We start from the raw sequence: 61,733 nt of genomic DNA on the forward strand, positions 1-61,733 counted from the left end.
TTGATAGGCACAGTTCCAACAAAGACTCTTCTGTTCTTTCGTACTGCATCTGCCAAGGTGACGCTAACCGTTTTTTCGACAAATCTGTATCCTTTATTTTTGAGGTTGCCGTATAAATCATACGAGGCAACACTGGTTTTCGCACCAGTTGATGTAGGCCGTGGTGGTTATATCTTCTACCTCAACAAAGATTACAGGCCGATTCCTGGCATCGATAGTGACATCAACAGAATTGAGCGCAGCATGTTCTTCCAATGATGGTCGACCTCGTTTCTGCTGGCAATTAGGGCAATTGGTGCGAACGAAGCCAGGAATTCCACATCCATAGCAACTGAAGCTTAGCGTTCTTGATGACGGAGCTTGTGTATTGGCATCCTTGAAGTGAATCATCTTCAGAGGATGATAGCGTTAGGTTGTTCCTTAATTGCTGCTCTGTTCTCGGCAAACATTCTCTTCCTGCAGGTGTGCAATATTCTTACAGTACTTGCACTTTTTCCAGTTGCTTGTGAATGCGGTTTTCATACCATGGTTGCTTAAGGGTGTGGGTACCTTTTCATTTATTAGGAACTCGACCGTGCGTACGATTTTGAAAAGGTCATCGAAAGAACGAACACTAGAACGCATGATCTTATCTCTAATGTTCATCCTAAGCAAGCCAAAAATCATATCTAGCTGCTGGGCTTCCGAAACAGATGGTCCTGGGAGTTCAGAGATTAAGAGTCGCTTCCGACGCACAAATTATTCAGTGTTGACGACGCCTGGATCCTGTTTCTCTTGGAAGATTTCGATGTAAACTAAATAGGATTCCTTGGTAGGTACGAAATTGTCACGTAGGCGCGTTTTAAAATCCGCCCAGGAAGTGACGGTGTTTTGTAGGACATGAAATTTATAGGTAGAGGTCTCCCCCCATTCATTTGATTGTATGCAAGTCAGGATCTGGGGATTTAACCCAGGACCCACTTCCAAGTGAGGCCATCTCTTGTGGATTTTATAATATTGTCTGCACAGCTCCTTTTTAAACATATTGTCAATCTGATTAGCTGCTTTCTCTAGACCGTTCTTAAGAACCATGCCTTTCTTATACCAGGTCTTGGTGCTGGAGTCCATGTTAATCACGGGATGTCCTAAGGTCTTCCAAAGACCTGCCAACTCTAGTTGTAACATGGCGTGAACAGGATCTGTGATAGTCATTACTGTCATCTTGAAAAACTCTGTTTCCCTAAGATCTCTAGGAAGGTCTTTTATCAGGGTAGAGAGAAAGTCATCAGAACCCTCTAGATCTCGAAGGATGGAACCAATGACCAGTGAGGGCCACATCTTCATTAAAGTGTAAGATTTCTGTCTGTGTCCTTAAGCCATTTGGGGAGAACCATCAAAGAAAGAACCATGGAGAGAGTTAACAAAATGAGAAATATGTCTGTGGAGGGGCGCTTGTCTGTTGGGGCCGCAGAAGATGATGCCATCAAGGGACAGCGAAGCCAGGAGGTGCTCTTGGGGTCCCAGATATATATGATGTACATATTGTTAAAGGTTGTCATATTGTCAGACCTCCATGTCACTCGTGTTCTGTCCATTAGAAACATACATTGTCATAAAAATCCTCACAGCTTTAAGCTGTGTTATCACCCTCTCTGTTCGAGAAATCAGGATGCTACGTTGATATTAGGAAAAGATAAAGCTTTGGAATGGGCCAATACGAATCTTTCTGTAATGACTGTATACTCCACAATCATTGACAGGGTGGGGGATGTTGTCAGATATAGAGGACCCTCTGTTAGGCTTAGACAAAAGTTAGAGCAAGACGTTCTGCCTTACAAGTTTTGGAAGTGGGTAGTATGGTGGAAAATATTAAGACCCTACTGGAACTTAGAAGCTGGGTGAGAGGGAGTGACGGACTTCAAGATTTACTCAAGGTACTCGTGGAGGAGAAAACTCACCTAACATTGGAGGAACTGGAGCCTTTCACCTCCCAAGTGTATTCTGGCATGTTGGCCCATCGCTTACCTTGTCCTGCCCTCAGGACCCCGGGGCCATGTGGAATGGATGCACCAACTTATTGTCATGGATGAGAGTGGTCTCCGACACAGCCACCCACTATGCAAAACAAGGCACCAACTACAACATATGCTTTCAGGAAGACTTCCTTTACTCATTGTCTGTGCTATCAGAGTGGTACAGAGAGTACGGATTTATACCAGCCACGATGGCAGCCGTACTAGCCAAGAAATGCTGTATATGGGAACTACCTCCGGAGACTTTCTCTCTGGACGCTGCAACATACTGTGGCCTACCCCTATTGAAAGTGATAGCTAGTCTAACCCAAGTGGAGAACCGACACCTAATACCCACCACGGTTACAGATAATCCTAGGGTATCCTACACAGTCCATACTGCTCACAAACTAGCTGCCTGGATACTACACATAAGATCAGAAGAGTTTGTTACATCATTAGAAAACAGAGCCATATCTGAGAGTGTGCATGCATCATTCTTAAATCTGACGGAATTTAAATCAGTCGTAGTAGATGTGCTTATACCATGCATGGTATTCTACCTGATGGTATATGACAGGACCTTCTTGAACAATAGCCTAACATACTTTGATGTGATCTTCTCATCCAAGAAGACCTCATATGATGTATTCCTGGACACCATAATGGCATGTGGTAAAGCCGGTGAATTGTATGCTTGGGCAGGGGTGACTGCTTCTGGAAAGGAATGTGACCTTAGGGCTGCTCTTTATCTGGCCCTTACCCGATGTGTAGATGAAGGCTATGTTCGATTGATAGAGAGAGGGGCTTTCTTGACACCTGACAACGCAGACTCTGTGTATCCTCGAATGGTAAAATTGGTATTAAGGCTTTTAGGAGAGCAGGCTCCCCCCCTGGAAGTTAAAACATACGTGGACTTTCAAAGGTATGTGGCACAGTTACCCTCTGCAGTGTCTAAATATCTGCCTTTAAGAGTTGTGCACACTGAAGAGGAATCAGTAAGTTATGTGCGGACGGAAGAGGCTCCCATCACCCCTGAAACCATAGGAATCACATTGATGAGAAACCCATCTGGAGGATTACAACCTACTCCAGGGTTATCCTCTTCTCAGAGAACAATAGACCTGGCACTTCCTTATAACATGACAGTATGGGGCTGTTCCCTTATGTGCGCATTACAAGGGTGGGCGGGTTGCATGAGCCTAAGGAAGCTTAGGTTAATCACTTTAGATGACCCAGAAGGTGAGACTTTTAATATTTTAAGTCATATCCTGAAAATGAGTGGATTTCCTCATTGGGAGGCAAACACGGTGAGTTCAAACTTATGGAGAGAGGCCCTCTGGCGTGCGCCACAGACCCTTGTAAGAATTATGTGATTATGAATGGATTTTTTGCCAACATAACCCACACTAAAGAAGATTTGTTAAAGAAATTAAGAGAAAATAAAACTCTGGCATCTCCTCAGCACCTGATTGTATATACACAGAAAGTGGCACTCGAGGAGGTGGTAAATCAGCATTATGAAAGAGAGACAGGTCACAGGGATTACATTTTGTTTCCTATAGACGGACATCTAGGTCTTGACTTGGAGGACCCTGATTGGATCTCCCTCCCCGGAGTTATACCACCATTCCCATTAGATAGTAGCCCTCATGGGTCTCAATGGATATTGATAGGAGAGAACATTGAAGACCTGGTATTACAGGAGGAAGAAATGATGGCTGCTTATAAAAGTAACACTCTAGGAATATCTCCTCACCTTGTAAGTGTGCCTTCTGCGATTGCTTGGAACGCTGAGCAAGCTAGGTTGTCACTATTGACTGTTACCTCCTGTTTTAATATGTTCGGACCAGCAAGATGGAGATTCCTGAAGAACTACCAGGCATTGAAAGAACACTTCCAAGAAAAACACCCATATACAGAAGAGAACGCCACCTAGCATCAGCTATAACTCTTACAGAAATAGATTACATTTTTGCACATAAAGACAACACTGCTGCACTAAGACCCCATCATCGTAGGGTTCTAGATGAGTTGCAGGGCAAAGAGATCCTAGATGCGCGAACCTTTCTGTCATGGTGTGCAGGCAATCTTGATAGATGGGATGATGCCACGAAAGAAGAGAAAATGTTGCAGAGAAGAGCTGAGCGGGTTTCTCATTTAGTTATGAATGCATCATACACTCACTACTACAAAACACCATCTCCCAACATCACTAGCAAAAGATTCCCGCTAGACACCAGATATGCTAATTTAGCAATCACTTTGAGTAGGATAGTGTCACAAGTGGCCCAATCAGAAGAACCACGAATGACAGTTTCTTTAAAAAGTTTAGAAATCACATTTGACGCAGAGCTTTGCATCATATATGTTGATCCCTCATGTGTCTTCTTTGTCAGACCTTTAGAAATTGACAGACCTTTACCAGGCCCATCTCAGAAGAGCATAGGTTCCAATCCTCTCATCCACAATTACACCAAAACAGAGTGTGAGAGTTTTCTGACACAGGCCAGGAGCACACTCGAAGACACAGATGCTAATGAAGCTCAAGGACTTGGTCTTATTCAACTTCGTAGAGTAGTAGGGTATTTAGCACTTACACTTTTAAGATGCATTGTCAGAAAGTGTAAGTGCTGTCAATTTCTAAAGGTCTGACAAAGAAGACACATGAGGGATCAACATATATGATGCAAAGCTCTGCGTCAAATGTGATTTCTAAACTTTTTAAAGAAACTGTCATTCGTGGTTCTTCTGATTGGGCCACTTGTGACACTATCCTACTCAAAGTGATTGCTAAATTAGCATATCTGGTGTCTAGCGGGAATCTTTTGCTAGTGATGTTGGGAGATGGTGTTTTGTAGTAGTGAGTGTATGATGCATTCATAACTAAATGAGAAACCCGCTCAGCTCTTCTCAGCAACATTTTCTCTTCTTTCGTGGCATCATCCCATCTATCAAGATTGCCTGCACACCATGACAGAAAGGTTCGCGCATCTAGGATCTCTTTGCCCTGCAACTCATCTAGAACCCTACGATGATGGGGTCTTAGTGCAGCAGTGTTGTCTTTATGTGCAAAAATGTAATCTATTTCTGTAAGAGTTATAGCTGATGCTAGGTGGCGTTCTCTTCTGTATATGGGTGTTTTTCTTGGAAGTGTTCTTTCAATGCCTGGTAGTTCTTCAGGAATCTCCACCTTGCTGGTCCGAACATATTAAAACAGGAGGTAACAGTCAATAGTGACAACCTAGCTTGCTCAGCGTTCCAAGCAATCGCAGAAGGCACACTTACAAGGTGAGGAGATATTCCTAGAGTGTTACTTTTATAAGCAGCCATCATTTCTTCCTCCTGTAATACCAGGTCTTCAATGTTCTCTCCTATCAATATCCATTGAGACCCATGAGGGCTACTATCTAATGGGAATGGTGGTATAACTCCGGGGAGGGAGATCCAATCAGGGTCCTCCAAGTCAAGACCTAGATGTCCGTCTATAGGAAACAAAATGTAATCCCTGTGACCTGTCTCTCTTTCATAATGCTGATTTACCACCTCCTCGAGTGCCACTTTCTGTGTATATACAATCAGGTGCTGAGGAGATGCCAGAGTTTTATTTTCTCTTAATTTCTTTAACAAATCTTCTTTAGTGTGGGTTATGTTGGCAAAAAATCCATTCATAATCACATAATTCTTACAAGGGTCTGTGGCGCACGCCAGAGGGCCTCTCTCCATAAGTTTGAACTCACCGTGTTTGCCTCCCAATGAGGAAATCCACTCATTTTCAGGATATGACTTAAAATATTAAAAGTCTCACCTTCTGGGTCATCTAAAGTGATTAACCTAAGCTTCCTTAGGCTCATGCAACCCGCCCACCCTTGTAATGCGCACATAAGGGAACAGCCCCATACTGTCATGTTATAAGGAAGTGCCAGGTCTATTGTTCTCTGAGAAGAGGATAACCCTGGAGTAGGTTGTAATCCTCCAGATGGGTTTCTCATCAATGTGATTCCTATGGTTTCAGGGGTGATGGGAGCCTCTTCCGTCCGCACATAACTTACTGATTCCTCTTCAGTGTGCACAACTCTTAAAGGCAGATATTTAGACACTGCAGAGGGTAACTGTGCCACATACCTTTGAAAGTCCACGTATGTTTTAACTTCCAGGGGGGGAGCCTGCTCTCCTAAAAGCCTTAATACCAATTTTACCATTCGAGGATACACAGAGTCTGCGTTGTCAGGTGTCAAGAAAGCCCCTCTCTCTATCAATCGAACATAGCCTTCATCTACACATCGGGTAAGGGCCAGATAAAGAGCAGCCCTAAGGTCACATTCCTTTCCAGAAGCAGTCACCCCTGCCCAAGCATACAATTCACCGGCTTTACCACATGCCATTATGGTGTCCAGGAATACATCATATGAGGTCTTCTTGGATGAGAAGATCACATCAAAGTATGTTAGGCTATTGTTCAAGAAGGTCCTGTCATATACCATCAGGTAGAATACCATGCATGGTATAAGCACATCTACTACGACTGATTTAAATTCCGTCAGATTTAAGAATGATGCATGCACACTCTCAGATATGGCTCTGTTTTCTAATGATGTAACAAACTCTTCTGATCTTATGTGTAGTATCCAGGCAGCTAGTTTGTGAGCAGTATGGACTGTGTAGGATACCCTAGGATTATCTGTAACCGTGGTGGGTATTAGGTGTCGGTCCTCCACTTGGGTTAGACTAGCTATCACTTTCAATAGGGGTAGGCCACAGTATGTTGCAGCGTCCAGAGAGAAAGTCTCCGGAGGTAGTTCCCATATACAGCATTTCTTGGCTAGTACGGCTGCCATCGTGGCTGGTATAAATCCGTACTCTCTGTACCACTCTGATAGCACAGACAATGAGTAAAGGAAGTCTTCCTGAAAGCATATGTTGTAGTTGGTGCCTTGTTTTGCATAGTGGGTGGCTGTGTCGGAGACCACTCTCATCCATGACAATAAGTTGGTGCATCCATTCCACATGGCCCCGGGGTCCTGAGGGCAGGACAAGGTAAGCGATGGGCCAACATGCCAGAATACACTTGGGAGGTGAAAGGCTCCAGTTCCTCCAATGTTAGGTGAGTTTTCTCCTCCACGAGTACCTTGAGTAAATCTTGAAGTCCGTCACTCCCTCTCACCCAGCTTCTAAGTTCCAGTAGGGTCTTAATATTTTCCACCATACTACCCACTTCCAAAACTTGTAAGGCAGAACGTCTTGCTCTAACTTTTGTCTAAGCCTAACAGAGGGTCCTCTATATCTGACAACATCCCCCACCCTGTCAATGATTGTGGAGTATACAGTCATTACAGAAAGATTCGTATTGGCCCATTCCAAAGCTTTATCTTTTCCTAATATCAACGTAGCATCCTGATTTCTCGAACAGAGAGGGTGATAACACAGCTTAAAGCTGTGAGGATTTTTATGACAATGTATGTTTCTAATGGACAGAACACGAGTGACATGGAGGTCTGACAATATGACAACCTTTAACAATATGTACATCATATATATCTGGGACCCCAAGAGCACCTCCTGGCTTCGCTGTCCCTTGATGGCATCATCTTCTGCGGCCCCAACAGACAAGCGCCCCTCCACAGACATATTTCTCATTTTGTTAACTCTCTCCATGGTTCTTTCTTTGATGGTTCTCCCCAAATGGCTTAAGGACACAGACAGAAATCTTACACTTTAATGAAGATGTGGCCCTCACTGGTCATTGGTTCCATCCTTCGAGATCTAGAGGGTTCTGATGACTTTCTCTCTACCCTGATAAAAGACCTTCCTAGAGATCTTAGGGAAACAGAGTTTTTCAAGATGACAGTAATGACTATCACAGATCCTGTTCACGCCATGTTACAACTAGAGTTGGCAGGTCTTTGGAAGACCTTAGGACATCCCGTGATTAACATGGACTCCAGCACCAAGACCTGGTATAAGAAAGGCATGGTTCTTAAGAAAGGTCTAGAGAAAGCAGCTAATCAGATTGACAATATGTTTAAAAAGGAGCTGTGCAGACAATATTATAAAATCCACAAGAGATGGCCTCACTTGGAAGTGGGTCCTGGGTTAAATCCCCAGATCCTGACTTGCATACAATCAAATGAATGGGGGGAGACCTCTACCTATAAATGGGACCCAGATGACTTTAGACATATTAGATTCTTGAAGAACTTTGAGTTCAATTACCATGTAGACACCATAGATATAATATCAGACAAAGCTATTATTCCTCGAGCTACAGAATGGATTCATGAATATGACCACAAAGCTTTCCGAACTATACATGGGCACAAGCCCACAGGACCGACACCGACTACTAAGAGTGTAGTAATGCATTTCCTAACCTCAGAGACATTTGACTGCAAAGAGATTCTAAACTTTATTTAAAAAAAGTTTATTTTTTTAGCTTTATTGTTTATTATTTTAAAGCTGAAGGTCTGCTCAATTTGATAATAAAACTGAAAATTCGATATTTTCACTTAGCGGCCTTCTCTGATATCAGGGCAGTGTTACTCATGGTACTTGGAGAAATGAGCCAATGTTATTAGGTATTGAACGTACTCGAGCTGGAAATAGTGCTACACTAGCAAAACAAATAAGAGAGGATTTTTGTGAATATCTTAATGCAACGGGCGTGGTTCCGTGGCAAAATAAATGTTCAGAGTAATTTTATGTGTAAAAAACACTATAGAATAAAGATAATAATACTTTATGATAATAGTACTATTTACCTGTTGTTCCGTTATTGTGCTGATTTCCGATTCTCCTTCCATTTGATCTTGCAGAAACTCTAATTCTTTGAAGTACCATAATGACGGTACGGAGATGAAGATGGGGTCAGTCGCTATAGGAGCCTCTCTTTAATTATAGTTATAAACAATGTGTATTATACATAAATAGTTTCTTCGCATCCGGTGAAAGATTACGCAGCTTTTTCGCTAGTAATTTTCCATAAAGTTCGCAGTCGTCTTTGGGGTGGTGGTGGTGGATATTCCCTCTGTCTTTTGTTTAAAATATTGGTCAACTGTCCAAATGCAGACGACATTTGCCGTTCTGCTGTGTCAGTAGCTGGACGTTGGCACACTGGTTTTGATGAAGGGACAGGCTGCTGTAAATCATTATTTTCAATAACTTCTTCGTCCTCTATAGCTGCAGTTTCATTTTCTTCTGACAACGCTCTCTGAAATAAATACATTAATTTTATTAACTTAATTTTTTATTGTTTTCAGATGCCATCAACGGCTAATGCTTAGATGAATACAAAAAAAAGTATAGAAGAAAATTTACACTGTCTCGGTTCTATAGACACCTAACATATTAATATAGAAAGTCCACAGCGGACCCGAATATTTCAATTATAATAAAACGTTTAGCATCGTTCTATTCGCATTGGTTGATGCTCACTACAAAGGAGACTGAAAAGATTACGTACAATCCTGGGCCAGGATGTAATAAGATGAAAATGGTGAGAATTGTTAGGTTTAAACATAACAATCCTTCACTGTGAATTATGTAGGATCTGACAATCGGAGAGCTGAGATCGTGATGATTTAGTCAAAGTGAGGTTATGTTGCAATCAGATTGATTACTACCAATTACCACAGTGCAAAAGATGTTTTTTACGGTCTTAGACGTTTTTCCAATAGGAATCTCTTTATCCGGGGAAAAAAATTGTATAATTATGTTACTCTCCAGACCTTAAACTCTCTCCAAAAAAAAAATGTCAATCCAATCATTACTTACTTATCAACGTGAAAGAAGAAAGAACAAACAAACACACTTTCACATTTATAATATTAGTATAGTATCCGTTACCATACAGTACAGTTCACTTTGGGTCATGGTAAGCGACAGGTATGGATTTGAGGAATGGAATATGGAGATGAAATGTGTAAGAATAAAAGAAGAACATATTTTATTAATATTTTATTCGTCTTCTATTATAATCAAAATGTCGTCGAGAAATTGTGCAGGAGGAACAATATTTTGGTATCTGACCCAGCTAAGGTACCATATAATGCACATGACGTGAGCGCAGCAACCTACAGTACGTCTCCCTACAATGCAATTGCAATAATGCATAAGTATAGATTCCCTTCCTCTACGAGAGCTGTCGACTAAAATATCAATAAAATAAGTTTTGCGACTTATGTGTCGGGATTGTATGCGACCCCTATGTAACCACGAAGTATTGGAGGCCGACAGCTCTCGAAGTAGGCTTCTGCTGACCTCCCTGCACACTTCTATTACAAAACCATCACTACCTCTCACATGTTCTCCATAATAGGACCGTGCCTGCTTAATTTGATATGTCCCTAATGAAATTAATATTAATTCACTTTCAGTGAGCTGGGGAAAATCGTTTAAATTATCATTTTGAATTGAAATAGTTTCGAAATTAGCTCGACGCCTATTATAATTATTTCTTATAATAAAATCAGCTAATTCGTTTTCTGTATTCATATATCTGTTTATTTCTTGTATAATTTCCCCAGCATCTACACGATCAACTATGGGAGGATGAAACTTATTTAAAAGAGCAGCAGCCACCTTAAAATCTTTCATAAAATGTTTGCTGGCTACATTAAAATAATTTTGCCGTAATAATTTAAAATCTCGCTTAAATCTCCCATTTACAACTTCAACCACCCAACGGCATATGGTGACTGCTCTCGATTTATTGGCCTCATTAGTTGATAACTGTGTTTCACCCTCCTCTAATGAAGCAGGCACGTATGTCCTATAACCACATCGGTGCAACAAAGGAAGCGAATCACGGAAGCCTCCATCTAAAATAAACGCATCACCCTCTCTGAAATATTCGCGTAGGTAAGGCCTTCCGTCTTCAAATTCATTTTTCATAATGTCGGCATCGGAAGTCGTGGCTGGGAAAGGACCCAAAACGTCAATAATGTAACCATCAGTGCATACTATTAACAATGGTTTTACAAGATTTCTATACTTATGCAGGCTATATGTTCTTTTTTGGTATAAGTAATTGGAACTCTTTTCTACATAACAATACGTTCCATCAAAAATGACTATTCGTCGGTCAACTCCCTCAAAGCTCCCAAACAATGCTTTTGGTATTGCTAGATTTCGTGAGACCAATTCTTGCTTGTTTATATGGTTCAAACCTAGATTCATTGGTACGAAATATTCAGAAAGTAATTCCCTCACTTTGTGTATCCATTTTTCTAGCGTTGGCCTAGATACCTTTAACAAAGTTGCCAATCTTTCATTTGAGTCCCCAGTTCTAAGTTTCATGAGAAAAGCAGCCAGAGCTAGAGATGCTTTTGGCATTTCTAGCAGTTGTGGAACTTCAGTGAACATCTGATTAAATTGTGCTTTATTTAGTCCAGTCCATGTGTGGACTACATGGTCTTCCATGTCATCTATATCTTCGAAATGAAGCAATGATCTATCCACAACTTCTTTTAGGGACATCATATCATAAATATGTCTTTCAGTAAAGGACTGAACATAATTGGATCTCAAGCTATCTAGAAAATCCCATGATTGAATAACCAGATGTTGATCACAAAGACGGTTGTTTTCAGGGATGTAATGGCTCATTTACATTAGGTCGGTTTGAGGTCGGTCACCGAAGGCGGCGGCACCTTCGGTTTAACTGAAACGCTTACCTACATTGAATTGTTTACATTGGTCGGTTAACCGAATTCGGCGACTTGATTGATGCAGCTATTGTATATTGAACAGTCAGGTTGCAAGCATCGTCATGAACAGTCTTGTGTTAGAAGGATTTTTAACTGTGTGCGATGTAATACAAGAAGATTTGATGAAAAAATTGAAAAATAGGAGTACAAAGAAAAGGAGAGTGTGGATAACACCCCTATTAAGGCAACGGTCTTTGTTAGGAGCTTCAGTGTTGTTGTGTAATGAATTCAAAACTGACGATGATTTTTTTATTATTTTTTAGAATAGATAGAAACCAATTCGAATGGTTACTGAATGAAATATCTCCGATTATAGAAAAACAAGACAGTGCATTTAGAATGTGTTTAAACCCTAGAATAAAACTACAAATAACTTTACGGTTTTTAGCAACAGGCGATTCTTACAAAAGTCTTGAGTTCTTTTTTAGAGTTTCTGACAGCGCTATAAGTTTATTTATTCCAGAAGTATGCGATGCCATTTCTGAGACGTTAAAGTCATTTATCGAGGTAAGTGGTTTATGTAGTAATTAGTTTTGTTAATGTAAGTAAAACAACATTTTTTTTTACAATTAATATAATTTCAAAATTACGAAACGTGATCTTAAGCTAATTGATCATACATTTTGAGAATCTTCTAGGTTCGAAAGAATACCAATCACATTTGAGATAGAATCTTTTTTTTTTTTTTTTTGACGTGACTTATTGTAGATTTGCCGCAGATGGCATTAACTACTTGGCCGGACAAATGGGGAGCGCTGAAGGCTCTCACCCGGTACAACGTTTAATATGTAGAAAATTCAAGAAAATGAGGTCACAAAATAATACTGTTTTACTCACTAGAATTCAGTACTCGTTTTCAGAGAATGTGTCTTCTGCCGATTTGGATGCAATCTGTTCTTTTGCTGACTGCATCTTCAATTTTTTGGCTTCATCTAGTATTCCCCTTGAGGTGTCGACGGCATTCATGTCTTTCAGTTTAAGGCTAAATTTATTACAAAATGCTTGAGATATGTATTTGATGTCATCCACCTCAGCCATACGAGTTTTAACCCAGTTGGCCTCCCATACTCCGACATTGTCTTGGGAGATCTCAATTATACCGGCTAAAATCACACATAAGTGGAAATTCTTTCTTGCAGAATATTCCATCAGATATGAATCGTCAATTATCCTAGCCCATGGATAGGCCATCTGTATCTTGGTCTTTCTCAGGTAGGTTTTTAGGAACGTTATTATTCTTCTCCAGGATGATTCTGTAGAATCAAAATACAAATTTTCTCCGATAGTGACCCAATCCAGAGAAAAATGTTGAGCGATTTCCGACAGCATGTGAAACATTTGGAGGCCGTTATATGCTGTGTGTGTCAAACACGTCGCTGCCAGGATAGAGGCAGCCCAAGAGTTTGATGTGTTCTGGAACTCCATCCACTTAAAGACAATGTATGCGAACAGGGTCCTGGGTCCCTTGTGGTTCTTTAGCATAGCATCTATAGATTTAGTGATTGCCATTCTGCATGGGGGGGAGTATGCGCCTTCTCTCACCTGGTCGAAGATCAGGGAGAGAAGGTTTCTCCTGTATTGAGTTTTGGAGAAAGCGGAGGCCATCTGTGCCCAATCTTTGACAATGCATCTTAAAAGTGTAAGTGCTAAATACCCTACTACTCTACGAAGTTGAATAAGACCAAGTCCTTGAGCTTCATTAGCATCTGTGTCTTCGAGTGTGCTCCTGGCCTGTGTCAGAAAACTCTCACACTCTGTTTTGGTGTAATTGTGGATGAGAGGATTGGAACCTATGCTCTTCTGAGATGGGCCTGGTAAAGGTCTGTCAATTTCTAAAGGTCTGACAAAGAAGACACATGAGGGATCAACATATATGATGCAAAGCTCTGCGTCAAATGTGATTTCTAAACTTTTTAAAGAAACTGTCATTCGTGGTTCTTCTGATTGGGCCACTTGTGACACTATCCTACTCAAAGTGATTGCTAAATTAGCATATCTGGTGTCTAGCGGGAATCTTTTGCTAGTGATGTTGGGAGATGGTGTTTTGTAGTAGTGAGTGTATGATGCATTCATAACTAAATGAGAAACCCGCTCAGCTCTTCTCTGCAACATTTTCTCTTCTTTCGTGGCATCATCCCATCTATCAAGATTGCCTGCACACCATGACAGAAAGGTTCGCGCATCTAGGATCTCTTTGCCCTGCAACTCATCTAGAACCCTACGATGATGGGGTCTTAGTGCAGCAGTGTTGTCTTTATGTGCAAAAATGTAATCTATTTCTGTAAGAGTTATAGCTGATGCTAGGTGGCGTTCTCTTCTGTATATGGGTGTTTTTCTTGGAAGTGTTCTTTCAATGCCTGGTAGTTCTTCAGGAATCTCCATCTTGCTGGTCCGAACATATTAAAACAGGAGGTAACAGTCAATAGTGACAACCTAGCTTGCTCAGCGTTCCAAGCAATCGCAGAAGGCACACTTACAAGGTGAGGAGATATTCCTAGAGTGTTACTTTTATAAGCAGCCATCATTTCTTCCTCCTGTAATACCAGGTCTTCAATGTTCTCTCCTATCAATATCCATTGAGACCCATGAGGGCTACTATCTAATGGGAATGGTGGTATAACTCCGGGGAGGGAGATCCAATCAGGGTCCTCCAAGTCAAGACCTAGATGTCCGTCTATAGGAAACAAAATGTAATCCCTGTGACCTGTCTCTCTTTCATAATGCTGATTTACCACCTCCTCGAGTGCCACTTTCTGTGTATATACAATCAGGTGCTGAGGAGATGCCAGAGTTTTATTTTCTCTTAATTTCTTTAACAAATCTTCTTTAGTGTGGGTTATGTTGGCAAAAAATCCATTCATAATCACATAATTCTTACAAGGGTCTGTGGCGCACGCCAGAGGGCCTCTCTCCCATAAGTTTGAACTCACCATGTTTGCCTCCCAATGAGGAAATCCACTCATTTTCAGGATATGACTTAAAATATTAAAAGTCTCACCTTCTGGGTCATCTAAAGTGATTAACCTAAGCTTCCTTAGGCTCATGCAACCCGCCCACCCTTGTAATGCGCACATAAGGGAACAGCCCCATACTGTCATGTTATAAGGAAGTGCCAGGTCTATTGTTCTCTGAGAAGAGGATAACCCTGGAGTAGGTTGTAATCCTCCAGATGGGTTTCTCATCAATGTGATTCCTATGGTTTCAGGGGTGATGGGAGCCTCTTCCGTCCGCACATAACTTACTGATTCCTCTTCAGTGTGCACAACTCTTAAAGGCAGATATTTAGACACTGCAGAGGGTAACTGTGCCACATACCTTTGAAAGTCCACGTATGTTTTAACTTCCAGGGGGGGAGCCTGCTCTCCTAAAAGCCTTAATACCAATTTTACCATTCGAGGATACACAGAGTCTGCGTTGTCAGGTGTCAAGAAAGCCCCTCTCTCTATCAATCGAACATAGCCTTCATCTACACATCGGGTAAGGGCCAGATAAAGAGCAGCCCTAAGGTCACATTCCTTTCCAGAAGCAGTCACCCCTGCCCAAGCATACAATTCACCGGCTTTACCACATGCCATTATGGTGTCCAGGAATACATCATATGAGGTCTTCTTGGATGAGAAGATCACATCAAAGTATGTTAGGCTATTGTTCAAGAAGGTCCTGTCATATACCATCAGGTAGAATACCATGCATGGTATAAGCACATCTACTACGACTGATTTAAATTCCGTCAGATTTAAGAATGATGCATGCACACTCTCAGATATGGCTCTGTTTTCTAATGATGTAACAAACTCTTCTGATCTTATGTGTAGTATCCAGGCAGCTAGTTTGTGAGCAGTATGGACTGTGTAGGATACCCTAGGATTATCTGTAACCGTGGTGGGTATTAGGTGTCGGTCCTCCACTTGGGTTAGACTAGCTATCACTTTCAATAGGGGTAGGCCACAGTATGTTGCAGCGTCCAGAGAGAAAGTCTCCGGAGGTAGTTCCCATATACAGCATTTCTTGGCTAGTACGGCTAACATCGTGGCTGGTATAAATCCGTACTCTCTGTAACACTCTGATAGCACAGACAATGAGTAAAGGAAGTCTTCCTGAAAGCATATGTTGTAGTTGGTGCCTTGTTTTGCATAGTGGGTGGCTGTGTCGGAGACCACTCTCATCCATGACAATAAGTTGGTGCATCCATTCCACATGGCCCCGGGGTCCTGAGGGCAGGACAAGGTAAGCGATGGGCCAACATGCCAGAATACACTTGGGAGGTGAAAGGCTCCAGTTCCTCCAATGTTAGGTGAGTTTTCTCCTCCACGAGTACCTTGAGTAAATCTTGAAGTCCGTCACTCCCTCTCACCCAGCTTCTAACTTCCAGTAGGGTCTTAATGTTTTCCACCATGCTACCCACTTCCAAAACTTGTAAGGCAGAACGTCTTGCTCTAACTTTTGTCTAAGCCTAACAGAGGGTCCTCTATATCTGACAACATCCCCCACCCTGTCAATGATTGTGGAGTATACAGTCATTACAGAAAGATTCGTATTGGCCCATTCCAAAGCTTTATCTTTTCCTAATATCAACGTAGCATCCTGATTTCTCGAACAGAGAGGGTGATAACACAGCTTAAAGCTGTGAGGATTTTTATGACAATGTATGTTTCTAATGGACAGAACACGAGTGACATGGAGGTCTGACAATATGACAACCTGTAACAATATGTACATCATATATATCTGGGACCCCAAGAGCACCTCCTGGCTTCGCTGTCCCTTGATGGCATCATCTTCTGCGGCCCCAACAGACAAGCGCCCCTCCACAGACATATTTCTCATTTTGTTAACTCTCTCCATGGTTCTTTCTTTGATGGTTCTCCCCAAATGGCTTAAGGACACAGACAGAAATCTTACACTTTAATGAAGATGTGGCCCTCACTGGTCATTGGTTCCATCCTTCGAGATCTAGAGTTAGAGAATTACTTGGTTATCCCCTTGCCCGAGCAGTGATGCTGTAGTACCGCAGAGGTGGGCAGCCCGTAAAATTATAAGGATAGTGGCCAAAGTCCAACCTTTTTGACGAAGACCTTCTAACCATGCCTCAGGCCCTATTACACACCGTGGTCCTTCTTCCGGCCTCCCTCTACTGTCCTGACTAGGAGGATTGTATCGATCTTGAAATAACAATACGGATATTAAGGGGAAAATGTGTGTAAATCCGTATATAAGGTTCAATCCAAAAAGATCATCTAGACTCTGAAAGAGAGGCGCTAAAAGCTCTGCTCGAAAGTGGGTGCACCATGAGGAAAAGTCTATAATTATATTTATATAATCATGGCCTTCTCCTGGGTGGCTCATTCTGATTAAAGTCTTGGTCAGTTGTTCCTCTGATAATGTCATTGACTGATGTTTTATATATTTGAAAATGGTATCTGCTATGTTCTTTTCAGTTACAACTTGATAGGCTCTCATTTCAGGGGTCATTTTCCCGAAGCAGCGGGCATCATCTTCCTTGAACTCACGTTCTTTGGGCACAGCTACCATCACTCTCCAATCAGATGGTACTATCCCTTGGTCCAATAAGTTTAGAATCTCTTTGCAGTCAAATGTCTCTGAGGTTAGGAAATGCATTACTACACTCTTAGTAGTCGGTGGCGGTCCTCTGGGCTTGTGCCCATGTATAGTTCGGAAAGCTTTGTGGTCATATTCATGAATCCATTCAGTGGCTCTAGGAATAATCGCTTTGTCAGAGATGATATCTATAGTGTCGACATGGTAATTGAACTCAAAGTTCTTCAAGAATCTAATATGTTTAAAGTCATCTGGGTCCCATTTATAGGTAGAGGTCTCCCCCCATTCATTTGATTGTATGCAAGTCAGGATCTGGGGATTTAACCCAGGACCCACTTCCAAGTGAGGCCATCTCTTGTGGGTCTCTTCAAAAGGATACGGTTGTTCCTACTCCCCCTCTCAATAGGCCTAATCAACCCCCCGCTTTCGACGATGACGAAAAAGCCGAATGCTTTGCCGACAGTCTCGAAGCCCAATGAATGGGGGGAGACCTCAATTGCAATTTCATTTGTTCCCTTTGTCGATTTATACCAAATAATACAAATACCTATAGCATAACTGATATCTACGTAATTAGGAAAATATATAAGTATTATTAGACTTAACTTGGGGGAGGCTTATACCCAGCAGTTGGGCGTCGTACGGCTGATGATGATGATAAGACTTAACTGAATATTCTTCCTGCGCATCGACAGGAAATCTAATAAAACTGTTGTTGATTGTTCTATCTGAAAATACACTGTTATTTCTGCTCTGATTTGTTTGTGATCCTATGTAGGGAGTATGGGGTCCTCTTTCATATATGCAATTCCTTTTTGATAATCATTATTACGTACAATATTTTGTTTTTCAGTAGGTAATTGTTTGTTATTATGTATACATAATGCGACACTATTAAGTACTATTAAAATAGTCTAAAGGTGTGTATTGTTACCTACCTATTGTGGATTTTTTCGTAAATATACTTTAATCGATTATAATATTTTGTTATTCGATAACATCACGGAAAGTATTTTTTCATATTTCTCCTCTTGTAGATTGAGAAATATGTTGATAATTTATATTTTTAGACATAAAAATATGACAATTTTTTTAGTTCATATTCCAACTTATTACATTTTGGCTCACAATTTTAATCTCCTTTCAGTTTGAAAATGAAGTCATTAAGATTAGGGTGCTTGAAACCAGTACGTCGATTCAATCGATTGTGCCATCCTTCGACCGCGTTAGTGGTTCGATGACGCTGTCCAGCGCAGCTTAAGACATGTGATTGTTGTGGATACCACTCATTTTCATAGTACGTTCTAAATTTACGCATTTCCAGCGTATCAGGAGCCGTCTCCAAAATGAATTGCCACGCTTCTGTAATAAGAAAAAAAATATAGGGTTGGTTTATTAAAGTCAACCAGCACTCTGCAAACAAAGGAATCCTAACCTCAACTCAACAACTCAATACATACCTACTCTATCAAAACAAAAATAACAAGTGACATGCAATCATAATATTATAAACGGTCGCATTTTTGTTTTGGTGTCGTAATACTCATAAGGATATTAAGGATAAAAGAGAAAACCTCACCTGGAATTATTCGCATTTTATATTAACTTAAATCAATGTTACAACAATACATCATGTGTCCTAATTTTGTATAGAATTGAATATCGTCTTCATAATCTTCACTTTGATTAGATTCTTCTTTTTTATTTTCTGTACTTTCTTGAATCTATGTTTCTGCAAATGAACGTTTCCAACCACCTTTCGAGCCGACTGATTTTCTCTCTGTTTCGAGATCTTTGCATTGTGATATTTGTTCTATCACTGCTTTCTTCATTTTGTTCATTAGAACTGCCACAGGTGAGTCCTTTCTAGAGATCACCATGACAGATCTCATCTCCGCGTATCGCCACCAATCCTGCTTCGAGTTTCGAGCACAACTCTTGTAAGGGTAGATATCGAACTTCATCACATACTTTCCATAGACTCCCGGTGACTTCAAAGTAATGCATTCGTCTGAATCCTGAACACAGATAGATTGTGAGATTCTCGATGTACCCTTCGTCGATGAATGCGCTCGCACAATGTCGTCTAGCAAGGAGTTGAAGCCCGCTCCTTGTTCTTGGTCGCTCTCGTTCTCTGTGTCGCTTGTGCTCTTCCTCCTGAATGACACTTTCTTCTTGCGCTTTGGTGCCTCTTCTTCCTCCTCCTCCTCCGTGTCGTTCGACTCCTCCGATGCCGCAACTTTCGCGCTCGTACTCGCTACAACTGGCTCTATATAGCGTTTCTTGGCTAATGATTTCTTGGGTGTCTTTGTTTTCTTTGTAAGTTGTTCCTCCAGCATCTCTACGGTATTCCTTAATTCGTTCAATTGGTCGGCATCGGCATGTGGAGGATCCGTAGGCACAGTCATGAACGACGTGGAGGTGTGAGTTATGCTCCGCGATGATGAAGAAGGCCCGGGCTGGTCCCTGTCCTTTTCTGCGGATTTCTTCACAGTCCGACTGAAGCTGGAGAAGTAGATCTCTTCTAAATCTGGGACCACATCCATCTCCTGGACATTCGAAAACGTCGTGGACAATCCGTCGCTTAAGGCCCACTCTTCGAATCGATCGTAAGAAACCATCGCTAAATCCACGCCTGAACTGTGTTTCATTATGTACTCCTTCATTATCTTGGACAGGGCCATTGTCGTCTTGAACAATTTGTTGTTGCTCGTGTTCATTGCCAGAGATTTCAGATCTTGGATAAATTCGCTCATCACCGCCAAAGTCAAGCCTGTTTGCCAGTAATTTTTTAACCATTGAAATAGCTGACTTTCCTTGACAATTTTTTGTTGACGCAGGCGAGTGTTCTTCAATTTTAGGGCGCTTACTTTCGCCTGCTTTTTCTTCTTCGGCACCTCCAATATCGCTTGGGTATTCTCCATTGTTTCCTCCTGTCGTTAGCGTTAGCTGCCTTTCGGTCCATCTAGTACACTCTATCAAAATGTCCACCGTATCAAAATGTCCATTGTATCATAATGACCACTTCAAGATGTCCTGTTAGTCAAAAAGACGGGTTAGGATCTTTAAGACCACATCTCAATATGACTAGGTAGTGTTTATGACTAAATCGCCATTAGACTAGGTCTCAGTTGGACTAGATCGTGATGGGACAATATCTCTATTTGACTATGTCGTGAAATGACCAGAGAGCTTTAGGACCATGTATTCATTTGTTCTGTAAAGTACAGTTATGTACACTACATCAACCCGATCTGGATAATACGAGTACAATAGAATATTGATAAAATAAAAATAAAAAGAAGAACAATTCAAATTTTATTACTTCGAAATTACTTATATCTACGTTTCAAGTTACAGATATTTCTTAGAAACTCTATGGACGTTATTTCATGCCTCTCAACTTTTTTTAACTCTTTTTTATATTTGCGATCGAATATTATGTCATTTCTTTTTTTGCGTTGTACCTCAAACAACACGTTTTGAATTTTCCTGTCTTGTATCGCAGCTTCTTGCTTTAAACTAAATAAAAATAATAACAATGACGATTTATGTTGCATGCGTACGTTTAGGCGACGATGCCATGCCTCTAATTTATTATTGGTTCTGTGCTTTTCGTTCGCGCATGAAATCAAAGTTGTGTTCTGTATCCATTGTCTAGAAAAATACTTAATAAAAGTATCAATTTCAGGCGATTTCTGAGAAACCTCAATAATAGCCAACCAAGCGTCGTGTATAAAAGAAGGACCCAGAAGAGGCAAATTTGCAGTCATTCTGGTAATGTCACGCCCGCCTTCAGTTTTCGTCAAACCAATATCAGAAGCCTTTTTCCACACTGCTCTATTATAGTGGTAATAGCATCCTGTTATTTTGGCCTTTTTATATACAGACCGAAATGCATTGATAAGTGCCAATTCGTAATCGCACTTAAATGATTTAATTTGTACTCCAAGCACGTCACGTATTATGGTAAACAGTGCCACATAAAAGGTTTCTTGTTTATTTGGTAACAGAGAGTATAATACTGGAAACACATTGGTAGAGTCATCGGTACTATCTACGTCAACGTGCACGGAGAATAATTGATAAAATGGCTTAGGAACACGTTTGAAGGTCCCATCGCCGAAGAAAACCTTGTTTCGATCTGCATAATTTTTTAAGTTTCTTTTAGCAAAAGAAGATGAGAATATAAGTATTTTATCACTTTCGGATAATTCGAACTCGGCTACTAAGAAGTCTTTTTTTATAAAATCTGGTACCATTACTTCGGAACATTTATGGAATTCTGTTTTTTCTACTTGCAGAAATCTTTTACGTTGTCTATAGAGGACATCTTTAACTGAATTATAGGGTCTCCCGATATTACTTGAAGTGGAACTAGATGGCAGTGTCTGCAGTGTTTGTTCATAAATTTTCTTTACAGATGACATATCTTTGCACACATTCTGCTTTGCTGTATCCAATAAAAGATCTTCTTTAATCTTATCGTAGTCTTGCTCACATTTGTGCAAACTCTGTCTTATTACATTTGTTTCTTCCTTGTTCAATGTTAAAGAAGCACTACATTCCTGTCTTTTACAGCACCGCCAGAAAGACGTTCCGCTTGCATTGTTCTCGACAAAATTGTATCTATATCCATCATAAAGGAGAGCCTTTTTATTTTTTATGAAATGTAATTGTTCGAAATTTTGCATTTTTTAATTATGTATAAAATCGCACTAAGAACAAATAATATGAATATATTTATTGACAATAAATCACAATCAATTGTGACACATGCAAAATATTGACAATGTTATGTTTTTATAAATGTCCAAAGCGAGTGGCCAGTACTATCTATGAAGTATGAGGTAAAAATGAGGTTGTGCGTAGTTGTGCATACTACTCATTACTATGATTCCACCCAACTGTATGTCTTATCGATATGTGGTCATACTGACTAATAGTTCAATAGAGATCTGGTCTATTCGCTATATTGTCCCATCACGATCTAGTCCAACTGAGACCTAGTCTAATGGCGATTTAGTCATAAACACTACCTAGTCATATTGAGATGTGGTCTTAAAGATCCTAAACCAAAAAGACCACTGTATCAAAAAGACCACTGTATCAAAATGTTCACTGTATCAATTTGCCCACTGCATCAAATTGTCCACTGTATTCGAAGGGAACGTTTACTCTATAAAAAAAAACATTAAACATGCAACATTTAAGAAACATTAACTTAAACGACTCAAAATTAACACAAGAACATTACTCATTTTACACTTAACCTTAAGGATTCAAAATTAACACAAGAACCTTACTCATTTTACACTTAACCTTAAGGTTTCAAAATTAACACAAGAACCTTACTCATTTTACACTTAACTTTTTAACAAATAAAAGACTATCGGAGATTGATTTTACAAAAAACAAGTAGGTATAGTACAAGAGATAGCGATACCCTGTTTGATTCTGGGATGCGACCCTGATTAACGCAAGATGACATAAACTTAACATTTCAGTCTTAAATAGATAATTTTACTTAAGAACTGTAAGGGTAACAACACTTCTGACTGTAGGTTAAATATCTCTTATATTTTTTGTCGAAATATATATCTCTGATTCGCCTATTCTTTTTCGGCGGATTAAACAAAATGTATTTAATTTTATAATCGAAGTGTACAGATTCGTGTAACAAACATTTAATAAAGTAAAATAAATTGGGAGATTTTGATATTCTCGAGTTTAGCCTTCTGTGCCAACCCTCAAGCGAGTTAGTTGTACGGTGGTCATCATATGCAGAAGATACTATGTCAGTTAATAAAGCGATACCACTGCCTATTAAAATATGCTTTGAAATTGTTCATTTCCGATATCTCCGGTGCAATTTGTACTATTGATGACCAACCTTCTTGTATGTAATTTGTTGGGAGAAGCGGCAATAGGGAACACAAATTTGTAATATTTCTTCCTTCTCTGGTATCATCTAAACCCAATTCTCTGCTTTTTTTAATTATCGCCTCATTGTAGTGATGAAAACAGCCTGAAATGTTTGCATTCGGAAACACATTTCGAACAGCATTTATTTGCGCCCTTTCATAGTCACATTTATAAGTATTTATGTTTAAATGTAATTTTTCTTTTAGCAAAATAAAAAATCGAGTGTATGTTTCTTCAGTCTTCGATGGTAGTAAACCGTAAATTACAGGGAAGACATTTATGGACTTTTCTGAAGATTTTATATCTAAGTGAACTGAAAATAACTGAAAAAATGGCTTCGGGCACGCTTTGAATGTGCCATCTCCATAGAAAGATTTGTTATTGGCATTTTTAATAATTTTACGGCAAAGAAGAGAAGAAAATATCAAAATTTTGTTAGTTGTACCATCTTCGAGCACAAAAAAATCATTAGCAAATGTTTTTGATATTTGTACGTCTTCTAAATTTTCGAATCGTAGCTTATCTGATTGACAAAAACGTTTGCGTATTCTATACAGAGTATTCTTTACTGACTCGAATGGCGGTATTTCTCGTATATACGTAATTGCGCCCGTTCTTTCTCAGCGGTTCAAACATATCCTCGAATATTTTTTGAATCGGTGCTAAGTTTTGACAGACCATTTTTTTACACAATGCGAGAACCTCGGCCACTTCACATTTAATTATAGGTATTTGCACTACATCCGTGACTTTTTTCACGTAGCACCTTCACTTTTCTTGCATCTACTGTTATAGTAGCCAAACATGAATCTCTATTCACACATCTCCATAATGTGGAATCGTCGCGATTTTTTCGGTGTAAGTTGTACTTAAAGCCGCAACGAAGCAGCGTTTCGCCCCCTTTTTGGTTTTCAATAATTTTAAAACACGCCATGCCAAAGTAGGTAATAAATATTATTGCAATTCTATTGTACCTAATTACTTAATATGGAAATCTAGTTAATGTCAATGAAATACCAATGACATGCGTCATTACGATAAAATAATAATTTATCCTCTTTGTACGTGACTTAAGGAGTTTGGATTGTCCAGTAAAAACCTTTTTGTCTCAGAATAAAAAACATAGCTTAAAAATACGCTTTCCGGGGGTTTCTAAGAACTTTGTAACCGAAAGACGAAGAAAGAAAAAGATTATCCGTAAATCGGTATTTTAGACATAAAGATGAGTTTGTTTATTTTAAATATTGAAAATATTTTCGTTTGTTTTTAACGATATTCATTTGTTTTTAACGATATTCATTTGTTTTCAACAATTTTCACTGGTATCAGAAAAGTGGTCGCTTTGGGAAATGGCCGGGTTAGTAAATGACGATTTAAGAAAGAGACGAGTTAGAAAAGTCACAAGTTTGAAAAAATAACAAAGTCGTCCTGAAAATCCCTTGCACCATTTTTTTCAAGCACTTTGGATGATCGATCACTTTCTGATAGTCTTTTGTTTTGCCGTCTTTCATTTGTTTTGTCAGCGTTCATTTGTTTGAATTTAAAAATCTCGAACTCGTAGACATAACACTGTTGACATTTTGTAAAACTGGGCATTTTGACACTGTGGACATGTTGTAAGACTGGGCATTTTGACACTGTGGACATGTTGTAAGACTGGGCATTTTGACACTGTGGACTTTATGATACAATGGACATTTTGATACGGTGGACATTTTGATAGAGTGGACTAGATGGACCGAAAGGGTTAGCTGGACGACGGCACACTGGTTTTGGTGAAGGGACACGCTGCTGAAAATCATTATTTTCAACAACTTCTTCGTCCTCTATAGCTGCAGTTTCATTTTCTTCTGACAACGCTCTCTAAAATAAATACATTAATTTTATGAACATAATTTTGATTGTTTTCAGATGCCATCCACGGCTGACACCAAACATATTGATATAAAAAGTTCACCGCATAGCGGAACCGAATATTTCAATTATAATAAAACGTTTAACATCGTTCTATTGGCATTAGTTGATGCTCACTACAAATTTATATTTGTTGATATAGGATGCCAAGGGAGAATTAGCGATGGTGGCGTTTTTAATCATTCATTATTGAAATTGATTTTCCTATACCATGCCCACTTCCTGAATCGGACGTTAACGTTCCATACGTTTTCATAGAAGATGGTGCTTTTGCATTGAGCACGCTGTAACAGTGTAAGAGAGTTTCCCTCAGGGGTATAATTCTGTCATTGAATTGTTACTATTAATGGTCGCGCCAGCGGCTGAACTTTATGTTTGCCTTCGATAGTTAAGAATTTGTAAGATTCTATTGTAAATAAGTGTCTCACGCTGTAAAATGGACAGGAAATAAAGGATGTGCACGCCTTACCTTAAGATGAAACCGCCAGCGAACGACGATATCCCCGGGGATTCAGAGCACACAGCACTTCACAGCACAGTCCAGTTCACAACGGTGGCTCAGTCGCCTACGCAACCCTTTGAAGCGATGGGGGTGCGAAGATCTAACAAAACTGTTTACATCTGGAGCGAATTAGCGATATGCGACTTAGACGCGAGGTATTGCAGTAACACACAGGCGCGCGTTGGAGTAAATTTTCATACTGGTGCGGTTGGCGGTTGTTCTTCGCGTCGCGGAGCGGGGCTGATGACACGCAATGGCCAATCAGCACACTTGTTGTGACGTGCACAGGGAAGGGGTAGCGGGAATCGTGAGACAATACTAATTTATTTACTTAAATCAATAGATGGCGCCACCAATTAATGTTATATTGTAATAAGATATTAGTTTCCCAGGGCGGGGAATTAGGTACCGAACTCAGAGAATAGAGAGAGAATATGATTAATAATGTTGGGCGCCGTGTAGAAGATCCCCTCCTATTGCAAACAAAGCCAAGGTGTTGGAAATAATAAAGATTTCACTTTTAACAATGGCATAATTGGTTTAACAATTTAACAATAGAAACAATAAGAAGTCAGTCGGTTGCTATACATACTAATGTAAATTAAGAAACGAGTCTTTTACTATAACATGTTATCTTAACTTAGTATTATTTCTAAACAACTAGGTTTTATCCTCATTGGGATAGGTAAAGTGTCAGGACGGCAGGTCCTGGGCAAAAGGCATGGAGTATTTATTGAGTATAAATACTCTATGTATTAGTAGAATAACAACTTGAGAAAATCACACTATCCATAATAAGTTAAATTATCCATGAAAAAGGGATATCCAGATTGTATACAGAGATTCTAACACCAAACTGGAATTACATTGATGACCGCAGCAGGAACTGTCCCTGACGGCAAAAGCAGATCATGAACACCAATGGTAGTCATGGCTGGGGAACCAGGCCCTGAAGGTAGACCTTGAAGTTTATCTTTGAAGTTAGACTTTACAGTTGATCATTCTAGTTGAACTTTGACGTTGGACTTTGACCCCTGCAACAAAATGACATGTTACAGCTCTGTCAACCCCGTTACGACGCGGAATTATAGGTAAAACACTCACCACATCACGTGGGACGATATTATAACAGCATTCCCCCTAGTCGATGGACTAAACCATTGGTTCTATACTGAAAGAAAGAAAGTGAGGTTAGGTCATTGTCATGAACATTGTAGCTCATAATTGCCAACGTTCCACGATAATAACCATCAAAACACTCACCAGAAGACCTCACCATCCTGTCATCATTATATATGTGGCTTATACACCACTTTAAAAAATAATCGCGACGGGACTTTAAATTGCCCTCGTCACGAAATGTCAAACGGACATAACTTCTTCCCGGCGCGTAGGCACTCACCTGTATGCCATACAGCCAAGTGGGAAGTTAAAAAAAAAAACGTGTTACAACGCATGTAATGAAACCCTATCCAGGACAGCATAACATCGGTTCACCAAAAAGAATATTCAATCAATGTTTATCTAGAGCTCGGGTAGTAGTCGAAAACACATTTGGAGTTTTAACTTCAGTGTTTCGTATTTACCGTCGTGTAATGGATTTAGACCCCATTACTGTATCAGAAATACCAATGACCTGTGTACTACTACATAACTTCCTTCGAAAAAACTCCTCAAAGAGATATACCACCCCAGGAACGTTTGATACGATTAACAGAAATGGTGAAATAATAACACGTGAATCTTGGCGAAAATACGAAAATCAATATATATATAACTTCTGTAGCTGTTTCTGTATCTTGAATGGGTTTTGTAAACATAGCTTGTTGACGTTGACCAATAAGCTCCCGTTTTAAAGACAAAACTTTTTGCTTTCTTAATTCGCCTGTAAACTTCGTAAAAGTAGGATGCTGCGTTTCATAGTGCCTTTTTACATTATATTCCTTTGCAATCGCAACAGAATTCTTGCAAATTAAACAAAACGACTTTGTTATGCGACCATACAAAAAAGTATTTCTCAATCCAAATTTCTTGAAACTGCCGATTTTCATCTTTAACCTTACGTTTTTTACTAGTTCCTGGCATGTCCATGTTGCGTTTTAATCCTGACTAGGATTACCACAGCACCTAAAACCAATTACAGTTCCTAATTAATTACCAAAAAAATAATTGATAAAATATGTAGATAAAATTAATAACAGTTTTACTTACGATTTCACAACACAATTATACATGGCACTTGACGGGAAATCTACGTTGAATGTGGATCAAAATATATTATAATTATGACACCGGCTAGTCGAGTTAAAATCTACACTAGAACTAACGACACTCAAATTAAAACCGAACTGTCAGTCGCTGCGGTTAGCGTGGCTTTTATACCACGCGCATAGTCGAAAACTGTCTGGAGAAATCTCGAAACCGACTCTGGAAGCTTCGTGTATCTACCTACGCGAGCTATCGGGAATTTGGGACTATTGCTATCTCGCTCGCTCGAACAGTATAACGCGGCGCGCTTCCTCAAGAAAACGAATTTAACCGAGATCAGCACGAACATTACCGACCGCTGTTACCGACGCATGCACGGCGCACCGATAAGATTGATAGAGCGCGCGCGCGAGATTCAAATTACTTTTCGAACATTTGTTATTGGTTTTATTCTGGAATAGAACTCAATATTTTCGAATGTACGAGAGTATTATTTTTGCTGTCGGCGGGCCACCAGTATTCGACCGGCGTAGTAGGGGGTATGTTGGGCCAAAGGGCAGAATGTCCAAGGGGTCATAATGCCCAGACGTTAAAAAGTCTATAGCTCAATACGTCCAAGGGCCATAATGTCCAATGTGTCAAAATGCCAAGGAAATAATGTCCTTTTGTTAAAATGCCCAGTGGTCTTAACATCCAGGTGACTTAAAACCAAATTGTTAAAAAGACAAACTGATATTAAGTCCATTTGTCAAAATATCCTATTGTTAAAATGCCCAGTTGTCATATCATCCATGTGTCAAAACAACAAATTGTTAAAATGTCAATTTGTCATTATGTCCAGTTATCAAAACACCCAATAGATAATATGCGCAGCTGTCATAATGTTGAATATCAAAACACCCAATAGCCGAAACGTCTAGTTGTTATAATGTCCAGTTACTGGAACCACAAATCAATTGTTAATTACCCTCCATCTATGCAATTTCTTAGAGCCTTATCACATTTGCGATGTGCGAGCGAATTTCTCATACAAAACTCGTACGCGGCGAACTCGCTGCGTCTTCGCCTTTATACAAAATTCGCTCACAAATCGCAAGTGTGATGAGGGTGTATTTTTTTAGCGAATTTTAAATGAAGACGAATACCTACGCAGCGAGTTCGCCGCGTAAGAGTTTCGAGTTATGTATGAAAAACTCGCTCTCAAATCGTAAATTTGATAAAGCCTTTAAAGTTAGGTTTTAATTCGACGCGTCATCATGGTTTTATAATTTATAATATTTATTTAACCTTCAGTTACACATTATATAACACAAAGTACAAATGGCGGACTTAATACCGTAGGCATTCTCTGTCAGTCAACCGTTTGGCCAAGTAGATAGAACCACTAGGCCATAGAGAGTATTTGTGTGCGTTTGCGTGTGCGTGCGTGCGTGCGTGCGAATATAAATATCTTTGCGAATCGTCGTCGTAACAAATAAGACATCAATTAAAGCTTAAAATTTATTTCTTTCCAACAAAAATCAACAGAAAATATAACTTAAACAATTGTCGCTTTCACATATTCCCTAATTTTAAATCATCGATAGGAACAGGATGTTATCTACTTAAACTTACAATTGCTGGCACATACTTACTATTTACACTGTTTCTGTAATTTTATGCAGCCTTGAAGAAACTGCAGTGGCGTAATATTTTTCTCAATTACGTCGTGTAATTTTTCAGTATACTTTTTATTGAATAAAATCACACTCCTTATTACGGTCAAATAAACTTCTCTTTATTACGTAATCTTTGTGTTTTGCCTCTTTGCGTAATAAATCTATAAATTTGAATAAATTTTGCTTCGTGCCGTGCATCCTCTTCTTGATACGACTGTGCCAAGCCTCGACAGAGTTGTTCGTTCTGTGTCTATCACTAGAACAACTTATATCAGCCTGTAATGATTTTGACAGCCATTCTTTGACAAAATAATGTTCAAAATTTTCGATTTCTGAACTTTTTTCAGAATTGGAATTCACGATATCATTCCAACCAGCAGAAATCAAATCTTTTGGCAAAAGTGGCAAATTGGAAGTTAAGCGAGCTAATTTCCTTCCCTCCCTCCTATCACAAAGATTGAGCTGCTTTGCTTTTCTCCATATAGCTCTTTGGAAATGAAAAAAACAACCTGTTATTTCACCTTCTGGGAAGACCATTCTCATAGCGTTAATCTGTGCCTTCTCGTAATCGCACTTGAATTTATTAATTACTATGTTAAATTTATCTCTTAGTGTAGAGAAGACACGTAAATATGTTTCAGTGCTTTTGTCCGGGAGAAGAGCGTATACCACTGGTACTACGCAAGTATGTTCATTGGTGCTCTCTATATCCATGTGAATACTGTACAGTTGATAGAAGGGAGAAGGCACAACGTCAAAAGTACCATCACCAAAGAAGGTTGTTTTGCTTGAAACGAGGGCATTTTTCATAGTCTTCAAAGAAAGTTCGGTACTAAAAATGAGTAACTTATTTGTGTCTCCATCTTCACTAATCAAAAATTTATCTTTCAGAATATCTGGTATTTCTACATCTGACAGGTTGTTGAATTTTGTCGATGTAACATTAAGTACATTATTGCGAGCCCTATACATTGACCGCTTTAGTGAGTCAAACGTAGGCACGTGTGTTGTGTTGGAATCGGAATCACTGTCGTCATCCGCCTCATGTAATGCACTAAAACACTCCTCATATATCTTACGCACAGGAGAGTAGCGAGTGCATACATTACTTTTAAAATCTTGTTTCGCTAGGTGTATTGCGTTTTTAGACGTACTCGCCTCGCAAAGATGCGTACTCTCTCTTATAACCCTCGTCCCTTCACTATTTATCGTGATTGACGCCGCACATTCGTCTCGGTTCACGCATCTCCACAGAGTGGTGCCGTTAATGTTTGAACCATTTTTATTATACCTGTGCAATCCAACTAGCACTGTGTCTTTTCCTTTTTGATTTTTACTAAACGTTATTTCCTCCATATTACGCCGCGGATATTAAACCCAAACGAGATCGACTGGATGACAGGAAATGTGGTGACATTTCAACTTCATTTATTTTATTATTAATCATTAATAGCCTCTTCAGCCAGTATCTATCGGAATTGATTAAAACCTTCCTGTTGTATGTAGTTGTGTACAGTTTACAGAAAAATGCATAAGCATATATATTAATATTTCATACTAGCAGCCCGTCCTGGCTTCGCACGGGAATTGAAAGAAAACGGTAATATTAACAAAAATTACAAATTTTAGCACACTGATACACCAATCTGGATACACCAAAAATGAGGAATCAATGCGGGGTCTCCATACAACGACTCGCTTTATTTACTACACCAGTAGGGTTCCGAAGCCGTTAGGTAATATACTACTAAGAAATGCACTACTGATGAAAATTGTGACTTAAGAGACTTGTACACATTCACTATAATGGTCTTATATCATCTGGACATTATGACTCCTTGGGCATTTTGACATTTTTGCATATTAACAAATGGTCTTCATATCATCTGGACATTATGACTCCTTGAACATTCTGACTCTTGTACGTATTGACCAAAAGTCTTTATATCATATGGACATTATGAGTCCTTGGACCATCTGACCCTTGGACATATTGACTTATAGACTTTTTAACGTCTAGACGTTATGGCTACTTGGACCCTCTGACCCTTGGACATATTGCCTTATAGACTTTTTGACGTATGGACATTATGGCTCCTTGGACATTATGGCTCCTTGGACATTATGGCTCCTTGGACATTATGGCCCTTGGACGTATTGAGCTATAGACTTTTTAACGTCTGGGCATTATGACCCCTTGGACATTCTGCCCTTTGGCCCAACATACCCCGGTGGGGACCGGCGGGCCGCACGCGGCCCGCGGGACGTAGTCTGTGCATCCCTGCATGGATGCACAGACTTATTAAGACTAGGGGCCACTCGGGCAAATTATGAACTGATGGTGGGCCACCAGAAGTATAGGTAATTAAAGACAATGAAAACTTGATAATAATGTATTCAAATTGAAAAAGAATTTATTAATTTGAAGCGTGGCACTGCATAGTGCTTACAATATTTTTTATATTTGGCTCAAATTTACTTGTAGCAACACGTAAAACTGCTTCCAAACTTTCACTTGCAAGGCTCTAGTCACTAGAGCTTCTATCTCAGTCAAGTCTGTTTCTTTGGTATCTAGCTCCCTCGACAACTTCTCCCTATAGTCACGTATGTGTATATTTGTGAATAGAACGATGTCTTCTAACATTTGTTTAGTAATGAACAAATTAAAACATTCCAATGGAGTTTAAGATTTTTTGCATCTTCGCCTTTCACTCCGGGGGAATTTACGACAGTGTTTTCTTGCCTCGTTCGTATATTAGGCCTTGAAGGAGGATGTACTAACCACTTGGTTCCATCTTTTCCTTCATACATAGGAACTCTTGTAGGCCATCGTTCTGAACTTTCTTCATTAGTAACAGCTGCAGAGGTTCTTCGTCTGTCAGTCAGCCGAGCCAGAGGTTCATCGCTTAATGATCGTGAACGAGATCTAGTTGGTGACCGTGACCGTGGATGGCGTACTGTAGAACCACCTTCGCGAGCACGTGCACGGTTACGGCCGCGACCGTGTCCACGACCACGCCCGCATCCACGACTGCGCTGTAATGACTCCTGAACAGGTACTCCTCCTACTGGAATTACGCAAGAGGTTGATGGTATATCCTTCTCAGATTCTGCCGCTGATTGTTCTGTGTCAGTATTATGATCACTATGTTCACTTTCAAATACTATATGCGACGAACTATGTGCATCATCTTCTTTGACGTCCCTCTCCTCTTCCAACCACGCAAGAATTTGTTTGTCTTGTTTATTCATTTCATGTGGTAATTATCTAAAAAGACTTTTTCACAGAATTAGGCAGGCTGCTGGCAATCCACGCCCAGTCAATATTATTACAGACTATAAGCAGGCACTTCGGTCTGCACTTAAATCGGTGACTGGTGTTGAAACGCAAGGTTGCTTGTTTCATTATTTGCAAGCTTTAATGAGACAAGCACAACATTTAGGATTACCTACAGGTGCGTCAGCGCCATTCTCCGGACTGGCAGCTGGTACAGCTGTACCACGCGCTGGCGCTGCTGCCGGCGGCACAAGTGCCTCTTAGCCTTGCCGAATTGCCGCACATCGCGCAGGTGGAAGGCTTGCCCTTCCACCACGCTTTTCATGAGTTCTACGTTGCACAGTGGATGACACGTGTAAGTATACCATTGTAATAAGTTGGGATATGGTCTAAAAAAATGTCATATTTTTTTATCTAAAAATACCAAAAAACAACATAATTCTCAATCTACAAGTAGAGAAATATGAAAAAGATATATTTAGTGCGATTATCGAATAACTGATTAATCGATTATACATTTACAGAAGAAAAAAAAACCTTTGCACAAGGTAGTTAACTCAAATTAGGTGATTGTTCATTGTTGAATGATTGTTGGTCTTCTGTATCTATCTGGGAACGAATAGGTATGGTATCGTGGGTGCAGTTTGACTTAATTACTTGTGTGTGTAATTAAGTCAAAATGCAACTACGTGTCATCCACTGTGCAACGTAGTACTCATGAAAAGCGTGGTGGAAGGGCAAGCCTTCCACCTGCGCGATGTGCGGCAACTCGGCAAGGCCAAGAGGCACTTGCACCGCCGGCAGCAGCGCCAGCGCGTGGTAGAGCTGTACAAGCTGTCAGTCCGGAGACTGGCGCTGACGCACCTGTAGGTAATCCTAAATGTTGTGCTTGTCTCATTAAATCTTGCAAATAATGAAACAAGCAACCTTGCGTTTCAACGCCAGTCACCGATGTAAGTGCAGACCGAAGTGCCTGCTCATAATCTGTAATAATATGGGCTGGGCGTGGATTGCCAGCAGCCTGCCTAATTCTCTGAAAAACTGCTTCATACAGAACTCGCCGGCGATTCTGCATTAAAATTATAACGGGATGAAAAAAATGCCCGGCAATAAAATAACACCGTGCATAGTCAGTAACTGGCAGACTGGCAAACTAGCCGGGACAGTCAAAAAAGTTGCATCGCCGAAAGTGACGTGCTTATCGTCGATGAGTCGCTCAAAACCCTGCATTGTTAAAATAACAGCAGTAGCTTCAGTCGTCGATAATGTGGCAAAAAGCATAAAACTAAGGGTGCTGTGGTCTGAAAGAGCAACCTAGATGTTTGACTTGTGATGCAAGAGGGCGCCCACAGTCGAGACAAACATTACGGTGGCCAAGTAATCTTTCTTGGCCATCAGATTGTAGTAAGTCCCAGCTTGCTTGACAAATATAGTCACTACTGGTTACCTTAAAATGGAAAAATTACATTAAATCACATTTGCATTTTAATCTTCAGCCACCTCAACAATACTTATTATCTAACTAGCTGACCCGTCGAACTTTGTGCCGCCTTAATGGCAATAAATAAGCAGACATTTTTTTTAATTGGATATAAATACAAAGAAAATACCTACATTAATCATTCATTATTATTTCTGTATTTTAGTACAAAGGTTGCTCTTCATTTAAGTACCTACACGTACTTGTACACGTACAGTACTTGTGATACACGACATTTTTTTGTTTCATTATCAGGCGCAAAAACAAACAACGCAGATTTTCTTCGGACCCGTGAACATGCCACGTATAATTGACCATGGGAAAAACATGAATGTTCTAGATTTAAACCACAAACTTTTAAGGATTGGCCTTGTGACGATTTCTGGAAGTAATTATCTGTTATAAAAATTTTCTAATCTGTCTTTAATTTTGGTTTTCCAGAAGTCGTCATCTCTTTCAATTAAAGCAGTTTTAATTGCATAATCACTGCCAGTCCAAACACCAAACAGACAAAACTTTCTTTTTGTTATGTGTATCTGGCCCTGTACTTGGTAGTACCAGTTATGGTTTTTGTTTAGAACTATTTCATATTTTGGTTTTTCTTTATTATTTTTCGTCTTTTTAGCACCATTTTTTTTTAATTGCCACATTGTTATCAGTTTTTTGTGTATTGCTTCATCCGAGCTCATACTAATGCAGATTTTGGGCATTTGAGCTCTATGATCCCGTCGTCATTATGATAGAGACCGTCAGGAGATGCTATGATAAAAAAACATTCTGAGTTTACAAATAAGCCGCACCGTTCTATGCAGATATTTTCTTGACGAGCGAGCTGATTCAGCGCAGACGACTCATTGATTTTCCCATGACGTATAGCAGGGACATGATCGAGAGAGTAGCCGTATAGCATCGTCTTGACAAGCAGAGCGGAGCAGACTGTTTTTGTCTCTTACAGATTTTCCCGAAATTTGATGCTGTGACTAGACGTCGTCGTAGCTCCAGCCATAATGCACTTTCAGCTTGCAATACGGTTTCTTGTTCAACGGTATCTCTATCAGTAACTTGTGATTTTAAATTCTCCAAGTATGTTGTCTGAAAATAAGATAACAAAAACAATTAGACATAAAATATTTGAGAGAAGTCTAATGACAGATGACTTTCACTGACTGGAAAGTTATGTTGAAAATTTCATGACGCATTATATTTTTTTGACAATCAAAGTTACTGAAGAAAGAAGTTACTGAATAATCATCTTGGCCGTCTCATACTCTTCGGAATCCATGTCTGGTTTCTGGCAAGATTCACTATAATCTGAATTCTCGTTGGTAAAATTTATGCATTTCGGTTCCCAAATCCTTTTTATGGAATTTTTCTTTTTCTTTAACATCTCGAATTTTTTTACGGCAATTGATGGGCTCTTCGCAGTTATTGTTTTGAACAATGTGGTAATAGGAGTGCCGATATCAAACGAGACGACGGCAGCGCAACATCTCAACGCGTAAGAATTGTTCAATGCATAATTTATGCGCTTGCCCCCGACATATTTGGACACTGTTGAATTGAACTGTTCGGCCCTATTGTTATTTAAATTATATAACAAACTTCTAGCGTGGTATGCCAGAGAAGCTGAATTCGTAATTAATTTTGTCAAAAGTTTTGGTATATATGGTACATAGTTTGGTCCTTTCTTTTTTTCTTCCGTGCAATAATAACCCGGAGGGGTAATTTCAACTACTTACCTAAAAGTCGACATTAGCCGACATCTCAATTTTAGAGGGGTTATTTAAACTGTCACCAAAGTACTGTTAAAACACGAGCTTGAGCAAAATAAAAAACTAAGGAACACAGGATAGACTATAAATATGTGACCCACCCTTAAAAATCTTGGAAAACCACATTTTTAAAACATGATCAACCGACTAGCGCGTGTACGTCAGAAATTTCGTCGAAAATAAGATGGCCGTAGAAATTACAGACTATTCGCTCTATCAACGCCATCTTTGGTAAAATTGTGAAAGCGGTTTTTTACCTTTGCAAACATAGATGGCACTCTAGAAAATGTTGTAAAACTAAAGATATTTCAATTAGTTGAAACCCGCAGTCGAGATTGCCCCGCTGCACCTTATAGTTTTTTTTATCAATATCACTAGAGATGTTCCGTGTCTCTATCGACATTATTATCGGCTAAATATCTCATGTTTAGTCCAAGATCTAAGAATTTGTACTTTACAATGATTAAATACAGAAATTACGCCCTAGTATCCATATCGGTTGGGAAGAACCACAAGTAATTTAGTCAAACTGCACCCACGATACCTATTCGTTCCCAGATAGATACAGAAGACCAACAATCATTCAACAATCGTCTATTGTAGGTATGTATGGTGCATTTTTATATTTTATGGTGCATTTAATCACCTACTTTGAGTTAACTACCTAGTGCAAAGGTTTTTTTTTTCTGTAAATGTGTAATCGATTAATCAGTTATTCGTTAATCGCACTAAATATATCTTTTTCATATTTCTCTGCTTGTAGATTGAGAATTATGTTGTTTTTTGGTATTTTTAGATAAAAAAATATGATAATTTTTTTAGACCATATCCCAACTTATTACATTTTGGCCCACCGTTTTCCATCTCCTTTATTCACTATCAGTGAATGGACCGAAAAAGAAAAAATATTGATTCAGTAATAGCAAATGGTAAACTTACACATGTCATCCACTGTGCAACGTAGTACTCATGAAAAGCGTGGTGGAAGGGCAAGCCATCCACCTGCGCGATGTGCGGCAATTCGGCATAGTGATGTGCCAACTCGGAAAAAACAAAACTCGATTTAACCCGAGTTAAAATCCACGTAACTCGGGTTGAACTCGAATTACTTAACTCGAGTTAACTGGATGGACAAGCAAGTAAATGATTTTTTGAGTTTTTTCCAAATTATTCCTTCAGCTGTGGTAGGATGCTTCTTTTTAATGTGATTTAATAATGTGGTCGTATTTCCACTATATTTGAATGAATCTGAACACTGTTTACACCTAACACGTCCACTGACTGACGACGATTCGAATACATCCCAAACTAAAGATTTTCTTTTAGGACCCGGCATTTTTCAAAAACATAACAACGCATAACACGCAATAACTAAAATAATAACCGGCACTTTAAAGAAAGATAACCTCAAATCTAATGTAATGACACTTGTTTGTTTATTATGAATGAATGAATATCAGTGAACGAAATGAATATAGTCTCACTCAAATGATCGGCAAACTTCGCTCCATGCCGGTTCGGTTCCATTGGGTTTACGAACTCGAGTTAGAGAGAATTCAACTCGAGCGGATTCGAGTTACGCCTAACTCGAGTTAACTCGAGTTAGGAACTCGAGTTTACCATCACTAATTCGGCAAGGCTAAGAGGCACTTGCGCCGCCGGCAGCAGCGCCAGCGCGTGGTACAGCTGTACAAACTGCCATTCCGGAGACTGGTGCTGACGCACCTGTAAGTAATCCTAAATGTTGTGCTTGTCTCATTAAAGCTTGCAAATAATGGAACAAGCAATCTTGTATTTCAACACCAGTCACCGATGTAAGTGCAGACCGAAGTGCCTGCTTATAATCTGTGATAATTTGGTCTGGGTGTGGATTGCCAGCAGCCTGCCAAATTCTTTGAAAAACTGCTTCATACAGAACTCGCCGGCGATTCTGCATTAAAATTATAACGGGATGAAAAAAATGCCCGGCAATAACACCGTGCATAATCAGTAACTGGTAGACTGGCAAACCAGCCGGGACGGTCAAAAACGTTCCATCGACTGTAAACACGTCACTTTCGGCGATGCAGCGCTCAAAACCCTGCATTGTTAAAATTACATCAGTAGCTTCAGCCATCGATAATGTGGCAAAAAGCATAAAACTAACGGTGCTGTGGTCTGAAAGAGCCACCTAGATGTTTGACTTGTGATGCAAGAGAGCGCCCACAGCCGAAACACACATTACGACGGCCAAGTAATCTTTCTTGGCCATCAGATTGTAGGCTTTGCGCCAAGTCCCACCATGCTTGACAAATATAGTCAATACTGGTAACCTTAAAATGAAAAAATTACATCAAATCACATTTGCATTTTAATCTTCAGCCACCTCAACAATACTTATTACCTAACATGATATTAAGGTATAACCTTGTCTATTTAATTAATAGTTCTTTGCCTTAACTGTTAATGCTTTTTAATTAATGTATTATGTATAAGCCTGCCAGGGTTAGCTTCTTTAATGAGGTTCTTTTTTATTTATTTACAGACTGAGGTGCAAGCCATCTCCGAATTACTGACAGAGTTGTTTCATTGTCTAAATGTATAATCGATTCGATAATCGCACTAAATATAATTATCTTTTTCATATTTCTCTGCTTATAGATTGAGAATTGTTGATTTTTTGTATTTTTAAATAAAAAATATCACAATTTTTTTAGACCATATCCCAACTTATTACATTTTGGCCCACCGTTTTCCATCTCCTTTATTCACAATCAGTGAATGGACCGAAAAAGAAAAAATATTGATTTAAGGTCATAGCTCATTAGAGCCACCCGGCACCCACCCGGCACCGCCTCGTCGCACAGCGTCCACTCGTTATCGACAGGTGGTCCACGGGTGGACACCGTGTTATCACCAATAAGGTCTTCGCACATTATAACAACTCGACGCCAACGCGGCAGCAACTCTACTCACACTTTCGATGAGTAGTCAACTAGTTGATCCACCCAATGGTCACTAGTGGACAACGCGGTGTCAACGAGTTTCCAACAGACAACTCGCCTAACCTCAGTTTTCGGTTAAATTTTGTCCAAAGAAGTCGTGTTGCTTATGAAATGTCGAACTTTACATTCAGTGAACTGGCGATTATAGCTATTATACTTGATAATGAAAATGTACGAAACAGCAGGAAAAGAAGATATTGGGTACATGATATGTTGCGACAAAGGAAATCAGAAGGGGAATATTGGAATATCCGGAATCGTCTGCTAGATGACGAAGAAAAATTCTATATCTATTTCCGTATGCCGAGACACTTGTTTTATTATATACTTAATATTATTGAGGACGACATCTACAAAAGAAACACGCAATTTAGAGAAGCTGTATCACCGGAAGAAAAGCTGGCAGTGACATTAAGGTAAGCAATAAGAAACTTTTTTATAATTTATATGTATTTATATATCAAGTTAAAGGATAAATCAAAGCAAAGCAATTTTACTTTAGTTGTAAGAACCATCAACACTTGATTCTTCCATAGGCGTTGTATTTTGCTGTTGGGTGCTAGCGGTGCTACTACCGGTAGTACCTGCATTTAGGTTTTGAGTTGTGTAGCTACTACCGGTAGTACCTGCATTTAGGTTTCGAGTTGTGTAGCCAGAAGTTCCTGGTGCAAAAAAATCTTCATAGTAACAGTTTCGATTATTTTGCACTTCTTGTATTTCAGCTTCCGAAACTAAATTAAAAATTCTTGACTTTAAAAGTGCTTGATTATAGGTAGATATTTTTTTTACTGTGCTAGAAATACTTAAAAAAATTTTATCCATTTCGTCATTCTGCTTTCCATTTTCATCGTTTTTGTTTTTTAATAAATATTCCATTAACACCGCCGATGCACTTGATTCTTGCAATTTCTTTCGTTTTGTCGTTTTTGGAATGTCAGGAAACACTGATCTAGATGAATCGTACATAAACCCCGAAGATTCAGGACGCTCCGAGATAATTGACGAGTCTTGAGCTTCTTCATTATTAGTCACATTGGCAAGTATTTCCGCAGCAGATAAGCTATTTTCATCATCACCATCATCTGTGTTGTCCACTGACGTCACTGTAGACCGTTCTTTATAATGTGGTAATAAAAAAGACATTTCAGTTTCATATTGCCATTTTTTAATAGTATTAGCACTCTGACCACTTTTAGTTGCTTTCTTTTTAATGGCTCTTCTATGATATTCCCTTAAGTTTTGCCATATCTTACATTCTGACGCTGTAACAAAATAATATAAATATAAAGAAAAATTGGTTGTTTCAGGTACTTGATTAGTGGCTGTTCATTTAGGACTATGAGTTCAAGCTTTCGGTTAGGCGAAAGTACCATCCGGTCGATATTAAAAGATGTGTGCAATGCGATTATAAATACAATGAAGGGGAAGTTCATGCCCACACCTAATATCGAAGACTGGAAAAGAATCGCAGATGGTTTCAATAATAAGTTGAATTTTCCTAACTGTATAGGTGCCATCGACAGCAAACATGTAAACATAATTGCCCCTCCTAGCTAGTTCGATAGTTCCTCATTTACGAGCAACAATACTATCGATAGTATCACACTCATGCGATAGTATTGCCACGTTCCGAGCTATCGATAGTATCGATATTACAATCGATAGTCTTGCTATCGGTCGACTATCGATAGACTATCGAAAAACCATCGATAGTATCGATAGTTCCTCATTTACGAGCAACAATACTATCGATACTATCGATAGCATCGCACTCATGCGATAGTATTGCCACGTTCCGAGCTATCGATAGTATCGATATTACAATCGATAGTCTTGCTATCGGTCGACTATCGATAGACTATCGAAAAACCATCGATAGTCACCTATCGATCGGCAACACTAATTCAATTAATTCGATAGCATCGATACTATCGATAGGACTATCGATTGTATAGCGCATTTTCGATTAAAACTATCGATAGTAAAACTATCGATAGTTCGGCAACACTAGTTATAATATTATTGGCTTATTAAGAATATTAAACAAGTTTCTATACTAAGGTGGGATTTTATTACTGATTACCTATATTTAATAAACGTAAGGCACTTTATTATAACATACAGAAACCCAAACACATATTTATTGGTTCGATAGCTGAATTTCTGTAGATTATGGCAAAATCAATAACTCAATACCAACACTGAAAATGTCACAAATAGAAATTAATTATGTTAAAAATTCTTACCTGGTTGCGACAATACAATAGCGATTTCATTCCATGCCTTTTCCTTCTTATGTACGTCACTATATTTCGGATCACTAAGGTCGTATAGTAGCGGATATTTTCGCACTTCTATCAACTTTTCTTTCTGCATGATTTTCGAAAAATATCACCGTGTACCGCCAACGTTGACTCCATCCTTCGATTCTATAGTGAATGATGGCGGGCGGGGGGAAGGCACGGGGCGGACGGGTGGGTGGTTGCCCGTCCCGCGCTCACGCGTCAGTCGCAAACGCATAGTCGTTGCGTGGACAACGTGTGGTCGTTCCGTGGACGACGTATGGTCATTGCGTGACAAACGTGTCGGGGTTGACCTTTAGTGTACGATGCGTAGGCCTCTCGTTGTACACTACTTTATAATCATTTTTTGAAATTAAACCTTGAACATATGACACAGGGCTTAAATTTCAATGTCTAGCATAGAGTCGAGTCGCCGTTGAGTTGCTATAATGTGCGAAGACCTATAAACGTCGCGCGGTCAACCAATGGACCTCGCATCGTCAACCAGTGGATCCCGCGCTGGCCGCTGGTGGACGCCGCGTGGTCTACGACTGTCCAGGAATTTTCGTGTAGTCTGTTAACAATTGGCACTACGTCTACACGTGTGCTTCATAACGTCGAATTTTACAAACCGTGAATTGGTACTCATAGCTATAGCGCTTGATGCAGAAGAAAATGAAAGACACAAGAGAAAAAATAAAGCTTATTGGGTGCACGAGAAGTTTAAACAAAGAAAGAAAGAGGGCGAATATTGGACAGCTCGTAGGCATTTGCTAGCCGACGAGAAAAAAATTTTTTCGTACTATCATATGTCGCGTTTTATAACATCCTGTCTCATATTGAAGACTCTATAACAAAGCAAAACACAAGATTCAAAGAAGCGATCACACCCGAAGAGAAAATGGCTGTGACTTTAAAGTAAGTAAATTAAGTTATTACGTTATATTTTCTTTTTCATTTTTTAGCTCGTGGTATGATCCATGGGTAATCTAACTAAAAAATTGTAATTAAAAAAAATTTGAACCCGACTTCAAAACTTTTTAAATTACAATTTAGTTTTTGACCGGTATATACGTATGTATCTATGTATGTATAAGTAAAACAATGTAAAATCACATTAAGTCAACCTTTATTTTCGTAATTTTGACATAATTTTGTCACTAATTAAGTACTTACTAATCACATTTTTAAAAATTAGGTAAATCTTTTTCAGTATCAGTCAAGACTGGTGTGTTCACCTCTGTGGCAATCCTTTCTGTAGTTATAATTCTCATAATAGGTAAAAGTGGCCGTTTTTAGCAATTATGAGAATTGTAACTGTAATTGTAACTTTAGGGACTTACAGATTATTTTAAAAAATAACACATATACAAACACAGAATCTCTCGAGAGTACATTTTTAATTTTCTCTATAAATATTGAAATATGATTTTTTATTCATTGGTGGCGCTAGTTTCGTTCATGTAGACCCTTAGGCCCGTATTAATAGATCGATCTCAAACGTCATCTTAAGTGCGTCTCAGCTGAGATTGACTTGAGACGTGAGCAACGTCTTAAGTCTGTCACTAATTAATAAACATGACTTAAGCTCAACTCAGCTGAGATTGATCTCAAGTAGCAGTTGGAGACGAACTCATGTTTTTTTTTTAATTTCTTGGCTTAGTTACCAAACTTTCAAGTCCATTTCAATGAGTTGCGCGTGAATAGATGACTTTTTTGTTATTATTTTTAACCAACAAAACGCAGATGTAAGTTACCTACGGAAGCTAAACGCAACTGTCATTATTTGACAGGCCAGACCGATTTGTTTGAATATTTGAATTTTGTAAAATGGATAAGCGCCAGAAATTTACTTTTTCCACTGCCGAAAAACAATTATTATTATCAATATTAAAAAAACATAGCCATATAATAGAAAATAAGCAGACGGACGGGGCCACACTTCGTATAAAAAATGAGTCGTGGAACTCCGTAACCCGGGAATTCAATGCAAGCCCGCTTACTACGCAACACGTAAGTTCCCAATTTATTTTGGTCATGAACACAGCTATATGATCTAGTAAATGATTGCAATTGAAAGCTGTGAAAAACATCTAACAGTAGTATGCTTTATCAATTTTAAATATACAAGGAATTTTCAACATATGATAATTTATTATTAATACTTTTAGGTCAAGCATCAGCAACTCCGCAAGCTGTGGCAAAACCTCAAGCAGCGTCAAAGGGATGCCTTGACCAAAGAAAGGTATAATAATAAATAAACTTGTCCCTTTTTTCTATCTTTTAATTTAATAGAAAAATACATGTATTTTCTTTCTTCCAAAGGCAACATCGGTTCGCCACAGGAGGAGGTCCTGCCACAGAGGACGCTGACATCGACCCCGATATCAGCCAAATTACATCGGCATTAATTGTTGGTCTGGATGATGTAATCGACAGTGACACCCTAGAATTAGGTACAGTTTGCAATATTTATATTATATACTGTAATGTTGATTCTATTCTTTTGAAATAGTAGTGATATAATTAATATTTAAATAAATACAAACTTTATTCTTTGCAGAGTATTCAACACAGCTTGATTTAACGGACTCCGACCCAGACAAGACCCAGACCCAGACAACCAAAATCCGACCACCGACTCCACCGCATCCACCCCAGACACCGACTCCATCACAATCACTCCAGACACCAACACTACCAGAATCACTCCATATACCGACTCCATCACAATCACTCCAGACACCAACACTACCAGAATCACTCCATACACCGACTCCATCACAATCACTCCAGACACCAACACTACCAGAATCACTCCATACACAGACTCCATCACAATCACTCCAGACACCGACTCCACCACAAGTATCACAACCGCTCCAGGCTCCAAACAGATCTTCTGCTACCATTCGTGGATCAATAGACGTTCTGCGTATGGAGTTTGAAGACAGACGAAGACGGAGTAATGAGTTACATGAGATGCAGAAAGCACTGCTGGCGGAGCAAATTAGGGAAGCTCGAGCCAAAGCCGAGTTGGCTGAATTTATTTTAAAAAAACAGAAATCAGGTGACATTTGAGATCGAAAAAATTCAAAAATTCCTAGCTGTAAATAAGAAGCTGAAGTTGTTGATTTTTTTAATAATAAGTATTTTTCAATAATTTTCTTTTCAATGTATCATTTTTTCTTATTATTTTATGTATATTTGTACGCCTGCATGCAGGCCGAACACATCACAGCATTGTTATTTGAATTATTTTGCCACCTTTTTTGTATTCTGTGTTCTCGCAAATAAATTGATTTGATTTGAAGTTGTTGGGAGGAGGCCTGTGCCCAGCAGTGGGACGTATATAGGCTATTTATGTTAAGTATGTAAATAAGAATTAAAGTATACATTTCTCAATAAATATCTTTTATTTATAAGTCTACTATTATAATAATTACTAATATTATAATATTTTCTCTAAAAAATTATGTAAAATAATTTGCAATAATAGAATTCCTGAGAACGAAACCAGATTCTGTATTCTGTAATTCATTAATGGGGTCTGCATTTCCTTCCTCTAGTGTAGGTGTAGACTCGGTCTCTTCTATATCATCGTTCAAGTGAATAGAGAGGTTGTGGAGCACTGCACAAGCCACTATTATATTGCTCACTGTAGTCAGCTTGTTTCCCATGCCTCTTTGTAGACATGGGAATCGTCTTTTCCAGATCCCAAATGTTCTTTCTACAATATTACGAGTTTTAATTTGTGCTCTATTGTAGCGTACTGTTGGCGCATCTTCAGGAGCTGGTCTTACAGGGGTTAACATAAATGTTAATGAGGGATAGCCATTGTCACCCACTAGTCTGCCATTCAATAAGTTTTGCCTGTATTTTGTGTACACTGAAGACATTTGGAAAATCCTTGAATCATGCATGCTGCCAGCCCATCTAGCTACAATGTCCAAAAATTCCATTCTTGGGCCAACTACTGCCTGTAAATTAATGTTTTTTTAGTCATCAAGTTAGAATGCATAATAAACGTTCCACAAGTACTTACATACCTGAACATTAATAGAAAAGTAAGATTTTCTATTACGATACACCTCATGATGTTGGCATTTTGGAGTGGACACTATCTTTATATGGGTGCAATCGATAGCGCCATCTATTCCTGGTAGACCAGGCCAGCGCCCATGTCTCCCCATTTCTTGGAATAGTTCCCTGTTTGCCATAGCTTCAGCTCCTTGCGGAAACTTGACATATTGCCGGATGAGTTTGGCCAGGAGTTTTGATACTTTGGTTATTATATTTGACGCGGTTGATTGCGATATTAATAATAAATCGCCGCATACAGTCTGAAATAACAAATACTCGTAGTATACGGATTAGGTATATTTATTTCACATATTATTATAACATTGACATGATTACAAATTACTGACCTGAAATGAGGAAGTGGCGTAAAATCTTAAAGTTAGCAGGACAGCTATTTCGGGAGCAATCGGTAGGCCTCTATTATCTGGTTTTTGTAGATAGTTTTGTATGAGAGACACAATAAAGAACACAGATTCTTGTTGAAACCTGTATTTTTTCTTAAAATCACGGTCTTCGAATGGATTACTCGTATCTCTGATATACCGCTTAGGCAAACGATTCCGCGTAGGCCAAAATATATCGTCGTAATATTGGATATCAGCAATAACTTCGTTTATCGACATGCTCGACACACTGTTTTTTGCGTTGAAACTGCTACTCAAGTCGTGCTCGAGCCGCACTTGACTTTGACAGCTCAAAATACGCACTTGAGCTTCGTCTTGAGTGCCGAGTTTGGTTTATTAATATGAACGTTTTTGACAACTCTCAGCTGAGAGCGAGTGTGACATTAGTGAGTCAAGTCCAATTTATTAATAAGAACAGATACTTGAGATCAATCTTGAGTTGACACTCGGAACTTGAGATTGGTTTATTAATACGGGCCTTTAATGTAATTTACATTGTAGGTTACCTACATATCTTTTTTGTCCATTAGTAGCTTGCAATGTTACCAAATTAAAATTAGTCTGAATGAATATTATGCAAAACAAGGGACAACCGAATTAAGTACCAATCTGTTGTACTACCTTTTATTTAATATTTGTAATACATAAATAATACTTGTTAACGCTAATGTGTTGCTTATTTGTGTCCACGCTTCTTCCTTTTTTACATTGTCACTGTACTTCGAGTCACTTAGATCATATAATAAATTATATTTACGAACTTCTTCGATAAGTTTTTCTTTATTCATTTTGAAAGTAAAAACCAAACGTCCACCTCGTTCGAAAGAAAAGCTAGGAATGAAGGGAGGGAGGGAGCGGCGCATTGCCACCGTACCGTCCTCACGTGAACCACTCGCGGGCAGCGGGCAGCGCGCATTCAACGCAAGGCAAGCGTGCGAGCAGCATGTTTTCACCGAGTGGTCCACCCGCTGTCCGCACGTGGAGGGCATGCGACTGAGGCGATGCGGTGATGCTACGAAGTTGATGTAGTGAGCGTATACCCATACAAGTTCATATAAAGAATACTAACCGCACGAAGCGAGGCGGTGCGGAGTTGGTGTCGGGTGGCTCTAATGAGCTATGACCTTTAGTAATAGCAAATGATAAACTTACACGTGTCATCCACTGTGCAACGTAGTACTCATGAAAAGCGTGATGGAAGGGCAAGCCTTCCACCTGCGCGATGTGCGGCAATTCGGCAAGGCTAAGAGGCACTTGCGCCGCCGGGGCAGCAGCGCCAGCGCGTGGTAGAGCTGTACAAGCTGCCATTCCGGAGACTGGCGCTGACGCACCTGTAAGTAATCCTAAATGTTGTGCTTGTCTCATTAAAGCTTGCAAATAATGGAACAAGCAACCTTGTGTTTCAACACCAGTCACCGATGTAAGTGCAGACCGAAGTGCCTGCTCATAATCTGTGTAATAATAATTTGGTCTGGGCGTGGATTGCCAGCAGCCTGCCAAATTCTTTGAAAAACTGCTTCATACAGAACTCGCCGGCGATTCTGCATTAAAATTATAACGGGATGAAAAAAATGCCCGGCAATAACACCGTGCATAATCAGTAACTGGCAGACTGGCAAACCAGCCGGGACGGTCAAAAACGTTCCATCGACTATAAGCACGTCACTTTCGGCGATGCAACACTCAAAACCCTGCATCGTTAAAATAGCCATCGATAATGTGGCAAAAAGCATAAAACTAAGGGTGCTGTGGTCTGAAAGAGCCACCTCATACTCCTGCAGCGTGCGTGAGACGGCTGGCTGTGACAACCTGAAAGAAAGAAAACCGTGAAAGTTTTACTGCACGCAAGTGTATTCGGGAGTCTAGAGGGACGTAGACACAGTGCGAGGGGCGAGTTCGACTGATCTACCAATAGCCGATCGATGCGGGACTCACCCGCCCCTGCGCCCCGTACCGCACCACCAAAGAGATCTAAAATTCGGTTGTGCGCCGTCAAGGTCGTTTGACGGGACCGTATTTATAATTAAAAAAAATAGTAATAATTAATGCAGAGCAAATGAAAACACAAATAATTAGTATAATGATTATTGTTAGCGAATGTAGTATGTCATTGTTGGTACAATTGTTGGTAGTAGTTGGTGGACGGATTGAAAGAAACACAGGTTTTCACTTTCGCGCTAATATAAGCCGTCATAGAGATAAATATATTATCGTCTTGACGTCTTTTGTACTCACGTAGCAATTATGCTATTATATATTCGTATTCTAGCCATATATAATATTTTTTTGTAAGGTGCAGCGGGGCAATTTCAACCGGTAAGGCATCAAGTACAATTTTGAGTACCAAAAAATACTATGTAAAGTAACTAATAGTTAGATGAATAATAACTTAGATGAATATTTATCGCATTCATATTGTAGATAAGTTAACTAGGTTTCGATTTTGAGACTAACATCAAAAATACAGTTAATAAGTAGGCTAGACCGGGTACAATAGTACCATTTTTCGAAAATTGTTCACTATTGAGGAATCTAATGAAATATAACTTATTAGATAGATAGATAGATAAAAACATTTATTTGGTCTACAGACACACATGCATACAAAAAGAAAAAGATTAGATACAGACAGCCAATCAACAGAGACGAAGCTCTGTATTAAACACGCCAGGTATGTATGTGTGCTGTAGCAGCGCAAATCGGTCATAGCTCAGCGCAAGTTTTTGCTCTCACGAACAAAACGCTAATTTTCAGCTACAACACGGCTGGAGAAATCCGCGGGTACGGCAACCGAACCAACCGATGATGCTTGCCAATAAAATTCGATACTGAAAAAGTTATATAAAATAACAGTATACTGTACATAAATAAATAGTTGTATGATATGTAGATTTTTATTAAAACAATTTTACATAATTAGCACATGTTGTTAATGTAATTAGTATATATTATATTTATATATATATAACTATTATATATATTATATATTCAATCACCTGATTGTCCGAAAAAGTAAGATGATTCCGTGCTTCGGAGGGCACGTTAAGCCGTTGGTCCCGGCTATTAGCCGTAAAAAACACCTCCACCAACCCGCAGTGGAGCTATCACCAAGGAGCTGACCCAGGCTCTAACGGGGCACGGTGGGTTCTCCGAGTATTTGACTCGCTTCAAATGCAAGGACAACCCAGCGTGCGCCTGCGACCCTAGCGTGGCTGAAACTGTTCCCCACATCCTGCTGGACTGTTCAATACACTGCCAGGACAGATATAATCTGGAACAGCTCACCGGTTACAAAATGGAAGTAGGCAACTTAGAACACCTAATTAGTGATAAGAAATACTGTGAACCATTTGTCAATTATGTAATAAAAATTGTTAGAATAGTAAATAATAGAAATAGTTATGGTAAAAAATGACTTAATTGTATAATGATTATATACTTTAATAGTCATTTCATAAAATTAGACATAAGAAATTAGACCTAAGATTAGCATAAGAAGCAAATTGTTAGCATATTTTGTACCACTTGAAAATAATAATAATAAAGCTGTGTATAGTTGTTAAAATAAAGAAACCCCTGTGTACCGACTTCCTTCCTAATTATAATCGTAGAATGGGGCCATAGGAATGAAAAGAATGAAAGATGATGAATGAAAGTGCGAGAGGCATAAAAGCGAGAACTGGAATGGTAATAGAGGACAAGAATGAATGTGTGCCAGTGTAGGGCCCTATGTGGCAAATAGGTGTGCGTCAAGCTAGCGGCCTCAAAAAAAAATGGGCACGAAAAAATAATTTGACCATACCAAAAATTAGTACTCTTATTGAAAAAAATAGTACCTGTTGTAAAAAAATTAGTACCATCACGGTTCTAGATTTATAGCCATGTTTTATTGCACTTTCTAGCTTGACGGTGAGCGAAATTTGGCGAGAGTTAACGACAAGGTCTTTCGCTTTGATATAACCCTTTCAGCGCCAAGAGTTTTGATCATCAAAATCGTTCACCACACGCCACGTCATTAAACTTGGTTGATTTACTAGTGCTGGCAATATTGAATATCGATGTTTTAATTTGTAGTAAATAAATCATTACAAAAATATGTATATATAGTTATTTTTAAGTTTTATGGGTTTTATTTTATTTTTATATACTCCTTGAAACATTTTAAAATGTATTAAAATCTCAGTAGCCTATAAATACAGTGAACAATCACACAAGTAATTATGATATTAGTTGCATCACTACGTGTCTGATATATCAGACATTGGCGTTCACATAATACGAGTTTTTAGAGAGTCTTAGTGATGTAGCAACTTCCGGTCATAAACTTCAATACCTTACGAAAGAGTTACAAAATGCTACATCTCCTACGTGCCTACGTGACTATTTTGAATCATCTGGGAGTTGTCTGGAAGTGTAATTTTTCATTTTTGTTTTTCGTTTAATTGCCATGGCTAAAGGTAAGTTTTTCTTTGTAATTTGATGAGTTATGATTTTCAATCATTTTTGTAGTGAAAGAATGTAAAATAAAATCCCGTAACAGAAAAATATGTTTTCATGCAGCAATAAAATCACTTGCATTGATGACCTCGCTTAAACCACAATATACAGAGTATTCGATTGACTTAATATCTTAAATGGAATCTATAAATATACTAAGTAAATAATAATTTCTAAATTTATGTCCAATTTTCCAGATAACAAAAGAGTTAGGGAGGAGTTTTCAGACAGCGATCAAGATTCAACTCAAAAGGTTTACTTGAGATCTGCTTTACGAGAAAGGGTTAAAAAAAATGTAATAAAAATGCAGCCTGAGCTAGCAGAAGAGGCGCGAGCAGAAGAGAAGCAAGCAGAAGAGGAGCCACCCCAAAAAGCGACTGTGGAATTATGTATAGAATGTGCATCATTTAGTGCAACTGATAACAGAAACAAACATTTTTGTCGTTTGCTTAACGAGGAATTAAAATATATCCAACCTTGTATGCGATCACGTTGCTATGTCAAAATTTTAATTTTTTTTCGAACGCTTAATAATAAACATACTCATGACATACAAATATCCGGGACTGAAAATCAATAAATTAGTTTGATAAACGACAAAAGTCATCATAATAAGTAGCTGTGTAATAGCTGCTTTTGATTTTGCCTATTGATTTAAATGCTTATTTTTGTCATGTTTTTTAGCTTCAGCCTAATCATAAGGCGGTCATCACACTAAAACTATATTATAGGTAATTATATCGGTCATAGCTAAATAAAAAATATTATTAACCAAAATAACTTATTTTTATTTCTTCTGTAGCTTAGGTAAGAAGATTTACATCAAACAGAGTCTACAAGTAATAAATCAAACAGAGAATAAAACTACGTGGGTTTCGTGGAATTAGCCATTTAAATATTTTACACTCTACAGGAAGATATGACCCAATTCCTTATAAGCTTTAGAAATTCTTCGTTTCGTGATATACTCTACAACAGGGATCTAAACATAAATAAACGTTGCATTCTGGACAGTAATACCGAGTCTGGGATCTAATGTTGTTTCCTGTGCAAACTTTGCACCGTTGACATTTTTTATTCGGAATGAGTTTTGCCATATGCTTTACAGCCGCGGCTGTAAGTAAACGTAAAGGGTTACTATCCAGACTTTGTCTTTGTGAAGTAGTATGCGCTGTAATGCTCCATACATCAGCTTCCGGTTTATATTTGCTTATCAGTTGCCGTATCACATTCAACTGGAATTGCGCTAAATCAAGATTTTTCATGTTTGCAGCGTTGTAAATGAAAAAGGAATTTAATAAATGCATGTCAAAGATATGGAATGCCAGCTTTTTGTGCCATTTAACAGTCTTTTTCATGATCGTTAATGAGCTCATCATCATATCTGTTCTATCAACTGATCCCATATTTTTACTGTAATCGATGACACACTCGGGCTTCATTTTCGGTAGACCGGTAACGTAATCGATTTTTTCAGACGGCACAATTTTACTGTCGTGAATCGTACTTAACATTATGACATCTTTTTTGTCTTTCCATTTTAATGCCATAAGCGAGCTGCAGTAATAGGTATTAACTTCGCCTTTCTTAATTTTTTTAAATTTTGGCATACCACGCCGAGATACTTTAGCCGTGCCACATGCGTAAGTTTTCTTATTTTGTAAATACTTAAACAGTGAAGGACTACTGTACCAGTTATCAACATACAGGCACCTGTGACAACCAAAATAGTCTTCAAGGAGTTTAATTACGACAGACCCACTTTTGCCCAATTCCGGAATATCCGCAACATCAGTGGTAGCACCACAATATAAAATAAAGTCCACTATGTATCCCGTCTCAACATCACATAATACAAAAAGCTTCATCCCAAATCTATTTCGTTTTCTGGGCATATACCGCTTGAAAACAAGGCGCCCTTTAAAAGGGACGATGCTTTCATCGATGCACACATTCTTGTGAGGGTTCAATGATTCTTTGTATAATCTATGTGCATGCTGTATAAGAAATTCTATCTTAGTTAATCTTAAATTAGACGCTGATTCTGGTGCTTCCAGATCTTGGAAACAGAGCATACCTAAAATCATACAATATCTGTTGCGGGTCATTAACTTTCCAAATATAGGAGCACTTAATAGCATGTCCGTAGACCAATGTTCTTCGATACATAAAAAAATATATATGTCTTGTACTGTAACGTCACTCCATCGGTGTAATCTTGAGTATGTAGGGTGAAGTACCCAATCATCAGCACTTTAAGAGTTAGTCCTAACTTAAGCCTATTTTGTAGTGCCGTTTCTTTCAGCCTGCGGATCAGTTACAGGGGACCCGTTTTATAGCTTTTTTTGTGTAGTATTGGACTCAGCGCCATCTCGCCTTGTTCAATGTAAGGTCCGGGAGCATCGACTTGCTATCGTTTGGGCTCCGCAGTCGGCGACTTTCCACCAGTACCCGGAAGATGGCGTGTGCCGATATTATATAGAAGGCTATATCTTGGAGTCCCTTGTCAAGTAGCTGCTAAAGAATGTTAGTGTCGATATTTAATACACATCGGAAATTTTCGGTCAGTCTCCTGTCCTTGGACTTGTTAATAAGTTGCATTTTGGGTGTGCGACGGCGACGATTAAGGTTGTACTAGCTTTGTTCGTGACGTAGACGTTGAATTGGGCGATTTATATAGTCCTGCGCCTAGTGCGCCTGCGAGCTGCCGCATTCCCCAGACAGCGCTCCGCCGAGCGGGTGTGTCCACACCTTCGATTTTTGAGTGTGAATTTCGGGTGAGAATTTGTCTTTATAATGCGTTATAGCATTTTAATCGTAATTATCATTGTCGATATATGTTGTCATTGTTTTTTTAGGCGGTTTATAAGCGTGTGACCGGTGGCCCGTAACTCCGTCGCACGCGCCGCCAAATCTTCATAATTTTTTATTCTGGTAAGTTATAAATTTCTGTCATCTGTCGTGACTCGTGAGTGTTAGTGTTTGCGGTCAGGATTCTAATATGCGATTTGTTCTGAATAGGTATGGTTTTTGGTGTCCGTGGCGTGGACACGTTGCTCCGCCATTTTGTCCCAGCGTCGTGGCATCGACGTCATCGTACGTTGGCCGCATTTGTGGCTTCTCGACCTCCGACAGGTGAGTCTTCATATGATTTTGGGGAGTTAGTTAGGTTGTGCCTCCGCCCCTAGAGGTTTGATTTACCCCTGTGCGTTTTGTCCGCAGGAGGTGTTCTATGACGGCTGTTCTATGACGGGTGTTCAATGACGGCTGTTTTATACGGGCTGTACGAGTGTTTAGTACGGCGTGTCAAGTACGGGTGTTTTGTACAGCTGTTCTGTACAGCTTATTGGTAGCTGCTCCTTGTCGGCTCAGTTGCCTTCCTGCCGCCGCTGTCAAACGGGCTAGGGAGGTTTTTATAATACCTTTCTTATTTTTTTTTAATGCTTAACGAATGACCAGTGGCCTTGAATACCTGGAATGTACCCTTAGGATTTAAAAGTTCCAAATACCTATTTATACTTTTGTGTTACTTTCTTTGGTTTTATTAGTAATAAATAAATTCGAGTAAACCCATTTTCTTACATTTTATTTCATCCATTCTTCTTCTTCATCTTCTTCTTTAAATTCGTAAAACATTACAATTTATCATTGTGAAAAATAGTTCTTTACCCGTTAAGGCGAATTTTCTAGTTCTAATATTTAATAAGACGATATTAAAAGAAAAACATGGTTAACCTCTATCCAAGTTTTTTTAGACAAGTAAAAATAAAAAATAACTCTCTCACCATTTACTGGCACCATCGCCCCCAATTAATAGCATAGAGCGAGCCAATTATCAGCACAATACTATCACTGTGCATTAAAAAAGGAATTTCATTCTTAAACTTTGTTTTTATTAATTTTTACATACCTAGTTACCTATCTAGTTAGGTACCTTTTAATACAAAACATCCACTTATAATCTAATAATACTTTTAAAAATTGACAAAATTTTACATTAAAAAAATTATCTTAGGTAAGAATTTAAACAATGTGTTCAGACTTATGAAAATCTAACTAGGAAGTGTTTTTTACTTAAATATAGGTAATTGGTAACCGGCCAATACTATAAACTACAACCATTAAGAAACATAAAATTGCACATAAGAAGGTGTACCAGTAAGTAAATAAAGTAATAAAAAAGAATAGGCCCTTGCGATTACATCTTCTAATCCTCTGCAAGGATCTTTTCTAGTTCTAGTAAAGAGTAAGTCTTCTTTCTTTCATTGTTTATTATTTTTTCCAGCGGGTCTATTTGGTTTTTATCTCTTTCACCAACTTGCGACTTGTGGGAACATTTGGTAAATTAAGTGTAATGTCGGAAAGAATTTGGATTTTTTTCTTTGGTGGATACATACAGAGTTCGCCGGCGATTCTGCATTAAAATTATAACGATGAAAAAAATGGCCGGCAATAACACTGTGCATAGTTAGTAACTGGCAGACTGGCAAACCAGCCGGATCGGTCAAAAACGTTTCATCGACGATAAGCACGTCATTTCGGCGATGCAACGCTCAAAACCTTGCATTGTTAAAATTATAGTAGTAGCTTCAGCCATCGATAATGTGGCAAAAAGCATAAAACTAAGGGTGCGGTGGTCTGAAAGAGCCACCACATATTCTTAACGTAGGGGTAGTGGTGATCACTCTGGGGGCAATCGGAGTCGGGATGAAAAAAATGCCCGGCAATAACACCGTGCATAGTCAGTAACTGGTAGACTGGCAAACCAGCCGGGACGGTCAAAAACGTTCCATCGACTGTAAACACGTCACTTTCGGCGATGCAACGCTCAAAACCCTGCATTGTTAAAATTACAATCAGTAGCTTCAGCCATCGATAATGTGGCAAAAAGCATAAAACTAACGGTGCTGTGGTCTGAAAGAGCCACCTAGATGTTTGACTTGTGATGCAAGAGAGCGCCCACAGCCGAAACACACATTACGACGGCCAAGTAATCTTTCTTGGCCATCAGATTGTAGGCTTTGCGCCAAGTCCCACCATGCTTGACAAATATAGTCAATACTGGTAACCTTAAAATGAAAAAATTACATCAAATCACATTTGCATTTTAATCTTCAGCCACCTCAACAATACTTATTACCTAACATGATATTAAGGTATAACCTTGTCTATTTAATTAATAGTTCTTTGCCTTAACTGTTAATGCTTTTTAATTAATGTATTATGTATAAGCCTGCCAGGGTTAGCTTCTTTAATGAGGTTCTTTTTTTATTTATTTACAGACTGAGGTGCAAGCCATCTCCGAATTACTGACAGATTTGTTTCATTGTCTAAATGTATAATCGATTAATCAGTTATTCGATAATCGCACTAAATATATCTTTATCATAATTTCTCTGCTTGTAGATTGAGAATTGTTGATTTTTGGTATTTTCAGATTAAAAAATACCACAATTTTTTAGACCATATCCCAACTTATTACATTTGGCCCACCGTTTTCCATCTCCTTTATTCACAATCAGTGAATGGACCAAAAAAGAAAAAATATTGATTTTGTAATAGCAAATGGTATAGGTACTTACACGTGTCATCCACTGTGCAAGGTAGTACTCATGAAAAGCATGATGGAAGGGCAGGCCTTCCACCTACGCGATGTGCGGCAACTCGGCAAGGCCAAGAGGCACTTGCGCCGCCGGCAGCAACGCCAGCGCGTGGTACAGCTGTACCAGCTGCCAGTCCGGAGACTGGCGCTCACGCATCTGTAAGATATCCTAAAGTTTGCAAATAATGAAACAAGCAACCTTGCGTTTCAACACCAGTCGCCGATGTAAGTGCAGAACGAAGTGCCTGCTCATAGTCTGATATGGACTGGGCGTGGATTGCCAGCAGTTTGCCAAATTCTCTGAAAAACTGCTTTATTCAGAGCTAGCCGGCGATTCTGCATTAAAATTATAACGGGATGAAAAAAATGTCATCCACTGTGCAAGGTAGTACTCATGAAAAGCATGGTGGAAGGGCAAGCCTTCCACCTGCGCGATGTGCGGCAATTCGGCAAGGCCAAGAGGCACTTGCGCCGCCGGCAGCAGCGCCAGCGCCTGGTACTGCTGTACCAGCTGCCAGTCCGGAGACTGGCGCTGACGCACCTGTAAGTAATCCTAAATGTTGTGCTTGTCTCATTAAAGCTTGCAAATAATGAAACAAGCAACCTTGCGTTTTAACACCAGTCACCGATGTAAGTGCAGACCGAAGTGCCTGCTTATAATCGGTAAAAATATGGACTGGGTGTGGATTGCCAGCAGCCTGCCAAATTCTTTGAAAAACTGCTTCATACAGAACTCGCCGACGATTCTGCATTAAAATTATAACGATGAAAAAAATGGCCGGCAATAACACTGTGCATAGTTAGTAACTGGCAGACTGGCAAACCAGCCGGATCGGTCAAAAACGTTTCATCGACGATAAGCACGTCATTTCGGCGATGCAACGCTCAAAACCTTGCATTGTTAAAATTATAGTAGTAGCTTCAGCCATCGATAATGTGGCAAAAAGCATAAAACTAAGGGTGCGGTGGTCTGAAAGAGCCACCACATATTCTTAACGTAGGGGTAGTGGTGATCACTCTGGGGGCAATCGGAGTCAAATAAATCTAGCATACATCGCAAACATAACCTTCAGCTGACTCCCATCCAGTAAACTCCGCGTGAGCCCATAGCCCACACGAGGTACAGTCATAAGCAATATAATGTACCCACTTTAGGACTCTATCGCACTAACATATTTGACGTTTAGTGAGACTTACAGTTCAATTTGTCAAAAAAGTTAATGTGACATGGTACCAAAGTGTATACATATTAATGCTCGTGACCGTACACCTGTACCACATCTCGTTGTTTCTTCCGAATTCGTCGCATATTAGGCATCTATTTCCAGCATCTTCTGCGTCATCATCCTCATCGTCCTGGCATAACTCGTCAGTGCCAACTTCTGATACAGAAGTTTCGTTCTGTTCTTGTAATACTTGGCGCTTTGCCTTCTCAGGACCCTTCTTCAGTCTTTTAGTCTTTTTCCCTTGTCCTTTGCCTTTTCATTTCTTCTCTTTTCCTTTACCTTCTTTTTTCTTCATTTTATTATTTTCCTTTTCACATGCAGGAACTTGCGGTACAACGTCTGATTCAGAATCAAGTGGGACTTCTTGGTTAGACATCATAAGATTTGGTGAATCAATTTGTGTTGAATTGCTCGGAACTGGTAAGTGAACTTCTTTTGATATGCTAGGAATCACACAGGTAGCTGCGAGAGCTTCATTGCAGTCTTGGATTACAACGATCTCAGATTGGAGAGTTTCTGCAGCGAGAAAATCTTCTTCTGTGAATATTTCCGGATTTAGTGGAAATATTCCAGTTGATCTAAACCCCGATTCTCCTTTACTAATATGCGTGATGCTATATTATTTTTGTTTCAATATAGTTTTCGGTATAATAATATCTAGTTACTTTGTTTTTAATGTACTTTAATGTTACCCCTAGACAAACTGAGACCAACCCCACAAGTTCACATAAATACGAGTAACATAACCACTCGTATTTGAACTAAATATATTACATTTCAAGGACCATACAAGTTTACTTAAATAACATGACCAAACTTGTGCACTTAAATAACATAAATGGACATAAGTACTTCAGCTTAAATATTTACATACAAGCTTATTGAATACAATATGTTTTTACTTAAATATTTTAACTTAGTTTCTCTAGTGTCTTCGTTCTTGAGAATCGTCATGCTGCTATTCTTTAACATGTAATAAATAAATCTATTAATTCATATAAAATACATTCGAAATATAAACAGTCACAACATGACAAAGTTTTTATGACGTATATCGTGTACATTAGTAATAGTCTTTATAGATTAGTTATAATCCTTTAGTTATTACTTTATTTATTTGGGTGATCCCGGCAAGGCAGAAATTTTGTAAAGGGGTCCTTCATGACTTAAAAGTTAACCACTAGCCAACTCTAATGGAATGAAATACAATGTAAGTAAATAAAATATTTTGGAATGTACTAAAGTAGCACATACAAAGGTATAAGGATATTTATTTTTGGCCTTTATTCTTGCTATATATAGTATGAAGTGAAATATGCTGATCAAGGAGGTAAATTTGGGTATATAACATACATACATAATATCTTCATGCTACTTCCCTGGCGGGGTAGGCAGTAAGGGCAGACCACCAAGTGTCGTGATCCTTATAAACTTCTCTTACTTGCTCCAATTCCATACAATTTTTATTAAGTTTGAGTAAATTACCTTATATTGGTCTTCACCTAACTTCCTCCAACAGCAGCCGAAGCAACTCTGTTTGCATATCCGCGGCCTTTGTATTAGCTTCAGCAGCTGTAGCCAGCCAGCTCGCTCCTCCATGTCTAGCCTCCGACTCTCTAGATCTAGTAGTACGTCGGTGATCTAGAAAAACAAAAAGATACATTTACAAGTTTCCAACAAACTATTTAAGTTGTTGAACAATGAATAGATTCATTATGAATAATAATAATAATAATAACTTTTATTGCACAAACACATTACAAAGATATTTTTGTTAAAATTTATAGAATATTATGCGCAATTTTACAATTTAAGTAAAAACAGCGGCAGTTCAACAGTGACGGAGGACGTAGATCGGCAGTGGCTGTGATTAGCACCATTAGCAATGCGGTAGATAATTGAAAACAGCTGATTCACACCAAATGTATATTTTATTCCTCAAGAATACCAGTACACTTGTCACGATAATGTCAGTATTTAAGACAATTAAATTAGTCACAAAAGTTAAAGTATAAGAAACAGAACGATGTAGCTAACCGTCATGGACGGTGGTCGAGCAGAGAGAGAAAGGGCAGACAATTAGTCTCTGGTCCCCAAAGGCATTGCCAGTGTAAAAAATCATTGTTAAATAATATAAAGCCTTCCATACACAGTACAACTATCATAGTGAGACCATAGACACATTAACAAACAGGGGTCCCCAAACTAGGCTGTGCCTGTATCTTGGGGAACCAGTTAATTATAGATTACAATTTGCATTTTAACATAGAAAAGTAAAAAAAATAAAAATAAGAATGTAAGATAAAGACATTAAATAATTTTAAGAAGTAATAATTGGGTATAAAGGTAAAAGTAAAACTATATGCTTAACTGCAAGTAAATAGTAACAATCATTAATATTAGCTGACCAGTCCTTCACGCTATCACAATCAGTCTTAATAAATGACTATGTCCATTTTCATTATCGAGTATATATGTTACTGTAAAAGCTCGAACTACGGTAAATCTTAAGATTTAAGTGTAAGTCTTAGGATTTACCGACATGAGTTGGTAAATGTAAGTATTTCTGAAGATACGACGATGTTTTCGAGCTTTTACCATTCGAATTCAGTATATGCTAGGTTTTACCACTGTCAGCTGGTAGATGTTGGTTTTAGGAATAAAACAATGATTAATTCTTAATTATTTACTTTGAACTATTAGACAAAACAGGTACATAGTATTTTAAAGGTATCATAATGATAGTAATAAGTACAAACTAATACCAACTTATTTAAATTATTCTGAAAAAACACATAACGTATATCTCTGAATATCTCAATCTCTATCATATCTAACTGAATCAGTACTTCTCTATTTGGAATTTAACAACGACATACAAAACATAATGCTTACAAAAGCTAGTCAAACTTAATTATTATTTTTTTTATTATTTGGTTTAAAAGTAAAAAAAGACAATCAAATATGATTGATTAATAGGTAAGGTACCTAAAAAAACATTTCACTTGTTACAACAAGGATTGCTGCTGTGGCATTTAGAATTACAAAGTAATCCTGATGATCTGCAGGTGCATTTTTTCGTCGAGCATTTTTTTTGACAATTACATTTTTTGAATCCTTGTCCTCCAGTTAACGACAATTTTCCGACAACTTCTCGAAGACTCACTTCTTTATCCGTAACAATTTCTTCTATCTTTATAAAATCTTCAGAGCATGCGGCGAACTGATTCTTGGTGTAAAGCTGTTTTAGTATTCCCATTTTGGTACCTAGTTGGTAAAACTCATTGTCCTTTACGTCTATCACAACTGCAATAATGCTTTTTGGGTCAGTTTTAGCTCTGTCAATTTCAGGTACTTTCAGTCTTACATTTTGGCCCACTTCCACATTTGAATATTTATCAGCTGACATGGTTTTCATTTTTTCAGCTTGGTTTTCCAAATTAACTTTTGCTTTTGTTCTTATTGTTTGAATAGATTCTATCTTCTTTGGTATTGGATCTTGTTGAGCTTGAATAGCGCTTTCTGTCTCTGAATCGGTTTGTATTTGAAAAGTTAGATTGGTATCATCACTATCATCGGTTATTTGTTTTTCTGTGGTCTGTTCCAGTGCAATAATTTCTTTTTCTTGTGTTTTGTTGTTCACATTTTTACTGTTTCCTTTTTTTATTCCTTCTGACTCATTACCAACCACGTTGTTTTCCTTGTCCTGTTCTATCATATTTTCAACATTTTTTCGGGAATGCAACACATTTTCCAAATCTTCTTCAGATTTTAATAGTCCAATCATATCTTTAGGAATAGCTGATGTCGCAATGCCCATTTTCATTGGACTACCAAACATTGCTTCGTAAGGAGAGCATTTGATTCCCTCATGATATGCTCGATTTTTCATGGCCTGGATAAATTTCAAGCCTTCTGACCACTTTGTAATCTGATTGGTTTCCATCCACGTACTGAGCATATTTTCTATGTCTTGATTTGCACGCTCTACCGATCCTTGACTCTGGCTATGCCTTGGCTTTCCGTGTACGATTGTAACGTCTGGCCACATAGAGCATAAATTTTCAATTATTTGATTACTAAATTCCCGACCATTATCGGAATGAAGGATGTTCGGCGCTCCAAAAGTGGTAAAAATATCCAATAGATGATATGCGACTTCAGTTGCGCGTTTAGTTTGAAGTGCACGAAGGATCACGAATTTAGTCAGATGGTCTTGATAAACTAATATAAATTTATAATTCCCGTCAGGATTAGTTTGTAGATCTATGAGATCTACTTGACAACGTGAGTTCATTTCACTATGAAGTATAGGCTTAATGACAATACCCTTTTTCAAAGTCCTCTGTTTCTTTTGACAAGGTTGGCATAATTTCAAATATGTCATGATAGCCTCAACTGTAATATTATTATACTTGCGGTTACATTCTTTGAGCATCCTTGTTCTTCCACCGTGTCCAACAGCAAAATGCGTTTCTTCGAGAATGTTAAATAAATCGTCGTAACAAACATAATATTTGATTTCTCCATTATCTTCCTTCATTGGGGCAATTAGCTTTTCTTCGCCGCCTATAGTCAAAATATCATAGCGTTTTATACGCCTGTAATGAACAGCTTCCTTCTTTTTAATGTTCTTTGCAGTTTTTACTTCCTCTAAACACTTAG

The 61,733-nt window shown here is 38.8% G+C and overlaps 4 protein-coding genes across 6 annotated transcripts; 1 reads left to right on the forward strand and 3 right to left on the reverse strand.

Annotated features, from left to right (window-relative positions):
- Positions 1–18,535: 18,535 nt before the first annotated feature.
- On the reverse strand, positions 18,536–20,521 carry LOC126369980 (uncharacterized). Its single transcript, XM_050014592.1, has 2 exons — positions 18,834–20,521; positions 18,536–18,616 (listed from the first exon to the last, which is right to left on the reverse strand). Exon 1 carries the CDS (start codon positions 20,176–20,178, stop codon positions 18,979–18,981), a length of 1,200 nt encoding a protein of 399 aa, XP_049870549.1. The 5' UTR covers positions 20,179–20,521; the 3' UTR covers positions 18,536–18,616; positions 18,834–18,978.
- An 18,951-nt stretch (positions 20,522–39,472) lies between these two features.
- On the reverse strand, positions 39,473–41,350 carry LOC126370426 (uncharacterized). The gene is made up of 2 exons (XM_050015263.1): positions 41,221–41,350; positions 39,473–40,236 (listed from the first exon to the last, which is right to left on the reverse strand). The coding sequence occupies exons 1-2, from the start codon at positions 41,348–41,350 to the stop codon at positions 39,473–39,475; spliced, it is 894 nt and encodes a 297-aa protein (XP_049871220.1).
- Positions 41,351–42,041: 691 nt separating this feature from the next.
- On the forward strand, positions 42,042–44,665 carry LOC126369994 (myb-related transcription factor, partner of profilin-like). Of its 2 annotated transcripts, XM_050014614.1 has the most exons (5): positions 42,042–42,174; positions 42,470–43,269; positions 43,428–43,501; positions 43,582–43,712; positions 43,820–44,665. In XM_050014614.1, the coding sequence occupies exons 2-5, from the start codon at positions 43,087–43,089 to the stop codon at positions 44,335–44,337; spliced, it is 906 nt and encodes a 301-aa protein (XP_049870571.1). In that variant the 5' UTR covers positions 42,042–42,174; positions 42,470–43,086; the 3' UTR covers positions 44,338–44,665. The 2 variants fall into 2 exon arrangements, with proteins under 2 accessions (XP_049870571.1, XP_049870572.1); XM_050014615.1 differs by lacking the exon at positions 42,042–42,174 and having other exon boundaries at positions 42,199–43,269.
- LOC126369982 (putative nuclease HARBI1) lies at positions 44,420–47,108 on the reverse strand. 2 transcript variants are annotated; one of them, XM_050014596.1, is made up of 3 exons: positions 46,896–47,108; positions 45,306–45,599; positions 44,420–45,236 (listed from the first exon to the last, which is right to left on the reverse strand). In XM_050014596.1, the coding sequence occupies exons 1-3, from the start codon at positions 47,106–47,108 to the stop codon at positions 44,730–44,732; spliced, it is 1,014 nt and encodes a 337-aa protein (XP_049870553.1). In that variant the 3' UTR covers positions 44,420–44,729. The 2 variants fall into 2 exon arrangements, with proteins under 2 accessions (XP_049870553.1, XP_049870552.1); XM_050014595.1 differs by lacking the exon at positions 46,896–47,108 and adding an exon at positions 45,687–45,962.
- Positions 47,109–61,733: the final 14,625 nt, after the last annotated feature.

Source organism: Pectinophora gossypiella, chromosome 10, assembly GCF_024362695.1.
Source record: "Pectinophora gossypiella chromosome 10, ilPecGoss1.1, whole genome shotgun sequence".
Classification (NCBI taxonomy): domain Eukaryota; kingdom Metazoa; phylum Arthropoda; class Insecta; order Lepidoptera; family Gelechiidae; genus Pectinophora; species Pectinophora gossypiella.

Coding starts and splice junctions, on each gene's coding strand:
- LOC126369980 (XM_050014592.1), bottom strand. CDS start 20,178: ATGGAGAATACCCAAGCGATATTGGAGGTGCCGAAGAAGAAAAAGCAG.
- LOC126370426 (XM_050015263.1), bottom strand. CDS start 41,350: ATGCAGAAAGAAAAGTTGATAGAAGTGCGAAAATATCCGCTACTATAC. Junction 40,237..41,220: donor TATTGTATTGTCGCAACCAG/GTAAGAATTTTT, acceptor ATTTTGTTACAG/CGTCAGAATGTAAGATATGG.
- LOC126369994 (XM_050014614.1), top strand. CDS start 43,087: ATGGATAAGCGCCAGAAATTTACTTTTTCCACTGCCGAAAAACAATTA. Junction 43,270..43,427: donor GCCCGCTTACTACGCAACAC/GTAAGTTCCCAA, acceptor TAATACTTTTAG/GTCAAGCATCAGCAACTCCG. Junction 43,502..43,581: donor GATGCCTTGACCAAAGAAAG/GTATAATAATAA, acceptor TTTCTTCCAAAG/GCAACATCGGTTCGCCACAG.
- LOC126369982 (XM_050014595.1), bottom strand. CDS start 45,962: ATGTCGATAAACGAAGTTATTGCTGATATCCAATATTACGACGATATA. Junction 45,600..45,686: donor ACGCCACTTCCTCATTTCAG/GTCAGTAATTTG, acceptor TTGTTATTTCAG/ACTGTATGCGGCGATTTATT. Junction 45,237..45,305: donor ACTTTTCTATTAATGTTCAG/GTATGTAAGTAC, acceptor ATTAATTTACAG/GCAGTAGTTGGCCCAAGAAT.